General features: G+C 48.0%; 1 protein-coding gene across 1 annotated transcript; it reads left to right on the plus strand.

Moving 5' to 3' along the window:
* Window positions 1–3,137: 3,137 nt before the first annotated feature.
* Window positions 3,138–38,739, plus strand: MAP2K6 (mitogen-activated protein kinase kinase 6; the record flags this gene model as incomplete). Its single annotated transcript, XM_079544132.1, has 12 exons — window positions 3,138–3,198; window positions 22,109–22,175; window positions 23,341–23,389; window positions 25,498–25,611; window positions 27,139–27,258; window positions 27,942–28,058; window positions 28,508–28,559; window positions 30,525–30,652; window positions 31,325–31,402; window positions 32,283–32,422; window positions 35,148–35,193; window positions 38,662–38,739. The coding sequence occupies 12 exons, from the start codon at window positions 3,138–3,140 to the stop codon at window positions 38,737–38,739; spliced, it is 1,050 nt and encodes a 349-aa protein (XP_079400258.1).
* Window positions 38,740–71,272: the final 32,533 nt, after the last annotated feature.

The following is a 71,272-nucleotide window of genomic DNA, read 5'->3' on the forward strand; positions in this document are numbered from 1 at the left end:
GAGGAGAGGAGAGGAGAGGAGAGGAGAGGAGAGGAGAGGAGAGGAGAGGAGAGGAGAGGAGAGGAGAGGAGAGGAGAGGAGAGGAGAGGAGAGGAGAGGAGAGGAGAGGAGAGGAGAGGAGAGGAGAGGAGAGGAGCAATAAATACAAGCATTATAATTAAATAATGCCTTTAGTTTTGTCTACTGAAGAGTGAGTAAATAAAGGGCATTGTAACTTGATCTTCAATGAGGAAAAAGAAAGAAGAACAAACTTCTTATTGTCATCCAACAAGCATCAAACAGCAAGAAGTCTGGAGCTGAGTTCTTCTGGTCACTTTGATGTCTGTTGTGGTCTCTTTTCATTTCATACTTAGTTCTAAGCACTCCTGGTTATGTCCTACCTGCAGAACTCTGAACTGCAGCTCAGGCACTGGGGTGAGGGATTGGGCCTGGGGATTGGGGCAGGGGCTGCAGCCATTGATGCAGTGCAGTGCAGGGAAATGCAACCATGCAGATTGGGAGTAGTGCAGGAGCTCCAAAGCAATGGGAGACAACATCGTGTAATAGGGAATGCATTTTGCTGAGCCACCCATTGGGTGCTGCTGCAGCATCTGTGCAAGGAGTGAAGCCAAAAGAGCACTGAAAAGTACAACCACAGAGGGCTGCTTGCAGATGTTTGCTGGCATCCCTGCTTGTCCTGTGTCCTGCAGCCAGAGTGGGGAGCTCTGCCCATCCCTCCCTATGCCATGCACAGCGGGATGGAGAAATTCGGAACCAGAGCCAAATGGCTGCACTGGGAGTGAACGGGTTGTCCAGTTTCAGTTTGGTTCTGTCCTTGATAGTGTTTGTGTCACAGGGGGAGCACACAGGCTCTGGTGGCCCTTCACATCCAGCAGAGATATGCAAAAATAACCCAACAGGAAAGCTCCGATGGGTTTGCCCAGGAGCTGCAGCTGCACAGCTGTCCTCACTGCTCCTCTTTCAGCCCAGCCCTGTGGAGCCCTCTGAGAATCAGATCATATAGATGAAACCCTGTGTTTTGCATTTTCCTTTGGACTCACCTCTGCTCGTTAGCTGCCTCAGGGCCCGCTCCTTGCTCATGTGCAGCTCTGTTTCTCATGCACAGAGTATGCCACAAACTGCAACTTAACCCAAGTTAGGTCCGTCAGGATAGGAGCAGAAGAAAGCTGCTCCAAAAACAAGTGGCTGGAATGGTGGCACTTTGTCATTAGCTTCACATCTGTCAAAACAAAGGTCAGTCACCATACTGGGCTCTTACACATCACAGCCCTTATGAGTCTGAACTAGAGCACCTCCATCACTATCCCTTTTCTTTAGGAGTGCAACATCACCCTTACTTAGCTGGAAAAGTGTGCTCAGCCCATTCCTCTGACCGAGCAGCTCTCAGAGCTCTGAGACTGTGTGTATTAGGAACCACTTCTTCTGAGAAGCAGCAGTCAGGCACTGGCACAAGGACTGATAGGGTCACCACCCCTGGAGGTGTTCCAGAACCATGGAGATGTGACACAGAAGGATGTGGTCAGTGGGCACAGTGAGGGTGGGCTGGGCTTTGGCCTGGGGATCTGAGAGGTCTTTTCCAAGCTCCATGAGTCGATGATTCTGTTATCATTTCTTTGGTTATTGAGTTGTGATCAGGTTTTGCACATTGGCCTCGGACACTTCTGTGTGCTGCAGGTGGTCCTGGGGCCCTGACCCCTCTGCACATTGGGTGCCACAGTACTGGCTGCAGTGTTCCCCTGCTTCTCCCTTCCACGTTAGCTCTAGGGTGGGAAAACTCTCAGCACGCAAGGAAAAATGATGGAGAAGCAAGTGGCAGAGGCAGAGCAGACAAAAGGCACAGTGTGGCTGAGCCCAGAGGCTTTCAGCCTGCTCACAGCTTGCAGTTCTCTTTAATTTAGGGAACAAAGGAACACAGGGTATCGGCCGGCACCATTCAGGCCGTGGGGAGCAGATGGCTGAGCTCATGCTCATTGTTTCTCACCTCCTCTCTCTCTCCAAAAGCGTTTTTCTTCTCCTCAGCATCTGCAGCACTGTTTGGCTCTCCCTGCAGCTCCTTCCCTGCTGAACAGCCCTTTGCCCCACTGGGAGGATTTCCTGCAGGGCCCTTCCTGTGCCTACCCCAGTGCTCTGCATCTTCTGCTGGGTGGGATGCAGCCCAGCAGCAGGAGGTGATGCATTCACCTGACCTCGAGGTGTCTGCAATGGAAATGCAGTGGGAAGCAACTGCTGCAAGAGGAGACTCACAGAGGGGAAAGCAGGAAGGCTCCTCAGTGCCCCAAGCAAAGCACGGCCTACGAACAAATACACACTTGAGTGCAAATCTATGCTATGGTTATCAATTTTCTTTTCTTTTTTTTTCCCAGTATTTTTTTTTTCTCTGCACTCTTAGCAATGAAGGAATAAACAAACCATAATCATGACTAAAATGGGAAGGATTACACAGAGGCAGTGGGCACAGACAAAATTAAGGGCAGGGACAGATTTTGGGATCGGAGCTCTTCTTTCAGCCTTATGGATTCTTAGTAAAATGAACTTTTTCCCTCGGAGCTTTTTGTTCTCATTGCTGCAATTGAAGGCATGGAGATCCCATGCATGCCAGTAGAGCACGAGCAGAGCAAACAGCAGCACTGCTGCTGGGGTCTGTCACTGAGTGCAATCCCTGTGGCTTGCAGACAAAGCAGCAAGTCATTGTCTAAAAAGTCACCAAGTGTGACGCTGCTGACTGACACAGCTGGATGTCCTGTCCCTGGAGGTGTTCAAGGCCAGGTTGGATGGGGCCCTGGGCAGCCTGGTCTAGTATTAAATGGGGAGGTTGGAGATTCATGATCCTTGAGGTCCCTTCCTAGCTGGGCCATTCTGTGATCCAACTCTTGCACCTCAGGCTCCTCCTGCAGCTCCCAGATCTTTGCCATTCCAGAGCTGATCTCTATGTTTTGCTTCAGCATTTGCTCTCTGGAATTAATTGCTGCACAGCAAAGCGAGGTGCTTCGCTGTAAACAAACCAGCAGCCAGCAACTCACATCGTGTTTAAAAAATTGCTTAAAAGATCTCAGGAGACAAATGGCCTTTTTTTTGCACAGTTTGGAAGCAGTGCAGGTGGGAGGAGGAGATATACGCAGGGATGCAGGCAGAGATGAATGCACAGAGGGGTGAAGAAAAGGATTCATATAGGGATGGCAGGCAGGGATGCACACAGCAGTGAAGGCAGGGATGCAAGCAAGGATGCATGCAGGGATGCATGTAGAAATGCACTGAGGGTTGAAGTAAGAGATGCACAGAGGGACTGATGGAAGGATGAATGCCGGGATGTGAACAGGGATGCACGCTGGGGTGAAGGCAGGGCTGCAAGCAGGGCTGCATGCAGAAATGCACGGAAGGGTGAAGGAAGAGATGGACGGAGAGATTCATGATGTATGCAAGGAACCCCAAAAAATCTGGGGAGCGGGGGGGGGGGGGGGATGCAAAAAAAGCAACCCCTCCCTACACCACTGCGCTGCAGGAGCGGAGCCACGCACCGCCCTGAGCGCGACCCCCGCCGCTCCCCCCCCCTCCCACCGCGCAGCCTCCGCGCCGCTCCGCGCAGCAGCGCCCCCTGCAGGCGGCCGCCGGAGGCTGCGGGACTACAGCTCCCAGAGGGCAGTGCGACGGCCGTCGGCAGCGCGCCTGCGCACTGCGCCCCCCAGCTCCAAGTTTGGAGCTGCGAGCTGCCAGCCCTGGCCCATCATGTAGGTGCAGCAGAGCCTTCCCCAGCACTGCAAGCAGGGGGGGAGGAAACCCCCCGCGCTGCAAGCTGCCCTGCAAAGTGTGCAATTGCACGGCCCCCCGCTGCAAGGAGAGCTGCTGCAGCGAGTCAGGAAAACTCCAGTTGCATGAAGATTGAGCGCTTGCAGTTTGCATCTTTGTTGCAAAACTAGCTCCAGAAGAGAGGCAAGGCAAAGTCTTTTGTGCTCCCCTCCCCCATCAAAGCAAAGGGGAAAATGTCTCAGTCGAGAGGTAAGGCTCCTACTTCTGTTCGTTGCAAATATGCAAAAAGCCGTGCATGCATTTTGCAGTGCATGCATGCATTTTTCGGGATGCAATTGCATTTTGAAGTTTGAGGCTTTCAATGGCTCTCAGTTGCATTTCCTGTTTAGTATGTGCCTTTTTGCAGCCACACACACACTCACACACACAGTTCCTGTAAGGCAGGGCTCGCACTTCAGCTGTGCATTGACGTTATTTGAATTCTTCTGCGGGCATTACGGAGCCCTTTCTGCCTTTTGCACAGTCAGGACAGGGAGAGGGTGCGGAGGAGCAGATGCATTCGCTGTCGTGTGGTGTGCATGCAAAATGGGCACGGTGCAGGAGAACCGCAGCTGATTTGCAGCGCAAAATGAAATGAAACTTTTGCAGAACTCCGGGGACGAGATGAAAGGTGAAACTCGAGCGGAGTTACCAGGAATTAAATATATACCTATGTTTCCATGGGAAAGTATTGTTCTGGTGCCAGGGCTGAGATCATTTTTCCACCGATCTCTCTCTCCCCCCCCCCCCCCCCCCCCTCCCCAATAAGATGTGTAACTTTTGCAGGGAGCAACGCGTGCAGCGGGGCCGCGGGGTGCAGCGCTGCGATGGCTCGGGGGGGCTGCGGGGGGTACAGCAGAACCTCTGCGAGGGGCACGGGGGCGACGGGGGGGGGGGAAGGGAGGGGGGGTGAAATATTGCAGAAATGCGGAGGGAATGCAAATAGTCCCTGCAGGGGGACTCTAATTGAGGCGCTGGGGGAGCTGCCGCTGTGGCCATTCATTGTGGAAATAATGCACATATGTCAGCGAGCGGCCACGCAGATGCAGCTTTTGGAAGCGCGTGGATTTGCTGTTGCAATGCATTTTGCAGCCTGGGGTGGTTGCAGCCCCCGGCTTGGCGCTGGGCTCACTCCGGGTCGTTCTGGGCTGTGCTCCTTTGGTGGCCCTTCCAGTGCTGGGGGACATGGCAGGAGTTTTCCTTTGTAAGAAAAATGTAAAGTTGTTGTATAATTTATTCCTAATTTGGGTTTGCTGCAGTCATCTTTTCCAGGCAGGCAGGGAATTGTAAAAGTTTCCAATAGGACAAGCCAAGGGAGTTTGATAGGGCGGAATTGAGCAGGATGGGACCCGGAGCTGCTCGCTGGGGGTCCCAGTGCATGGCAGGGGGTGAGTGGGGGACGGCTGCATCCTGGGGGTCCCCCCAGAAATGGAGTGAGGAAATGGGGCCACTGACAGCAGGGACCCACAGGGATATCCCGCAGCCCCAGTACCAGGAAAATGGGAAAAAGCGAGCGGCCAACCCACTGAGTGTGGCCTCAGTGAATGGCATCGTTCTGCGCTCCGCTGCCTGTCCATCTCGTGCTCTGTGATGGGAGCACTGGTGTGGAATTCTGTGTGCAGGCTCCTCTCCTTGGGATGAACTGAACCACCCCAAATCTGCGTTTTGGAGCAGCTTTTTTGCATTGCACAGGAGGTTCTTCATCAGCGCTCTGCAATGCTGCGCAGGGCTGCAGAAGGCTGCGGGGCTGCACAGCCCTCGCCCGGCTTTGAACCTGCTCCAAAGTTGTTTGGCAGCAATGGATGTTTCAGTGCTCCCTCTCAGGCTGGGAACCGAGGGGCTGCTTTTGCCACAGGGCTTCTCCCTGCAAAGCATCTTGCCTAGCTCCAGGCAGGAGCACTCTGCAGCCCCCACACCTGTGCTGTGCTGTGCAGTAGGATCTGCTTTTATATGGCCATGAGCTGCTGGAGCTGACTTGGCCTGGAGCTCAGAAACAGCTCCTTCCTTCTGGCCCTTCCTACAGCAGAAAGCGGTGATGCTTTCAGCATCATCATCCCTGTGTTACACAGCCATGGTACCCGCTGGGCTCCCCAACATTTTGTGGCCAACAAAACGTACCATCACTGCATACCAACTGCTGCGTTCTACCGCCTGCTCGTTTCTACTTCCATTCCTCCTTCAAGCTGACAAGTGGTATTTTGGGTTGGATGGAGGAGCTGCAGCAGTTTGCTCCCACCTGTGGCACTGCTGAGACCCGGTCTGGAGCCCCAGTGGGAGCAATGGGGCCTTTGGCTGTCACCTATGGGATGTTCTTCTGGAAGAACAACTACACAGAAGGTTGCGTTCATGGCAAGCTAAGCACGGTTCGATGCTGTAAATCTGAACCCTCGTGGCAGTGGATATGCTTGGGAGACTTCCAAATTTGTTGTGATGGGGAACTGTTGCCTGGGGAAGCCCACGTTGGAGAAGCACCTGCAAACACACAGCGTGCTGCCCAGAAATAAGAAAATGAAGGGGAGCAATGGTCATTAGAGAACTAATTATAAGTACTTCACGGGCACGAGCTCCGCTTAACCACGAAATATGGCTGCACACGGATCTCATTCCCAGTGCTCACAGTTTGTTGCTTCAGATTGATTCTCCTTTCTGCACTGCAGCTGCAAAGGGAACAGCAATAGTGAGAACCACGGCCCACGTGACGCTGCTGATCGCGTACCCTATGGACTTTGATCAAAGGCTCTGCACCTCTCCGCAGCGCTGCATTTCATGGAGAGCTCTCTTTTTCTGCCCAGAAATTGCAACGGAACGAATGCGAATCCAAAATGGTGGACGTTTTCTTTTCCAAATAAAACAAAACAACCGCCGTGGGGAGGCAGCAGGTCTTTGCTCGTAGCAAATTGACCCACGAGCACCGCGTTGTGCAACGCCAGGTTGCCTCGTCAGCACCACCTCAGCGCTCCGTGCTGCCATGACACAGGCACTTGGCATGGGTGGAAAAGGGCCGGGTCTGGCTGCAAACCAACCCATCTCAGCTCAAGTTCTACAGTGTTGCTTTTTTTTGGTTTTTTTTTTTTTTTTCCTATAGTATTTTTTTGCTGAGTTGCTATCTGACAATGCAAATTGCCTCGTCCCCGTTGCATGACTCGTTTACTCTGTGCCGCTTTTTGTGATGGAGCTTGCCTGTGTTAAGCACTTTTGAAGGCTGGAGCACCTCTGCTATGAAAAAAGGTGGAGGGAATTGGGCTTGTTTAGCTTGGAGAAGAGAAGGCTCCTGGAAACCTCAATGAGGCCTTCCAGTACTTGAAGGGAGTGTATAAATAGGAGGAGGAATGGCTGTTTATGAGGGTGGACAGTGATAGGACGCAGAGAATGGTGACGCACTGGCACAGGTTGCCCAAGAAGGTTGTGGATGCCCCATCCCTGGAGGTATTCAGGGCCAGGCTGGATGTGGCTCTGGGCAGCCTGGTCTGGTGGTTGGTGACCTGCACACAGCAGGGGGTTGGAACTGGATGAGCATTGTGGCCCTTTTCAACCCAGGCCATTCTATGATAAGCAGCATGCAGGTATGGATAAGGAAGTGTGGAAGTGCGGTGCATTGCTGGAGGAGTTAAGTAGCATGGGATGAAGGACAGGCAGATGGCTGGGGTGGAAAGCAGCAGGCAGCAGTGTTTGATGTCAGTCAAAGAAGTGCACTGTGCAGCTGAGCGAGGGGGAATCGTGCACCCTGCACCTCGTGGTGCTGCTCTGCTGCTCCCATGGCATTGCCCTGAGGATCGAGCTGCACCTCGGGCTGTGCTGCACCCACGGTGCTGTTCCTGCAGCAATGTGGCAGGAGGGCAACGCTCCCCAGGGCTCAGCAGGGACAGGAAACCATCAGCATATAAAAAGCTTGAACTATATGAGCAATTATAGCAATAAAAGTGATACGTTGCGGGGGGAAAGGAATAAAGCCACAGCGTGTCTTTTTTAGGTTTCTCACTGCCACACCAAGTGGTGCTCATTTGTTTCCTTCAGTTCCCAAAAAGCAGACCTTCCTTTGGGGTGAATTCCCTCCTGTGACACACACATACACATTAGCTGCTAAGGTGAAACAAACGATGCTCAGTTAAAACCACAGGAGTAATTTAGGGAGCTGAGACTCTTCATTCTTCCGAGAATATTGGCGTTCACGGAACACAATTAGCATGGAAGTCACAAAGCAGACTTGTCCATCTCATGCTGTGGTTGCAGATGTGTCAGATAACTAAGAAGTTGGTTTGGTTGGCTTGTTTGGCTCCAGGGGCAACCCTGGGCCAATGGGGCAGGATGGATGATGGCCCCAAAGGCAGCCCTGTGCCAGTAGGGTGCACTGGGTGATGGTTTGGCTGTGGGGTCACCGGAGACTGGAAAAAACTCAGGGCTGCTCTGTGCATTTCAGCCATGGCCAGAGCTATAATTACAAAAGTTGTTTCGTTAGCTGCAGAGTTGCTTAGCTCCCTTCCTTAGGGCCTGGCTGGGAATAGTTTAAGAGATTAGCATTATCAGCTAGAGCAATGTTAGCACTAAAGCAGATCTAGGATCCTGGAGCTTTGCCACGCCAGATATATTCTGCAGCAGCAGAGCAGGAAAGGCCATTCAGTACCACTCCATACCCACACACAGTGCAAAAAGGTTTCGGCATTTTTGCTTTTTGTCTTCCAAATCCATGTTATTTTGCACGAGTTCAAATTTTGACGAGTACAAATGAAAAAGTGCACTGTAATCCTGGCTCAGTGAAAAGCCATTGGGAGGGGGAAGCCTGAGCCATGCTTATAGGGCTTTCTTCTGCCTCAAAGCCAAACCGAAAGCTCTCCTTCCCCCAGAGCAGGAAATCCCAAACACTTGCTTGACGTTTCAGGGAGTTCATCCCATCATTAAGGTCTCTGGGGTGCGAAAGCACTCGTGAGTCATCTTGGTTTTGGAGATGTTGCAAGCAGATGCAGCACATCCTCCACAAGGGCTGCAGGAAGCTGCTGGCGCATCCCAAGTGAAAAGCACTGAAGCACTGTGCTGAGCATCCTTTAGGGTCTGCACCCCATAATTGCTGAATGTGGGGCAGGCATTGCTCAGGCTGCATCGCTGCCCCAAAACCATCACACCAAGGGCCTTTGCACATTAGGCTGAGTGCAGTGAAGCCCAAGGAGCATTGTGCAAGCAGCCGGAGGGAGCAGCCTTTGCAGTTTGGTATTTGTAAGAAAGACTTCAGGGAAAGAAAGAGAGATTTTTTTTCCCCTGTTGAAGCAGGAAAACTTCACCGAGCGGAGCTGATCCAGTTTCTTGCTGCTGCTGCTGTTTTGTTAGCCTACTTAGCTTGCCATTTTCTCGTCAAGGCTGGGCTCTCCTCATCTGCACCACGCAGATCAAGAATCATTAGCAGAGCTGAAGCCCAACAAACATCCACTTTTACTGCACTCTGATGAAACCAGTGGAAAAAAACAGTAAAAGTCACAGCTGAGATGCCAAAGATAAGGCAGCAATAGAAAATAAGTACAGGAGTCACCACTTCTGTCTGCAGCGAGAGGCCTTCAGGAAGGCTGAATGGGCAGAGCTGCTGTAGCTGCATTTGAAGGAGAATCTCCTAAACAAAAGTATGCAATTGCACTTCATAAAGCAATGCTTATCAGTACACAGTGGCCTCAGAGCAGTGTGTGTGGTAGAAATCCCACTATCTGTGTTGTTGTGCTGCTTCACCCCACGGTGGGTCTCATCCTGGCTCTGCCCGTTGCTGTGTTTGCAGCAGGGCCCATCTGACACTGCTTTATGGAAATTACTGCTTCCTTCCATGCAGTTGTTTCTCTTAAGTGCGTTTATTGCTTCTCCAGTAGTTCAAGGGCAGATACAGAAAATGGCAAAAAAAAAAAAAAAAAAAAAAAAAAAAAAAAAAAAAAAAAAAGCAGCAAAGCCTTTTGTTGCTCTGATGGCTCTAAAGTAATGGATTTCCCTCTGGCACAACCCAGCGTTTAGAGGAAAAGGAGGAAAAAAAGGTTTTTCAACCTTTTTCAGCTGAGGAGCTCCAGCAATGACTGCTGGCTGTGCCCTGGGCTTGCTCTGCTCCAGCTCAGTCGCCCAGCAGCTCCATCCCTCTAAGCTGTGCACCCCTGCCCTGAGCAGAGGGTGCATGGGCTGAGGTCCCACAGAGCACTGTGCTGCCCTTGGCATGGGCTCCACACTCCCCAGGCACTTTTCCAGTACTGGCAACTGGAAGCCATTTAGAGGCACACTTTCCAGCTTAGATTTCAACACAGCCCTTTCTTTCTAGTGCTGTTTTAATTGCCTACAATTAGGGTCTCCCATGCTGCAAAAATGGGAAAGAAAGCAAACCAGCTTTGCCTTTGCAAGGGCTGGAGCTGATTTTTGTCTTCCAAACTGTGGCCTTTTCTAAGGGAAGTGCGAGCCCACGAGAACAGCAGTTGTGCATGCTATGCCTGCTGGTTTGAGCCCATATTAAGTGGCTTGTGATGTAGAATCATAGCATCATTAAGGTTGGAAAGAACTGCTAAGATCATCAACCCCAGCCCACCCCTGTTGTGTCCACTGACCCCATCCCTCAGTGCCACTTCTTTGTGGTTTTGGGACACCTCCCTGCCCTCCTCCCCACTCCTTGGGCAGCTGTGCCACTGCATCACTGCTCTTTCAGAGAAGAAAAGTTTCCTAGAACCAACCTGAACATCCCCTGGTGCAACTTAAGGCCATTAAGGGACACTGCAGTGGGTTTCCTATAAGCTGAGTGATGCAGCCCCTACTGCACTCCTGATGCAGGATTCCTTCCCCCTGCTCAGAGCTGTTGATGCAGCAGCTCACTCCCAGGCGGACCTCAGCACTTAACTGTACTAATTAAGTGTTTTCAGAAACCACAAGATTGACCTTCACTGCATGCCCACAGATTTTTCTCTTATTTAACGAGTACAGGGTTGACGGGGTAAACTATTAAAGGAAAATAGCAGTGCTCTAGATACTGTTGTTTTCCCAACCTGTTCCAATGTGTTTTTTGCTTTTTAGCTATGGGGCTGGGAGCCATAATCCCTTAATAGCCTAGAGGAAGAGCCAGGCTGGAGATGAGGAACGTTCAGCACAAAGTCTGATAGAACAGTCAGCATCCCTCAGGCTGGAGCTCCCCAGGTCCGTATGCAAGAAACCACAGCAGCCAACATCCATCCATAGGGACGCTTACCTAATAGTTCTGCACAGCACAGGGCCATCCTTGGGGAGATACCCTCTAGAAAAAATAATAATAATAAAGGCAATTAACACAGAGCTTGGCTGCCTTACCTTTCCCAAGGACAGCACTGATATGCTTATTGCTCACACAGCTTCGAACCTCTCTGCAGAGGATTTGACTCGCTGCCAAAGGAGCAGTTTTGCAAACGAAGGGAAGGAGCAGTGCAGTGTGTGTGCGTGTCACGGGAGGACACGGCAGGACAGCAGCATCCCAGCTGCAGGCAGATCCCAGGCCATCCCTGGCAGATGTTGCACTCAGAGGTTATCAGTTGTAAATCACTTTCTGGAGGTCAGAGTGATTGCGTTCACAGAGGTCCCTTGTAGAAGGGGCACTGGGGTCACAGCAGCACCCGCGGCAGGGCAGTGAGCGTGCTCCCACCCAGGGCAGCTCCATTCATGTCATAGGCAGCTTCCCTTAGAGCTAACTGTGATTTATCTTTTTTCCCCCTCTCAAAAACATTTGGCACTTCCCCCGCAAGAAATCAGGAGCTCTGTGTCAGATAAGGGGCTGGAACAGCTTCCTGCAAGCAGGGAGCATTCCTCCTCTTCTTCCAGCCCAATACCAGCACTAGCAATTACTTTACCTTGCAGCATACACATTAGAGCTGTCCTCTGCCAGCACCACCCCCAGGAGCACCTCTTGCAGGATCTGTCCCCAGGATCCTGCTTTACAAAGGCATTGCCACAGCTGATGCCAAGCAGCAATGAATGGGAACAGATTCAGAGCAGCTGGGCTGGGAGGGGTCTGGAGATTTGTTTGCTTTCCCTATACAAGCAAAGCTGAACGTGATTTTTTTAATTCATATTCTGATCTTGAAACTCCTTATGCATGTGTTAAACTTGGAGTGCGTGAGCAGAGTCAGTGGTACTGGATGTGCTTGCAGCTGAGCACACACATAAGAATTTACAGGGCTGGGGATGTATTTGCTCCTGGTTGCTAAGTGGGGTGGACATGTGGGATCTGTGTGATGATTTACACCACCCTGCTGCTCTCTCTTGGTTCCTTTTCTCCTATTTCTCCGTGTCCTTGTCAGAAAGCAGTGCTGTACTTGAGAGCATTTGTGCATCTAACTGAACGTTCAGTCACAAACCCAGCACAGGGAGTTCTACAGAGGCTTTGACAGAAAGGCTCCTAAAGGAAGTTCTGTGGTCACAGCTCCTGGCTTAGGCTGGGTGGAGAGGTGCAGCCTGGTGGGGTTTGATCCATGTTGGGCTTACGTGGGTAGAAAAACATTTGCTCACTTGTGTCAGGGATGCTTGGCTGGATGGGAAAAAGGGCAGGGAGTGCTGTCTTCTGCCAGAGTGCCGTGCCGTCATGCATTTTGTAATGTGTTCTAAACTGAAATAAAATGGCGTGATAAAAATCTTGCTTTGCTTTATTAGATGAGGTGCAAGCACGTCCACGCTCTTGGCAGGTGCCTGGCAGGAGAGCTGCAAGTCCCTGCCCTCTGACTTCTGTCTAAATCCACTTGAACCTCAGGTCTTCCTTGGCAGCCCGAGCAATGCATCCCATATTCTACATCCTGTGTCCTTGGTCCTACATCCCATATTTTGCATCTGGGATCCTGCATCCCACATCACACATCTACATCCTGCATCTTCCATCTCGTATCCTCCATCCCACATCCCATATCCTCCATCTCACATCCCATATCCTGCAGTTTGCATCCCACATCTTGCATCCTGCATCTTGCATCCTCCACATCATTTCTACTCCAGCCTGCATCCCGCATCCTTCATCATGCATCCTACATCCTACATCCTGTATCCCGAACTCACTGTGAGTGGGGGGCCCTACCTGTTTGCTGAGAGGCACTGCCAGCAGAGGGAGCATGAGTGAGTTCTGCCATCTGCACTGCTCAGAGCGAAGTAGCATCTTGAATTGTCTTGGTACAAAATTAAGCAAGCAAGCTCTCAGATGAGAAATGAATAGAAGAGGGTTCTTAATGGGAGAGAACACAGTCACGTTGGTCAGAATCTTGATCGTGTTGCCAACAAACAGAATTACAGGATCAAGGGGCAGTTCTCTCTCTACTGTGCTTGGAACGTGAATCGCTTGTTTTATCCAAAGGTGGCTTTTCTTGTGAACAGTAGATTATAAACTCAGGTTTACATGCAGTGGATCAGCAGCAGGAGGTGGCTCCATGGCATTGTGTAAATGTCCAGCGTTTGCAGTATGCTGAGGCAGTTCAGTCCATCTCAGCAAAATGAACCCCTTGCGGCTGCTGGGGGTTGGTGTGGCACCAGGGTTGGTGTCCCAGCAACAGAAGAAAGCTGTTCCTCTGGGGCTCAGCCAAGCAGTGGAGGAATTCTGTTCCTCTGTTGAGTTTTCCAGGGAGTGAGTGTGTTAGTAAGGACAGAAGTGCTTGTAGCTGGGCTGTGGTTGGCGGGTTTAAGGCAGATGTGCTCCCACTATGGCTAAGGCTGTGTGTGTGCATGTCCGTGTGTCTGCATGCCCTTGTGTCCTTGCGTCTTGATGTCTTTGTGTCCACGTGTCAGTGTGTCTGTGTGTTTCTGTGTCTTTATGCCCATATATCCATGTGTCCCCTTGCCTGTATGTCCACGTGTCCATGTGTCTGTGTGTCCTTATGTCCGTCTGCCCACCCACATGCACTAGCCATCCCGTTGCCGCTGGCAGGTGCCCTTTGGCAGATGGAGTAGAGAAATGAAGGTAGCAGCAATGAGAGCAGCCTCATCCTCCAGCTCTTCTTGCACAAAAGCCCTTTTGTTCCACGGGTGGATTCCAGGAGCTTTTCTCCAGTTTGGATTCCAGCAAACTCCCACTGGAAGCAGACAGCCGATGGTTTGGAAACATAGCGGTGACTGCAGCAGTCCCTCCCCAAACCCTGTGCGGGCTGCAGGCTCCCAGCAGCAGCTTCTCTGGGTGGCAGTGCTGTGGGTTTCCTACTTGGAGATAGCAGCAAAGCACACAGGCTCCGAGATGGAAAGGTAGTGAAAGCAGAGGGGAGATATTAGTGTAATTTCCATGCTGGGATTTCTCCCCACTGCTGGCACATCCTTCTCAGAGCCCATTGCAGGAGCCCTGCAGGGAAGCTGTCCCCAGTGCTGGATGCCCACATGGGTGTTGGGGTGGCCATGAGTGATTTGTGAGATTTGAGGCATTTGGGACAGGAGCAGGCTGGAATAGGTTTTTCACTGTAAGTAGGCTGTATGTGCAGGCAAACTGTCCAATTTTTCTTTTTTTTTCATGTTTTTTTTTCTGCAAGCATCCTCATAACCATTGCAGATGGGTTTGGAGGTACACTTGCATTGTGTTAAGGAGAATGGGACCACAGACTCCATGCAACACAGGCAGCATCCCCCAGCGGCTGCCCATGGCTCTTCACTCCAGTGGGTGTGAGTCAGAGCCCAGGCGTGTTTGTGCCTTAACTCGTTATTGCAGCACACCTGAGTGCTTGGCACACACAAACAAACCTTGTGCAACGTGGCCACGGCCGGGGTCATCGGAGCTGGAACCGGAGTGGGCACATCCCTGCAACCTGCCACCTCCCCTATGTGTGGGATGTGCCCAGGAGGGATGTGCTGCACTGTGCTGGGGGGGATTGCTGCCAGCTGTGCCCAGCTGTGTGCCTCTGTGCGCTGGGACATCGCTGCTGCTGGTTGCACCCAGCCGTGCCCTTTCCCCCGGCCACTGAACTGGGTGGATGCACATGTGGGATGCCTTCAGCCAAAGTGTTGTAATAAGGTTTTTAATATGAAAACCTCCTGTGACCTGTGCTGAAAGCCGTAGGCAAGCAAAACTCTCCTATCTACCATCTCCTACTTGCGTTAGTACCTGAAGTGTGATGGATTTCGGGTTGTTTTGCATTGCATATGTTTTGGCTGGGAAGTGAAACCCAAGGTCTCGGTTCATTTTTGGTTGGTGGGGATCTGGGGAGGTGTAGAATCAGTTCATTAAGATCACAGAGTCATTAAGGTTGGAAAAGAGCACTGAGATCTCCAAGTCCAACCCCACCCCACCCCCACCATGCCCATAACCACATCCCTCAGTGCCACATCCCCATGGTTCTGGAACACCTCTGGGGTTGGTGACTCCTCCATTCCTTGGGCAGCTGTGCCGCTGCATCACTGCTTTTTTGGAGATGAAATTGTTCCTAATATCCAACCTGAACCTCTCCTGGTTCAGCCATCACTCTCATCCTACATCATTGCAGGACTCATGTCAAACCCCAATCAAAGCATCCCTTCCATTCCAAAGCTCTTAATGCTTCCAACATGCAGAGGTGCAGCCATATCAGACCTCCTGCAACCAAAATATACAGGCAGATAGGAAGAAAGGGCAGCCCTCTGCTTTCTGTATTGACACAAATAAACACAGCAGCCTGCAGCCTGTTTGCAGGATGTGTTAAGAGAAAAATGGGCAGAGTACAAGAGCTGAGCCTGAATCAGGAAATTACCTTCCAAATTGAATTACGGAAATACAGAGCTTATTGAAAGGCAGGCAAATGGGTTCTGATATTTGCACAGTTTGGTGTCGCTGCTGTATGGTTCAGCACTGCAGGAGCACACAGATTAGCCTGCTGGAGCCCTGAGTGCAAAGCTTTCTGCATGGCCTTCCTCACGTGTTTCGTTCTTGTGCCGCTTTCCTGACCTGTCCCTTGCAGGAGGCTGAGCTCACCCTGCAGCACACCCAGAGATCTTTGCATTGTGTTTGCACCTGGGCAGAGCTAACACAAGCTGGAAATGCAGCTCTCTTGCATCGGGACGCAACAGCGAGCAGCAGGGCGTTGCACAACCTTCGCACCATGCACCTCCTTGCAGAAACCCTGCTATTTTGGTTTGGGGCCTCTCCTGCAGGGTTGATTACAGGTTGCAGAGTTGAGTCATAGGAGTGAGCAAAGCCTTGCAGCAGTCCCAGCGGTGTGGGTGCTAATAGTGTCAGCCTGGGCCTGGGATCGTGGTGTGGGGCAGCAGGAGAATCTGTGGTACGCTGCTGCGGTCAGTGGGAATTGTACTGGGATGCATGCAGCATCCTCTGCTTGCAGGCTTCCAGCTGCACAGCTTTCCAGACGTTGTGTCTGGCCAGATAGGGATGCAGGGTTTGCCGTCACCATGTTGTTAAATGGGACTAATTGATGGATTGGTTTTGGAGAAAAGCAAGGGAGGAGTGGAGGGCTGAAGGTCAGAGGAAGTCAGGGCTGTGCCCTGGTCTCTGTGCCTGGCTCTGTGTTTCAGGCACATCCTGACTCCGGATCTTGCCACATCCATGACAATCACAAAAGCTCCCTTGCTTTTCCTGCTTCCTGTCCCCAAATGCGGTTTCTAAGGGGGAAAAAAAAAAGAAAAAAGAGACAGAGACAAAGAAGTGTGAGCCACAGCACGGGTATAGAGTGCAGCTCAGGGGCTGCAGCTGGGATCCAGGAGCTGGGACCTGGAACCTAGGATGTAGGAGCTTGGAGCTGCTGCAGCCCCTTTCCCAGCAGCCCTGCATTGAGTTGTTAAGGAAACAGATTCCAAGCTGGCTGTTTCCAAGGAGTTCTTGCAAACAACATGAGGGAGGATGGGGATGAAGGAGAAGCAGAGTCTTCATCCCAGCAGTGCAGTGGTGGAGGAGCAGCTGGTCAGGCTTGCTTATTAGCAAGGAGAGAGCACCTGAATTATTTTTCAGGGAGGCAAATAAAGCACAGCAAGCACTTTAGCCCTTGGCTTTTGGTTGAGCCTTTAAGAGCCTCCTGCATGCTAATTCCTTGAACAAGGAGCTGGAAAACAGATTTTCAGGCCCACTTTCATGGTGCTTGCACGGACACCATGTGGAGCTTTTGGTTTCCTCCAGAAACAAGGGCTTGTCTGAAGCTGTGTGTCCACAAACTGGGGGCGTATGGAGCTCAGCTGCTTACCCTGCCTGCTCCTGGCTCTGAGCATCAACACAGCCCTGGAAATGTGATGGGAGGAGATGGAAGTGATTGGGAGGAGAGCTTCCCAGGAGGCTTCCATCAGCTTCAACCATTTTGCATGCATTAACCTTCAATAATTTGCAAGTGTAAAGAATAAAGCTACGGAATGATCTTCAGTAACTCAAAACTTTGGGTATTTTCACTGGAAGCCTGCATAGCTGGGCATTTGCAGGGCGTGTGGGACCTCAAAAAGTAAATCTAACTTCTTGGTTGTTCAAGAGGTGTTTCAGCAGCAAGCCATGGTCGTGAGCCCTCGGTCTTGCAGAGGAGATGCTGATTTGCCCTTGTCGTATGGAAATGCACCGAGCATCTCCGTTCTGCCCTCAATTTGGATGGGGTGTTGCTGGCAGAGCTGAGGACACACAGTAGGGAAAGGGCATCGTTTGGCTTTCACGAGTACTGAGAAAACCAGACAAAAACTCAGGAATTGTAATGAGCTGCTTTTATCTCTTCAAAAGGAGCAGAAAGAGGCATTTCCCTCCTGTGAAATTTTACCATCAGACTCTGTGCTAAAGAGTGTTATGTGAAAGAAAGTGCCGCTGCACGGCTATTGAACATGGCTTTAATAATAAACTGTGGTGAAGACAGAACTGGTTAATATCCTTTGAAGGAAATAGGAGCTTTTTGTGGCAAGGAACCATTTACTTTGGATTAAATCATAAAAAGTTTTTGACTGCAAAGAAAAGTCTGGAGATGGGGAATGGGATTTTCCTTCAGAAGCGAAGGTTTGTTTTCTGCTACAGCATATGTGGGCAGCAAATTCCTCTGTCTTCCTCTTTATTATTCCCCATTATGTTCCCTACCCTTCCGCCATGAAGCTTTGAAGTCTCATTTTTCAATATTGATATTTAACATTGCTCTAATAGAACGGGGCCAGCCCCATTAATCTCGGCGCAGTGGTGGGAAGAGGTTAACAAGCTGATTGGAGGCTGTATTTTTCTCCCCTCCCGGAGGAATTGGTTTAAGACCTTCGCAGGGAAGTATTTAATGTGTTTTCATTAAGTCAGTTTTTCTTTTTCCTGCTGTAGTTTTGCCTCCGGACGTGGCTCCAGCAGCGATGCTGCAGTGGGGCTGAAGGGAAGGGGTTGGAAACAGAGGGGCTAAAGGTGAGGGGTTGGAAACCAAAGGGTTTAAAGATGGCCACTGCAGTGCATCGTGTTTGTAACTGCTTGCAAAAGGAGGTGGATTTCAGTTATTTACACCCGGGGTGTTCTGGATCAGAACAAGGGTCTGGAGATGCCTCTGTGCACCGCTTGAAACCAATTTTGTTTTTTTAATATATATATTTTTTCCTCAGTTATTCTTAAAACTTGGCTTTTGAGGTGGGTGTTTGTGAAAGTCTCTGCACGGGAAATTGCATGGGAGAGCTTTCAGATGAGCGTTAGCACGGAAGCTGCGAGGCTGGTGGGCCACTGGTGGTTGTTCACATGGAAAACTCACAGCTTTTTGGATGCTGGGGTACAGATGTGCAGTCACATCTGCACGTCAGACCGTGAGCCTTCTGCACTCTGTGCTTTGTGCAATACCTCGCTGGGGCTTTCCGTGCTCAGAGCTGCAGTGAGCCCTTGTACCGATGCTGGACACCTGCCCTGTGCCACCTGCTGCCCAGATCTGCAGTCTCCCAGAGCTCCATTTCTCTGTTAGATGAAGTTGGCCTCTGGATTTAAACCTCCCGTGAGGAACGCAGGCAGATGCACAGATGTGGTGATTTTCTTCAGGACTCAAAGCTAAAAATAATAATGATTCATAAAAATGCTGTGAAAACGACCATTTTTTTTCTAGTGGATGGAGCAGGTAACATCCAATTTGCTGTGTGATTGAGCTGCCTCCACGTTTGGAGCTCTGTACAGATGACTTCTCTCAGCAAGCTGCAGTTTCATCCAGCGTCGTCGTTCAAAGCTGGTGTCTGCTGTGGCAAACTGGAGGGTGTTATCTGACAGCATGTTTGGCAGCTGTGATTGAAAAGAACTGATCTTGGGACTTACATTTACTTAAAAAAAAAACACCTTCAGACATAAGTGCCTCAGAGACGTGGGACCCAGCACTGCCTACCTGCCTGGGGTCTCTTGCTGGGTTTCCCCATGTGTTGCTCATTTGGGAGCAGGTCTTGACCAGTTCAGACCACTTGCTTATGCCCTCCCCAGTGTGCGTATTCAATGCAATCAGGGTTCGTTTCTTTTTTTTTTTCCCAACACATATGCAAGGAATGGTTTGGGCGCTGGGTGCTCTGTTCCCTCACCTGCCAGGGTCCCCAGATCTTTGCAGAGCATGCTACTTAGGCAGGGTTGTTGTCTTAGAGCAGCTGTGGAGCATCAGCTGAGCTCCCCCATGCCAGCAAGGGGGTCCCTGCTGCATGGTCAGGATGGCTCATGCTTCCTTTCAGTATGACTAACTCTTCGTGGTTAGGATGGCTAACATTTCATGGTCAGGATGGCTGATGTTTTATGGTTAGTATGGCAAACTCTTCGTTTTAGGATGGCTGATGGTTTATGGTCAGGATGGCTAATGTTTATGGTCAGGACGGCTAACTCTTCATGGTCAGAATGGCTCACGTTCCATGGTCAGGATGTCAAACTCTTGATGGTCAGGATGGTGAATTCTTCACGGACAAGATGGCTAATGCTTCATTGCAGGATGGTTAAAATTCAAGTCCTCCCACAGTTCCCACTCGCAGTCCTTCCCAGCTCAGTCCTGACCCATGCGTTCTCTGTGCCGCTGCCACTGCTTTCTTCTGTCTCAAAAAGAAAACCCCAAAGAACCGTTAGGCTGTGTCTGCGTCTTGGCAACTCGAACACGGGAACAGATTGTACTTCAAAAAAATGGCAAAGTTTCAAAATATTGTATTCTGTGAAGAAGAGACAAGGAAAATAAACTCCCCAAAGTGCAGATTTTATTTCACCAGAAGGCGGAGGGCTTTTAATATTTATTTGGGTTTGTCATCTTGCTACTTAGTTCTTCTGCTGACACCACTTGTGAACCACGGCAGGATTGAGTGCTGCGCAGTCTATTCTGATTCATGTTCAAATGAGGGTAATTTCCATTCGGTTCATTTATGCTCTCCTGGAGCCACCTGAGAGCAGCTCGTGAGGTATGACTGCAGCACCTGAGGCTGTGCAAGCAAATCCATCAAGGAAAAAAAAACAGAGGAAAAACAAAGCAAATATATACTTGCTTCCCTTATTATTTTGGTGGCTGCGTGCACATCACTGCAGCAGTGTGGATGGATGGATGGCCGATGTGCAGAAGTAGTGGTGTGCTAAGAGATGGCTGCGGAGTGTTTGCAGGAGAAGTTCTGGCTTATTCCCATGAGCAGAATGAGGATGAAAATACTGCTTTCCTTATGGAGGTGATTGTGTTGTTTGCTTTAACTGTAAGAGGATGCGGGCAGGTTTTGGAGGCAGAGGTGGGATGGGAGAATGGGAGACTGCCAGGGAACAGGGGTTGTTTGTTTGCACTGCAAGTCCTGTGTTTGTGAGATTCCTTTTTAAGCTAAAACATGACAACATCAAGAGCACCACTATGGATTTAGCATCCTGTTGGATCCGTGCACAACTCGGGTGAGAAATGGGACCTGACATAGCAGGGTCAGTTGTGCTCTGTTGTGCCTTCTGTGTGCAACTGGGAAATTGAGAAGTAAAAGGATCACAGAACAGCTCTGCGAGCTGTAGAAATTCCTGCACTTGCCTTCACATTTATTTGTACTTCCTTTCAGAGCAGCTCCTACCTCTTGGAAACCTCTTGGAAAAATGGAGAGCTGTTCCTCATGTTTCTGAGTGACCTTGCTTCTTTTAGTTTGCCTTTTCTGTGTTGGACCGGGAGCTCCCTGGAGCTCCTCTTGGTTTTGTTGTTGTTGTTTGGTTGGTCGGTTGGTTTTTTGCTTTGTAAGTTTGCTGCTCTGCAGATTTCTAGCAACAATAGCAAGTGTGCACGGCGGTTTCCCATGAATGCTTTTCCCACGAGGTGTCAGCTGGGCTGCAGCAGCCTGTCCCATCCTGGAATTGCTCTTTGCCAAGCGGAGCGAGCGTAGTCTTGTCTTTTGGAGCAAACAGACAAACAACAACAAATAAAAAGTTGGCAGTCTGCATTGACTAATTGCTTCAAAAAGGTCATTTTCAGAGCTGGGTGTTTGCACTTTGATCTAGCACCCCTCCAGCATTGGGATGCACACACTTCTGTCGACCTGGGCTTGTGTCAAGGGGAAAAACAAACTCAAACATGAAGGAGAGTGTTGAGAATAAGGAGTAAAACTCATGCTTAAAAGAAAGAGTAATTGATATAAATTGTTAGGTTGAAAATGTTTGATGCCTAAATTAGATGCCTGTGCCTTTTTGGGGGGCACATGGGGTTTTCTTACACACCCAAACAGCCAGAGGTTTACCTTGGGGTTTTGGTGACATGACTTATGTTTTCAGGTCATTCTATCCATGAATTCAAAACCCTGTGTTGAAGTGTGGCTGCATACGTTTAGTCATGAAAAGCTTCTTGTGTTTCTCTGTCTGCCTGGCTCTCGTGTCTGCCTGCTGGACTCCCTTTCCAGCAGAGGCTGCATTTGAACTGCTTCAGAGCTTGAGCTGCATCCAGCTCAGAATGGCTTGGCCGGTCAGCGTGAACAGAAACAAATGGCTTTGAAGCCTGCAAACTTCATTCTGCTGTATTTTTGCTGGGTTTGCATAACTTTAATGACCAAGAGGTGAAACGTCAGTTTGAACAGAGTCAGAATGTAGCTCTGGACGTTCAGATTCAATCTGAAAAAGGTTTCTAATCCTGCCGGCATTCACAGTTATATATCTGGAATGGTTTAAAATCGGCCTAAGAAACATTTGAAGGGATTCTACATGGGTAGGGCTGACGGAGGAGAAATACCTTTCTTTTTGCATTTTCACATGGGCTGCCTTTGCCAGAGCCCTTGCCTGTGTTCCATACCAAGTTGGCAGCCAGACCGTGCAGGTCTAAATGAAGCGTAGCTGAACAAAGGCACTTTATGTTTTGAACTCTGTGCCCTGAGTCTACACCACCAGCCTGGCCTGGCATTTATGTTAAATAAGGTCAACAAATATAGGCAAGCTGTATTTCGCAAATTAACCACCACCCTCCTCCCACCAAAAAAAAAAAAAAAAAAAAAAAAAAAAAAAATAAAGGCCTTTCTTTAATTCTGCCTCTTTCTTGTTTCATAGGCAAGAAGAGAAACCCTGGGCTGAAAATTCCTAAAGAAGCATTTGAGCAACCACAGACGAGCTCCACGTAAGTCACCCAAAGAGTAACAGGGAATAAAAAGCAAACCACGGGCCCCAGCTGCCTTCCAGTGTTTGTGGGAGTGCTGCTGGGGCTCATCCCTGCAGGACTGGGTAATAAGACCCTGCCTGAGGACAGTGCCTGGGTTCACTGTTAGAGAAGGCTGTAATTAGCAACACTTGTATTTTTGATGTAGCCCCATTGCACCCTGCCTGTCGCTGCCATGGTCTGTGTCTCATTTGCTGCTTCGTGATGTGCCCAGGGAAAGGAAAATATCATGGGCATCTGATCTTAACCCATGCGGCCCTTCTTCCACCCAGATTGATTTGGTCGAGGCATAGAACCACCTCTCTCCCTATCTATTCTGCCTTGAAAAAGAAAACACTGTGTTTTTATGGCAGTTTTTCCAGCTCCAAGCTGCCTGGCTTTCTTGATTCTTTAAGGACTGCCTTCTATCAGCCCATTACCTTGTACTGGTGATCAGAGCTCCATCCCTTTTTCCCTAAGGCAGTCCCCGGGCATTTTGGAGTAGCAGCCAGTGAATGCACAACATGAGAAAGCTGAGATCCCAATTTTTGCGTTCATTAGAGTGGGTCAGCTCAGATCCCATGCTGTATTCATGGCATGGGCAATGTTTTTGGCACAGACAATCAGTTCAGCATGCTGGAAACAAGGTGCTCCCTGAGAGCTCCACCCCTGGCAGTGCAGAGCTGACACCTTCCCTTCCCTGGGAGAAGGTGAAAGATGTGATGAGAAGCTGAGCCCTCCCCATCTTGCCTTTGCTATTTCTGGAAAGGATTAATGGAAACCAGCTTTTGCTTTTGACCTTTATACCCACTTAGTCCATATTTCATATGGGCTGACAGAGATTTGGTGCTTGTCACCTCGCTCGCCTTTCCTAGGACCAGGCTGCAGTCCCAGCCTGCTGGAGGAGCACATCCCACACAGGGTATGGATGTGAGGAATGCCAGCTCCAGCAGCTGCCTCCCTGACACCTTTTTAGGATGACTTTGAGGACCTTGGTTGCATCTGTTGATCCAACAAAGCTAAGAGACCCATTAGGTGTGAAGGCTGCTGGTTTGCTGTGCAGGGAGATAGCTTGAGGGTTGTAAATACTTGTTGAGGGAAAACAGGCCCTTTAAGGAACATTTCACATCTTTTTTCTCTCCTGCAGGCCACCCAGGGATCTAGACTCTAAAGCCTGCATCTCTATTGGCGAGGAGGTAAGCTTGGGGGTTGTGGTGAGGAGGAGACCTTTGGGGACTGGTGACCCTCCTTGTCCAGGCAGGCTGCTGCTGGCATTGCTTCCTACTTAACTGCAGCCAAAATAGGGCAGGTTGGCACACCCCAGCAATTTACATGTGCAGCCCTGGGGCAGCTGCAGAACAGCCTGCTGGTGGTCCTTGCTACTGACCATGCTCCAAGTGTTCACCCATCACTCCTGGGTCCCATTTGTGTTTTCCACCTTGGAAATTCCTGCCCTGACTTGGATAAGGTGCAGCTAATCCCCTGGAAATATCCATTACAATCCAAGGGACTGCTAGCAGCGGATTTTACTCTCCTTTGCGTCTGCTTTGCTGATTTAAAGCCTTCATCCAAATTACTTCCCTTTGCTAATACTAGAGGCCTTCTCCTCGAGAGTCTTAACTTAGGGTAGATCTTCCTGTCCTGGAAGTGAAATCTTCTGACAGCATGGAAACCCGTCCACCTGATGCTATAAAAACACAGCAGGAAAAAAAAAAAAAAACATCCCAAACCAAGGACAGCTATTTTGATACGAGAAAATGGCCCAGCAGCATTCAGCAAAACGCTTTACAGCCGGGCAATAAATTTATTAGGTGCAAAAGATAGGCCTCAGTGTCAGCGAGTTAATTTATGAAGTGAAATACTAATGCAGAGGTGTTTTATGTTGTCTATCTTTGGATGCTTTTCTTTCATTTTGGATCTGGTATTTTCCCTGGCATGGGGAGGAGCTGGGAGGTGGACAAGAGTGTGAGATGCCTCTGGAGCACAGCGGTGCAACCCAAGGCAGAGCAATGCTTCTGCTGGAGCTGCATGAAAATCCCTGCTTCCTGCGGTCCCAGGAAAGGGGAACATCCATCCCAGCCCTCCCTGTGCTCTGTGCGTGGAAGCAGAGAGGCAGTCTTCTAAAACACAACACTTGGGCTTTCTTATGGATGCAGATCTGTGGCTATCTCAGAGAAGCCAATGTGCCATGGCTTGAATTTCCCACGGACCTATCACTTATTTGTCCAGCCAGTTCCTTTAGGATGCGCTCCCCTCTTCCTACACTCACCCCAATCCCTGGAGAAATCCACTTTCCCCTTCTCCCTTTAAACTTCCCTGCTAATTGGAAGAACTCGGAGCACGTCAAAGAGCTTTCCTGGAGAGGGTCCCATGGAACAGTAGCAGCAGTGTCAGGCAGTCAGCGATGCTTAAATCAAGCAGAAATATTGAGGAGGGCTCCTTGTGCAGGGGATGTAGCCTGAGCACAGTAACACAGTGTATGGGCCCTTGCAGGCACGGGTCGGACTGCAGGATTTTTCTGCTGCGCAGGCAAAAAACGGTGTGGGATTATGCGCTGTGAATCAGTTCATTATAACCCGCTTCTTTCTGTAGGATGATTGACTGATGTGGTGGTGCGTTCAGCAAACAGAATGGCTGGTTTTAGTAGTGAGAGCATATTTTAAAGATCCAAAAATAATAATAAGCAAAAAAAATAAAATAAGAAGAAATAGGGCTGCTGCACAATATCACAGCAGAAGGGAGAAGGGCAGGTTAAAATGCAAGGCTCCAAACAAAGTTATCCTTTGTGTAAGGCCAGCAGAAGGAGACCTCCAAGGCTAGACAAAATAAATCCTTTGTGGTTTACAATCGGGGCACACTCGGCTAGCTTTTGGGCCATCTGCAGGCCTGAAGAAATAAGCCTTGAAACAAATCAGGGATGCTTCCTTGAGTGTTTGGGGGAGGAGGAGGAGGGAGGAAATGTAAAAAAAGAAATAGGAAAACTGAAGGTGATTCCAGGCGGGAGGCTGCTGGGGGGTTTTCCATCCCATGTCCTAACGCGTGGGGAGGCTGCAGGTGAAGGGTGGGAGCATGCAGGCGGCATCCCACCAAGGAGTGCTCCTTCCTGCATCTACCCCAGAGCTCTGCTAATTACTGTGAAGTCGTTAACCCTCCATACAGCTGCTGGGGGCCATGGTTTTGTTTGTAGCCTCATGGAGCAGATGGGGAGGTTCCCAGTTGAGATGAATTTACGTGCTCAGGGTTAGGTTGTAGGGCAATGATGCTCCTTGCAGCCACCTTCTTGCTAATGGCTTTCTCCCCACAGAACTTTGAGGTGAAAGCTGATGACCTGGAGCCCATCTCTGAGCTGGGACGAGGTGCATACGGGGTGGTGGAGAAGATGCGGCACATGCCTAGCGGGCAGATCATGGCAGTGAAGGTAGAGTGAGCCTCCATGCTTTCTGTGTGTGTTGTACGCATGCCTGGACCAATTCTTTCCAATTGGAATCTTCTTTCTTCTCAGGGGCAAGGAGTGCTGATTCATACATTCAGTAGATTCGGGCCCCATTTAACAAAAAATTGGGTGTGCTGAAGAAGAATGATACATAATGTAGCTCAAGCATCACGGTTCATCTGGGTAGCAACAAGTCTGTCTTTGCTAGGATTCTAGAAGCAATTTGCCATCATTTCTTTAAAGTATGCATGTATTTTTCTAACAAACCTCAATTCAGACCTCTGCACAGTGCTTACAAAGAAGACTGTACTGTAAATTCAGTTGCATAAGATCATTTTCTTCAGCTGGTACTGTTTTAGTTTCTTTGGAATGGGGAATTTTTGTTTGCTTTTTTTTTTTCTCCACATTTTGTCTGCTGCAGTGGGGTCTTGGTTCACGACAGGTTTGTTGATGCTATTATGAAAAGTTTTCATAACAGCAGCTTTGACTCATAAGCCTGCAGCTGAAGGAAATAGTCATGGGAAAATTTGTACCTTGGGAAAGGCCAATTTTTACAGGACTGAGATTTAGCTCAAATTTCCTTTCAGAATAAGAAAAAAGGCGAAAAAAAAGATGCAGAACTGGAAGCTATGAGCAAACTGAAAGGAAGTTCTTAGCTCCTCTGTTGCGACTAAACCTTGCTGTTGATGCTGGGATGTGTCTCAGGGCCTCCATGCTCTGCATTTTCTTTTCTTGTTCACCATACTGCAAAAGATCTCTTTGAGAATGATGGAAGAAGATATGGCAAGGACATTCGGGCTATTGCATCTGCAGAACTAAATAGAATCATAGAATCTTAGAATTACAGAGTCATTAAGGTAGCAAAAGACAACTCAGAGCATCTAGTTCAACCGTCAACCCATAACAACTATGCCCACTAAGCCATGTTTAATTCCATCATTATTGATCTTGAGCTGCTTTAATCAAGAAGCCTAAATGCATGTGTGATGTGTGCTGAGCCCATTCGTAGTGCTTCCCTACTGAGGGGCTGCAGGTGTTCCACACAGATGACATCTCTTCCCTGGATGACTGGGAAGTGCCCACATGCCAAACCATGAGGAGCACATGGCCTTGGGCTCTGAGAATGATGCCATCTTATCCCAAAGTCCGGTGTTGGAATAGATGTGCACTACAGCTCCAAAAGTCACAGCTTTCCACCAGCCTAGAATTTGATTTCCTCCTCCCTTCTCCTCTCTTAAGTCACAGCTGTTGTAGAGTCTTTTGGTTGTTGTAAAAATGGGTGACTTTTGTAGGGAAGAGCAAAACCACCTGCATTTTGAACTGAGGTGAGGAGACCTCTTCATCCACCTTCTGTGGCATTTGGGTGGCTGTGCTTGGGATGTGCCAATGACAGAGGTGTGACAAAGGGTAAAGGCGTGATGTCAAGACATGGTGGTCTGCCTGGACACCACCAGCTACAGCAGCATGGTGCAGAGATGCTGCCAGCCAATGCTGAAATGCTTTGTGTTCCAGCGCATCCGAGCCACGGTGAACAGCCAAGAGCAGAAGAGGTTATTGATGGATCTGGATATCTCCATGAGGACAGTAGATTGCCCCTTCACCGTCACTTTCTATGGAGCACTTTTCCGAGAGGTATGGCACCCTGCAAATTGAATATGCTGGATCCTCTTCCAGGCTCTGAATTGCCTGGGCTTGCTCCACATGCAAGGGTTTAAACTAGATATGAGGTATGGTAGGATTGGAATTTGCTCAACCTTGAGCTGAAGGTCTTTAATTTACTCTTATTTGGTGAGCAGAGAGGGGCTTGGTGCTGAATGTGTGTGGTGGGGATGCCCAGGTGCCAATGATGCTGATCTACAGCTTGATCTCTTAGTGTTAATATTGTCCTGAATTGTCCTTGATTTCCTCCACATGGAGTTAAAATATGGAAAGCAAGAAGTGCAAGATTTATTGAAGAGGTTTAAGTGCAGCTCTGCAGAGCTGAATGTTTCCCGACTGGGCATTTGCAGAGTGACCTGAGCATGTAAGGAACCTCAGTCCTGATAACTTTCAGGACTCCTAAATTACAGAGGCTCTGCTTTGGGAAGAGACAGCAGAAAATGAACTTTAAATGGTAGGGAAGGTGGATGGCACTTAATTCCAGCTGGGGAGACGAGAAGGGGAATGCCCAGTTCAGTTTCGCTGAATGACTTTTAGATGACAGAGAAAGAGGCAAACAGAACAGCAAAGGAGGACAGCGCTGAAGATGATGATTGCACGTGAAAGGAAAGGGTGATCCATTCCATAGGCAGATATCTGCTTTTTTTATCCTCCAGGGAGACGTGTGGATTTGCATGGAGCTGATGGATACCTCACTGGACAAATTTTACAAGCACGTCATTGACAAAGGCCTGACGATTCCTGAGGACATCTTAGGGAAAATAGCCGTCTCTGTGAGTATGAGCAGGGCGAGGAGGGAAGGAAAAGGATGTTTCTTTTCTGAGCCAAGTCCTGCATCACCAGCCTCCCAGCAGTGTTTGCACTGGGCAAGGTCCACAGGCCAGCCCATATGGACGTTTCTAGGTGGCTTCCAGTATTTGGTCTTGGGTGATGTCATTTATGAGCCATAAATACCCCCCAAATGTGCCTGTGCACACTGCCTCTAAGAGGCGGCACAGTATTGGGTGTGGGGATGACCCCACAGCTCCTCTACCTTCCCATTAGGATTCTGACACTCTGGGAAATCCCTGGGTGCCTGCTGTCACCTCAGGGTGCAGGACACAGGAGAGATGTAGCTCCTTCCCTCCAGGCAGGTCCAGTGAGGATGGGGGGGAAGGCAGTCAGCATTGCCTCCCCACCGCAGTGCTACCAGCTGTGATTCACTCTAGATTTGTTCTTTCAGATTGTAAAAGCACTAGAACATCTACACAGTAAGCTCTCCGTGATCCACAGAGGTAAGAGCCAGGCTGTGCTGCTGTTTGTCTGTCCCATCAGCCTCCTGAGGGCTGGCCTCGCAGCCGGGCGCAGGGCTCCCAAAGTACCCCAGATGCTCTCTTTTATGACTAGCAAAAGCCACGTCAGAAGAAATGTCTGCTGATTTGCTCTTTAAAAACTCCAACCTGGAGCTGGAGCTGGAGCGGAGAAGTGGGCTCCAGCCTGATTGTGTTGGCAGAGAAAGAGCTGTTTGCTCTGGATTACGTTTCCTTAATCCGTGGTCTGAATCCACGGTGTGCTTCACTACTTCTGCAAAATTAAAGCAGACTTTTCCTTCTGACTTTGCTGTGCTCTGGATCAGGCTTTGTGCAGGCCTCTCCATTCTGGTAGTGACTTAACCATCCCCATCCCCTTCTGTGGGCTTCCCCAAACACTAGCTGGGCAGTGTGTTCCCTACTTAACATAGAATCATAGAACATAGCTTCATGTGAACTCTTGAATATTCTCTTTAAGCATTTCTCTTTTTGCATCTCATGGATGCCATGAAAGAAAGAAATTTGCAGCGTTGCTGCTTGATCCCTTTCTTTCTAAAGAATCATTTTCAATTTATCATGAGGAGGAAAAAGCCCTCTCTAGAGTGTGACTGCTGGGCCAAGGGGTGTCCAAAGGGAACAGTTCAGCTCCAACAAGTGGTTGTGTTCTGTAGATACTGCATGTGGCTGGAGGTTGAGCTCTGCCTTCTGTGTCGTTTGCAGTGGGTGGAAAAATGCTGCTCAGCTTCTGGATTTCTGTTTGCTTGTTTGATTTCCACTGAAAACCATCTTATTTTGAGATAATAACAGATGGGTGAGAATCTCAGCTACCTGAGGCTTTTGTTGGCAAAACACTGATGAGAGAGTGGTTGTTAATAATCTGTAATCCACTCAATTCTGAAGAGCAGGACACAAAGCAGCTTCTGGTCTCCTTTTCAGCTCTTCTTTTTCATAGTTTATCACGTGTAGGTAGATGACCTTGTTGCAGAAGTGACCTCTTCTTTCTGGGTGTCAAGATTGTTCCCTTCTGAGGATCAGACCTGGGGTGAGAGAAGATAGAAGGGCTGTGTTGGGCTTATAAATCAGATCAGCAAAAGGACTTTGTGCTGAAATTCCATCTAGGAGTAGCCCAGGCAGGGAGGATTCCCCACTGCGTAGGAAAGCCCCTGTACTCCAAGCCGGATATCACTTTTGGGTTCTTTCTGTGCCTTAATTTCCCTTGCTGATGGTGATTATAACCACCTTCATGAGAATTATGCAAACACGAAGGCACCAAGGATTACAAGGCCGTGATGGGAAGTAGATAAATCTGGCAGTAATAAATAGCTGAGATGCTTGCCTGATTTCCATAAGGTGTGGAGCACCCACACGCCTGCTGCTGTTAACACTGCCTTCAAGCTTGGGATCTTTAAATTTAGAGGCCACTTCTGAAATCTTGATCCTCATCTCAGTTTACTGCTTCCTTCTTCTACTGCGACCCTCACTGCTCTTCACCCTCTCCTGTCTGCCTGTCATCCCTGCCCTGTGGGTTTTCCTTGTCCTGACACGAGAGCAGCTTCACTTGGAGGCTCAGCAGTGCTCCAGCCTTGCACAGACATTCCCTAGAGATGTCTTCAGCTCTGCAGAGCTGTTCCCTGTGAGCGCTCTGATGTCCGTGGTCATCCCTGGCTTGCTGGAATATAATGGCTGTGTACAGGGTTTCTTCTCACCTCCCCAAACCAGTGAGAGGAGTATGCAAGTGAAAGGACACACGCAGGACATACAATAGGCCCATGAGTCAGTCACCTGGATGTGCAGTCCCTGCAGCCAGCTGGGCTTCTGCTGTTGTGTGCAATGCTGGGGTTTGCGTGGGCACCTTTGGTGCCCTCTGCTGATAGGAAGCTCTTTGGCTTTTTTGGCTTGGCTCAGCCACCCATGCGTGACAGTGACTGTGGTATGTGTTCCTTCTTGCAGATGTAAAGCCCTCTAACGTGTTGATCAATACGCAGGGGCAGGTGAAAATGTGCGATTTTGGGATTAGCGGTTACCTCGTTGACTCTGTTGCTAAAACCATGGATGCAGGATGCAAACCCTACATGGCTGTAAGTTGAGATGCTGAAAAGCTGCATGTGCAAGCTGCTGTGGGACAGCCAGAGGAACATGAGCCTGGGTGTCAGGTCGTCCTAAAGGGGGAAGGATCAGCCACCAGCCTGTCCTGGGGCCTCGTTTTGGAAGACATATCCCTGAAACTGCTTGTGAAGGAGCAGAGATAGAGGTCAATCTCACAGGTCAAATCAGGTCTCCTGGGCACAGCTTCCTGCTGCCTTATTGCCTCCCCATGACCTTGGGAAGTCTCTGTAATTACTCCCTGTTGCACTTTTGCAGTTTGCCCTTTTGGGGATAACAGTACTCTCCTGGGAGGAAAACACTCCTTTGGACTTGCTTTCTATGGAGTGGATGCACAGAGTGAGCTCAGTCCTGAGGAACTGAGGCTCATCACTCCTTTTTGTGCCAGATGTGCCGCATCACTTGCATCACCCCATTCCCTGGTGCAGGTACCAAGTGTTTCTGTTGACCCATTTCACTGCTGCCCCTACTGACAAAGATGTAGGGCTGCATCTGGTGCCACAGTGGCCAAGGGAGCAAGCTGCAGCATAGGCTATGTGGCACTGGCCTGACATCTCTGAAAGACCTCTCTGAGGTCAGAGAGCCCTGGGTGCAGGCACTGCACTGGGTCCGTCCCTCTTTCTTAACTGCTTTACATCTCTTTGCAGCCTGAAAGAATTAACCCGGAGTTGAACCAGAAGGGGTACAGCGTCAAATCTGATATCTGGAGCCTGGGGATCACGATGGTAGGGGGATCACAATGGTAGGGAAATCTGGGGCTTGCAGCAGTGCTGGAGGCTTGGCTGTGCTTTGTGTATTTATTTTCCTCCCCATATCTCCCTGACACTGATGGCAGTGGTTCCCTGGGAATGTGATAGGGTGGGAAGGGGTACACAGCTCCACAAGATACCACTAAGTATGTGGTAGGGTCAAGGGTAAGGGGGATGGAGCTGCTTTGCAAAATCCTTGCTGCTTTGGATGCACTGGCATGGCAGGACTGGCCCCCAGGGATGTCCAGCCGTTGGCCAACCACTGAGTGTCCAACCTGTGGCTGTCCTTGCAACATGCCACCCTGATGGGGACAGCTGTGCTGTGGTGGCTGCAGGCAGCCGGGAGATGGCAGCATGGGCTAAGGCAACAGCATCCATCAGTGCAGCAGGTTGGATTCCAATCTGAAACAGCACTCCCAGCACTGAGCGCTTAGTAAAGTCTTCTTGGAGGAGGAGGCATTGGGTGTTGATGATACATTTTGCACACCAGGAAAAGCAGTGTTTAGGGGGAGGCCATCAGTTGCCTTTTTATAGCACAGGTACCCTTTGCAATATGGCTTTGTTGTTTGTTTTTGTTTTTAACTTGAAACCTCTCCCCAGTGACATGCAACAGGATGGCAGTGGGGAGGACTGAATTTGGAGGCTGCTGGGTCTCCTCAGGACTTCCTTATATACTGGGGGATGTAAAATGCAAGATGTGATGCCTTGTAGCCTGGTGGGGTGATGAGATGCCACGTGTTTATACAGAGCCAAACCATGGGTGTTGTGGGTGCATGGGTGGGAGCACAGGCTGTCCAAATCTATGGGGTGGCAGTGGGGTGTCCTGCAGGGCTGAGGTTGGGTGCTGTCTCCCCAGATCGAGCTGGCCATCCTGCGCTTTCCCTATGACTCCTGGGGGACGCCCTTCCAGCAGCTCAAGCAGGTGGTGGAGGAGCCGTCGCCGCAGCTCCCGGCGGACAAGTTCTCAGCAGAATTCGTCGATTTTACCTCGCAATGGTAAACAAACCACCCTTCACCCTCTCCCCTGGCCCTGCAGGTCCCAGCCAGCTGAGGCTGAGGAAGGCAGGTGCTGTCCCCATCCCCGCATCAAGGGGATAGCCTGATGGTTGTGGACCATAACCTCTCAGGGTAAGGGCTGTGCCTTCACACCTGCAGGATCGGGGCTGAGCTGCGCTGAGCCTTGGCACTGGGCTGGGACTGCGCGTCCTTGGTGTGATGGTGGTGGCTGCGATGGCCTTGCCGGCTTAAGGACCGGGCTCAGCCTTTTAGAGGACACGGGAGGAAGGGATTAAGGAGGATTTCTCAGCTGGTTGTCTCTGTATGAGCAGCACAGGGTTAGCAATGGAGAACAGGAAAGGTGAGCAGAGCCCAGAAATGGCCGTGTCCTCCTGCCACCCTGCTCCAGAGGGAAGCAGCACCGAGGGCAGGCACAGCACAGAGCTTGCCCCGTGATGGCCCCATCCACGGCCATCCCGCTACCGGGGCCCTCCGGCTGCTGCTCTGTTTTCCCCAGGATTCAGAGCTGGAAGCAGCAGGAGAATTTGGCTGCGTCGTAGGAAAAGGGCTGGAGCAGATGAGCGCTGTCTGGAGGCCGGCAGCGCTGCGTGAAAGCTCAGGCTCTCCCAGCACCCGAGGAGACTCACAGCTGCCCTCGTCGTATGGTTCACAGAGAGCTGGCAGCAGCCCCACGGCTCCTGACTGCTTCTCCCTCCAGCTTCCCTGGAAACCGCCTGGGAGGCATTTGTATTTTCCAGGCACTGCAGTGCCATCCGCTGCTTGCCAAGTTGGCAGGTGGATGGTGGTTTGCGGGGCAGCCAAGAAAGGACGGCAGATCGACAAATACAGAAATGTGAGCCTGTTCCTGAGCTGCCAGTGTCAGGGCCTGGAGCCCAGCAGGCTCTGCTGTGACCCAGGAAGGGGATTATCAGCCACTCCTGCCTGGGAACTTTAAGTACCGACACTCGGATTCTTTGGAGTCTTGTCCAAACATGTTTTCGAGGTCCCTGTATTGGTCTGCACCAACCCACACTGGGGAATACCTGCACACACCCACACTGCTCTGTGTCTCTGGGAGGTGGGAGCTGGCTTGGAAAAACCCCTCTTGCAGAATGCCCACCATTTTTTCAAGACCCACGCTGGGATTTTGGACCAGCTGCCTATCTCCCGTGCTGCTGGCTCACTGCTTGTTATTGCTAAGTTGCCTGTTTGTGCCAGGCAGGCTTTTCTTCCCCACTGAATGGAGGCATATTTTGCATTTGCAAGCATGGTTTCTTGCAGATATTGCCTTGGGCTGATTTAGGAACAAGAAATTCTCTGCTGTTTATGGTGGTTGCAGTGAGAAGAATGACCCTGCTGAGCAGCACTTATATCTTGAAAGCTCGTGCTCTGTGGGGCATATGGCTTTTCCTCTCTTTGCAAATCCTACCATCTAGGATCACTGAAGGCCCCTCAGCTCAGTAGAGTTGCATGGAATCAGGAGAGCACTTTGGTTGTGGACTGTAGTGGTTTTGTGCTGTCTGACAGCAGACCATGTCATTTCAAGTCAGTGTATGAGGACTGGTTTAAGGCTATCTGCAGTTCAACAGGTGGCAGAGTGAACTGCACCATATGCTGTGTGGGGTGATGCAGCTCTCATGACCTGTAGCTAATGCAGGGAAGTTCCTGGGACATCTGAGCTAGCATCAGATCCAAATACGCTCTTTGTTCCCAAAGATTTACATGGGTATCAGTAAAGTATCAACAAATTTCCTGGTATTAGTAACCTGGGAATAAGGGTTTTGTTTGTAGAGGGTCTAAATTAAGAGGACTATACCCAAATCCTGCTTCTGAACACGCCCAACCTTGAAATGCACCTTAGCATCTCAGCTTGGGTTGCTTTTCAGCCCAGAGGATGTGACACATCCCGTACCTCCAGTTCGTCGATATTGGCACGTATCGTTACTAGGTTCCTCTGTTCATTCACAACATGACACTGAACACGAGCCCACTACACACAGCAAGCAGGAAATATCTATTCAGTGTGTGTACTCTGCTTCCTCTGGGCTCCGTCAAATCCCAGCAGAGGAGCAACTTATCATCACCGAGGTTCTCACTTTTGTTTTGCTCAGTGTGACACCTTTTCCCCGCCACCGACGTGTACGTGTGTGAAGATCTTTTCAAGTTGCTCCAAGTGTCTTTCCCCTAAATACACTGTCAGGAAGTGAGCAGCGATTACGTCCTGTCTTTTAAAAACTATTTTCTGCAGGAGGGAAACCAAAATAACTTCCAGCTACAACTCTCCAGAGCCATCTGTTGTAGGAGAGGAGAAAAAAAGGATGTCCCATGTAACCGTCCCCATTGATAACAGCGGGCTGATAAACAAATAGTTGTACATGTGCTTTGGAGCCACTCGGTCGCCACTCCCAATCAAAGGTTGCAGCCATACCTGTAGCAGCTGACCTACTGGATGGTACCCAAAAAACCAATTGTATCTGTCCCCAGCAATTGGCAGAGCATTAACTGTTGTGAAGTGTCTGCAGACCCAGGGCCTAGAGCACTGGTGTGTGTTTGTTGCAGGTGTCCTCAATGGCTAAGCTGTTTGCTTAGTGTATGGATAAGTGGCTGAACTTACTCTACAGGGACTTGAAGCCTTGCTTTTGTCACAGTGTGATCTTATGGGCTTGCTTAACTATCATGCAGCGTGTAACAATGAGCAATTTTCTTTTTTTTCTTTTCATTAAAGCTTGAAGAAGAATTCCAAAGAGCGGCCAACATATCCAGAGCTTATGGTGAGTATGCCTGGATTAAACGGTGTATTGGTTCAGAGCTGAGGTGGGTTGTAATGAAATGCTGAACTCAGGGTTTCCAAAAGTGGCTTGTGATTTGGGATGCTCAGCATCTCAATTTTCATAACAGAAATGAGGATGCTGGCACTTCAGTGTCTTGGGAAGGTGCTGCAAGACAGTGATGCTCTTGGAGGTGTCAATCAAGTGCTATTCCAGTCAGACCAGTGGAGAAAAAGTGTAAAACAGTGATTTGCTAAGGGATAAGAACGAGGCTGCAGAGAATCACTTAGCAAGGGTAAAGTCCTCCTCTTGGGTTTGTGTGATGGCTTCAAACACTGAAGCCAAGTGCTTACAACATGAGGGCTGCAGGAATGGAGCGGTCTCTTGAGCTCTCCTGTCATGGTGTGTTGGGAGAGGAAACTTTGGACAGAGTGATTTCTGAATGTTAGGGACAGACACAAGTCTGTGACTAATAATTCCGGTTATTGAGTTTTGTCTGCTGCTTAGAGACTGTGAGCATATCTAGGGAGGAGGAATAACTGAGGAAGAAGATGCTGATAAAGGCTCACAACGAAGGAAATGTAGAGCAGTGCAGGGCTACGAAGTCAGATGCACTTAACTGCAGAGGAACTTCCAGCAGTGCAGACATTGACGTAACTCAGTCAGCTCTGGGCTGGAGCTGGCACAGGATGGTCTGTGCTGAGGTTTTTCTGCCAGGGCTCCACAGCTTCATGGCCTGTCTCTCTCCTGATGTTGTGGTATTGATCCTGGTGCTGCTAAAAGCTGACCAAAAGCAGGGGAGCTTGGGAAGCCAGTGTTTCACTCAGGCATCTCGTCTCTTTTTCACTGTCATCTGATTGACAGCTAAAGGCTGGAAAGTGCCTAACTTTGTGCCCTGGGTATTGGTGTCTCCTGCCCTTAGGATGTGCATTGTGTCACCCAGGGGGTGACATCCCCAGCCTCACTGCTGCTCTGCTTGAAGTTGTTGGGACCTCCATGGTGCAAAGGTGCCAGGGTTGAAAGTGTTCTCTGGCTGCAAGACATGCCAGAAATCGACGCACCTTTCAAAAGTGAATTGGAAGCAATAAATAATTCCAGTGGCATTTTTTGCTGGGCCCTGTAATGCAGTTTTTCTATATATAGAACTATTTACACACAGTTTGCCCAAATACTGGTTTCAAACAAAAGGAGGCTTGAGTTTTACGTTGTTTTCTTTTTTTCTGTTTGTTTTTGTTTTTTTAATTACTATTGAATAAACACATACATACTTTAAGTGTACTTCTGAACTTTGCCAAATGGCCTTTTATCAAAAGGTTCACCAGCTCAGCTCTGTCTGTTGCAGCATTAATACCCATTGGCAAGCGAGTGCATTTCTATTGAATTAGGTTCTTGGATCACCTCTCCAGAGTATCTCAATGCTGTGGTATTTTATGGCTGACATGAATGTTGTGAGGTCCTGTGGTTGAGGGTTGCTGTTCTGTTGTGTTTTTTTTTTTTAATCCCTCCTCTCTCTGTTATGGCATTAAGTTGTGGTACTGGATTGGACTTGCCATTTAGACCAAGACTGCTCCCTTGCTTTCCTGTGGAATTGAGGTTTCTCATGGAAAATATGACTCTGTGCTATCTTGAGCATCAGGAAAACTGATACGGATGCTTAATCTCATTTAAAAAACCACTTCCCCAGGTGAAGTGGAGCATGAAACTACTGCAGGACTCCTCCCCGGTGGTCTGCACGTTGCAGGCAGCACTTCCCACCACCACGGGGGGGGTTTGTGCTGTAACTAGACTCAGACATTGCAGAGGGGTTGGGTTCACAGACAGACAGGGCTGGAGGGCACTGCTGCCACTCATGTCTTGGGTGTGGGTGCATCTGGGCTGTGGTGGCACTGCTTTAGGTGTGAGTTAGCTGGAGTGTGAAAGCAGTGGCATCTCGATAGGATAATCATACAGCAGGCCATTTGGGTCATTTCTCTGAATAACATTGAGAGTTATTCAGGACGTTTAATTCCCGTGACTGTCTGACCCAGGGAGACCTTAAATTATGTCTGAATCCTTACCACAACCCCTTTCAGTTCTATTTCCCACGTAACTGCGCTTCCTCTTCCTTGCTGCTGTGCCTTTGGCTTGTTTTCTGGCTGCTCAGAGCTGCCTCTTTGGTTGCTGGATAACTTTGCTCTCAAGCCCACCTTGGAAAGTCTCCTTTCTCTGCCCCTCTTCTCCCTCCACTTGTCCGCTGCCATAGATGTTTGACATAGCCAGTTCTCACGGACTGGGGTGATGGCAGCTTTAGAAAACCCTACAAACCCCAAAATATCTTTAAAAATCCGTCTTGAGTGCAGAGAGTTGGGAATCAAACCAAGCTCCCCCAGGCTGTGTATGGGAAGCACAGCTATGTTTTACACAGAGCCGGGGTTGCCTGCAAGCCCTGCAGGGCCCCAGCTGCCATTTGGTTCTCTTTAACACTCTCAATACAAATAAATACAATTAACTGCCAAGACAGTGGGTGTCAAAGAGTGTTTTGGTGATTTCAGGTGGAAGCTGGCTTTGACTGATGCATTGCAGGCCCTGGTACAAAGTGAGTTGCTGGTGCTAGCAGAAAGGAGCTTCTGGGGGTATTCAGTTGTGTACTTTAATCCTTCCACATATTTTTCCATTTGCGCCGAAATGCAGGCAGGATTTTCTGGCAGGATGTCTTCCCATGTTGGTCACGATTAAGTAGTTAAACATACAGCTGGGGATGGCTTTCCAGCCAGGATGGCTTTCCTCTCTGCGGCATTTAGGGGTAAGGTAGCCATCTCCTGCTGTGAGAATGAGCAATTGCAGGGAAGAAATGAGACTCAAAAGTCACCAGAGGGTAAATACACAGATAAAGCAGGAAGCTGAGGGAAAACCCACTGCAGTCAGCCTTCCTGCGAGGTTTTCCCTTGCTCCCAGGCTGCTGGGCACGACGTGCTAGAGATGTTGTTCAGTACTCTCTGTTGCTTCAAGAGCAGCCCAGGTCAGCCCTCCTGGGCAGGGCAAGGTGGAGAGAGAGAATGCCAGAGCGTGGCACAAATCCACAGCCTTTGTGAAGCCTCCTAGAAGTGTCTCAGCTGTAAAACGTGGAAAGCCCAATATTATTGTAGAGTCATAGAAGCATTAAGGTTGGAAAAGACCTCTAAGATCAAGTGCAACCTCAGCCCACCCCCACTGTGTCCACTGAGCATATCCCTCAGTGCCACATCCAGGTTCTGCAACACCTGTAGGGGCAGTGACCCCAGCACTCCCTGGGCAGCTGTGCCAGTGCATCGCCACTCTTTCGGAGAAAAGTTTCCTAATATCCAGCCTGAAAATGATGCTTGCAACAGACTGTTTGCCACCGACTGTCTGAAAAGATGTTAGATTCGGTCCTCAGCATTGTGAATAATAAACTTTTCTGTTTGTTTTTTTTTCTTTTTTTCTTTTTTTTTCCCACTCTTCTTCTCTTCCCAGCAACATCCTTTCTTCACCCTGCACGAATCCAAAGAGACAGACGTCGCCTCTTTTGTCAAACTCATCCTGGGAGACTGAGAACTGGACTTTGTATGAATTGCCCTTCTGTGGACTGGTGGGTGCAGGGGAGGGGCGCGTGGCAGGACTTGTCATGGAAGCACCAACAGAAAGTCGCCGTGTTTTGTTTTGTTTTGTTTTTATTCTGAGAAACCCCCCACCTCGCCGAAGTTTTTAAAAGGGTTCTTTGGTATCCATAGTGACATAGAACGAGCTGGTTAGTGAAATGAATTTTAATAAGGTTGGTAACCTTGAAACAAAAGCAAAACAACGACAGCAACAACAAAAAATTAAGAGTGATTTACATATTTAATGACAGTCAAAACCCCTCTTCCTAACGTTTTCCTACTTCCCTTTCCCTTCCTCCCGAACCGGAATTTGCTTTGTCATGGTAATAGGTGCTATGGTAGTCATGAAGTTGTATGTAGATTTATATTTTGTCCCTTCCATTATTTTAATATTTATGTTAAGTGCTTGATGGAATAGATTTCTGTTTTATATGAGGATGAATGTGTGGTGATGATGATGATGCTAAATGAGGCCACAGCAAGCAATAGTCCTAGGGCTTTGCTGGGGAAAAAGGTGCCAGAGGAAAAGAGGAAGAAGAGAAGTGTCTGTGTTGTGGATAATATTTAATGTGCATCCTATAAAGAATTTATAGACAAGGATCTCAGTTCAGCTCTTCGAGCTGCCTTCATAGGGTGCGAAGCAGCATTGCTGTGCTGGAGGGAACCCCGGCATTCCGTGAGGTCACCTCACCTCCAGAGACCATGCTCTGAGCCCAGGCAGCCCGATGCCCACGGTGCTCTGCCAGCCTCTGCACAGGGAAAGCCCATGCCCGACGTCCTGCCCTTACCCTGCAGGACTGGGCAGGTGATGAGGTCCAGGGTGGGAAGATACTGTTGGGTGAGTTTCTGGGATAGGAGTCCCAGAGGGAAACGACTTGTCCAGAACGTTGCACAAAATCCAGGAGGAGCCTGGTCCCCACCTGCCCTCAAGCCCAGCAGCGTTGCAGTGTCTGGGGCTCACCTGGGCTGGGGATGTGCTGCTTTGGGCACAAAAGGGCACTCCTCTCACCTCCTCCAGGTAAGAAAGGCAAACAATCACAGCGGGAGGTCTGAAAAAGTAGGGATAGATCAGCACAGGTTTCCAGGGTTTTCAGCACTGCCTAAGCAGCAATCTCCCTGTGTTTGCGTGCAGACTTCAGGAGTGCTGCCCTGGAGCCTGTGCTGGCACGTGATTTGGGCCATGTCCACCTCTGGTTGTGATGCTGGAGGCATCCGGGAGTGCCGGGCTCCAACATGGGCTGCAGGTGTCCCCCCATCAGGTCAGCAGCTGGGAAAACCATGCAGGGAAACCACAGCCCACCTGTCCCAGGAGCTTGTTGCTGTTGGCCTGAGTCTGCAGAGAAAAGCTGCTAGCCAAGGGCTGGAGTGTGAAGGCTGTCTGGGTGGGAGGGGGAATACGGTGACCCACTCTGCTTTTAGGTAACATGGTTTCTTTCCAGAGAAGGGGGGCCGAGCATTGCGAGGCATTACTGTGTCTGGAGCAAGGCCACTGGCAGGCACCAGCATGGTGCTGGTTTGACTGAGCCAGACCTGCACAGCTACATTACCAGGCTATGAATCCTTTGCCTTTGCCCGTGGCTCCTTCCCCCAGCCCTGCAGGGTGCATGAGTGTATGGCTGCACTGCAGCCTGTGTGTGTGCCTCGTGCCCTTCTGCATGCTTCCCTTCCCCACCCATCACTTCTGCACAAGTTCTCAGAGCCAAATCCCAACTGGAAGCGCGCCATGCCCTGCAAGATGGTTGTGCAGGATGTTACATACAGCCCTTTCTCTCCTAGTGTAGTGGCATCAGTCTCCACTGGTGTAGGTTGGACTTCAGGATTATCCTGAGCACCCATCTGGGAAGTGATTTCTTGAGAAGGGCAGTATTTAGAGCAGGGACCCCTGAGTGGCAGGGTAGTACCACTGGTGCTGGGGGCACGCAACTGCTTTGGAGAGGTGCACATAGACACCAGTGCCTGGGCTGCTGCTGCCAGCATCATAACTGTGGCTGGCAGTGCCTGCTGAGGTGGTTGCAAACCCTACAACAGTGCTGCTCTGCCTTGGGACCTTATCATAGAATATCCTGATTTGGAAGAGACCCATAAGGGTCATCAAGTCCAGCTCCATATCGAAGGAGATTCATCGATCCTTGTGCTCCTCCACTGCAGGCAGGGTGCAGGTGACTCCTTACTGCAAAGGGCTCACGGGTCATGCAGGCTTTGGGGAGGAGGTTCCCCTTCCTCAGGCCCTGCTTCATGAGCCTGCTGGCCCCCAGTAACAATAAGCTCCATATTTCACTTTGCGTCGAGGAGAACCTTTCAGGTCACACTGTGTTGTGGGTGAAACACAAGGATGTTTTACTTCACTCTGTAATTTTAAAAGGCCTCGCATGGCTCATAATCTGCCCTCTCATATTCCGTGGTGTGTGTGTGTGTTTTCTCTCTCTCACTTTCTCAGAGTCACAGAGCTGTTTTGATTGATTGTCCTCAGCTGCAGCTGAAAGTCCGGCCAGCCAGTTTATGGAGTTGGTTCCAGCATCAATTCTCGCTTTGAAAAACATGACATTTAAAACCACCCTTTGGTTTTCCTACATATGGATCTGATGCTTTTGTTAAAGATTGTTTTTGCTACTTTTCTCCTGGAATATAAGTCTCATTTGGACACCGCATCCTCTTGACCTCACAGCACCTTTATTTCAGTGCCATTGTAATTGACAGGTTGAATTTATGAGATACTGTCAAAGTTCAGTATTAATAGCAGATATTAATGTCACCAGCGTTTTCCAATAGAAAATTAATGTCAGTGTTGTCTGCAGCTAGTAACCCTCCAAAATGATTCCTGCATGCCTCAACACTACATGCTGAGTACTTTCTTTTATGCCTTTTGCTCTTGCAGTGCTTGGGCTGTCTGATTCCTTTGTTTTAATGACATTACAATAGAGCATGCAACAAATCACTTCACTTCCTCCTGATTCTCCATGACTTTGTTCCTTTAAAAATCATTTACGTCAGCCCAGAGTAAGTGTGAATCTGTATGGCCAGTGTGAGTAAAACCAGTGGTCTGCATTGGTTGTCACTGAAAAGGTACTTGAAGGAGGAGAGGAATGCAGAAGCTGTCTCTGCATCCCTCTTTCTGGACACCAGGCTTGGCCTGATCGAGGGTATTCTTAGGGAGAAGCCTGAGCTGGTGGCCTCAGAGCAAGGAGGAGAGCCAGAGTCTCCTCTGCAAGGTTGCAAAACAAAAATCAGACTCTTTTCCATTTGATTGTAAACTCAGTCAAGATGAAAGGGTTTTGTTCAGTACCCAGAATCTTTTTTGGATGTAACCTGAGCGCAGGTTTGGCTGGGAGAGGCACGATTTGTGGGATATTTAGCCTTTCCCAGCAACCATGCCCCATGCCCTGGTGTTGAGGCTTGAAGCTGTTCTTCCAAAGGCTCCTTTGTCTTCAGACAGTGCAGAACTGTGGGCAGCACACAGGGTGTTAGATTGTCCCGAGTCAGGATATTTAAATTGCAGAAGCAGCAGGTCTCATTCCACAAACCTGAAACAAACCAAAACACCCCAGGGAGTAAAGAGGAGTGAAAAGCTGCCCAGAGCTGAGCACTGAGCCATGGCTTGGACCAGCAGTGTGAATTAATTCCAGCACAGTGAGACATTTGCAAGGCAGGGCCTCTCTGCTGCTCTCTTCTCAGCCACAGCAGTGGTGATCTGGCTGTGTGAGACATGCATAGCCCATCCTCATGGCAGGAAGAGGGAGACCACAGGGGCATGGTGTTCATCATCTATTTTCTCCAACGTGCCAAATTCCTTACAACTCCTGACGTTCTTGTGACCTCCTCCATGCTTGAGGCTTTGCCATTTCTAGGGGTCTTGAACTGTGGCTGGCAGAAAGGCTTCTTTCTGGGTCCCCAAAAGCCCACTGTCCCTTAAACTTGATGGGGAACTTGGAGAGCATTTGCTGGTTACCGTTTTTAAGGGCCACCCTGCTGTGGTGGGTGGAACGTCCATCTTCTCTGGGGGTTTTCCAGAAGTTCACACAGATAGCTTCATACTGTATGCCTGCATTTTTCCCTGACTTCTGTTGATTTTAGTGGCAAGGAAGGAGGTTGAAGAGGCAGGACTGCCATTTCTGGAGGCTCTAGGTGGGTAACTACTTAGAAATAGCACTTAAAATAACTGAGTGCAGTTAAGCTCGCTGTTCTTTGACTGGGGAAGGAGGTGGTTGTGTGCTGTTGGGTCAGTGTTGGGTGCATTTTGACTTGGTGGGAAGGGACTCGGGGGCCCTCACCCATGTAACGTTGCAGTGCCTAGTTCCAAGGACAGAGATACCCACACACACAGCATTAGCCAGAATTTCTCCATGTTTGCAGAAGCAGAGTATGTACCTGAACATTTCCCTTCTTTCCTAGACGTTTTGGAAGAGGAAATCCCACTCGGCTAATGCAGCATTGCTTTAGTGGCTGGTCTGGTGTAGTTCAGACAAGGTTCCCACCAGCTCCCTTGTTTAATAGGCCTCTTCTTTATTAAAAACAAAACCCAAACTCCTCTCTCAGAAAAGCCAGCCAAGATGCTCTTTTTTTTTTCCCCTCTCTTCCATCTTGTTCCTCTTAGAGGAACTCTGGGAGCCAGTCTTGGTGCTTTCACTCTTTCACATGCCAAAGATTGCTACATCCCTCTTAGTTATGCTCCTGCCAAACCAGATCTTATAGTCTTGCCTCAAGAATCATCCACTTCCCTGCTCCTTGGGGTTCCTTTTGTTGCTGTTGCTTTTTCATTGAATTTCCTCATGTTTATTGACATGTCTATTGTTGAGCTTCCTGGACACATGCAGCTCTCTTTTTCAGATACAGAGAAAGACAAATAGTTGCCTTCGCTGGTCAGCCCCTGCTGTTGGGGAAATACTGCTAGTGATACGATTCTTGCAGGTGGGGATGGCTCTCATTTAAAGCTAGGGTCACGGAGGGTGTAAACTGGCATTGCTCCATTGGCTTTGCTGGAATAAGGCCAGTTTTGTCCAGCTGAGAATCTGTCCTTAATGTCTAAACAGTTATTACATACTAATAAAGATTAATGATTGTAAATCCCCATGGATTATACATAAAATGGCAAGTTTCACTCATTAATCTTTATTGCCATATTATAGCTGTTTATGTTAGAGGAGTTATCTCTCTCTGTTCTGAGCGTGCACTTAGGAGAAAGGGGCTGAGTGTGGGGGAGATGGTGGTGGACAGAACAGACCAGATGTCCATGTGTTTTATAGTCTGTGTCCTCTCCCCCAAGTTACTTATTTCCTTGAAAGCCTTTAACCAGCAGCAAAGGATGTATCACAGAGCTTTGTCTGCTTCTCTGGCCTCTGGCTGAGCTATAAAATCCAGATTGTTTCTGGTGAGAAGGGATCAGATCTCCTAATTAATATTTCAGCTCAGCCTTTACTGGAGCAGATGGATAATATGAAATTTGACGAGTGCTCTGGCAGGCCTGAGCTCTGCAGTGCACTGAGATTCACTCTCCTGGACTGTGGCTGGAAGAGATACTTTCTGCGCAGTATGAAGCAGTGTTTCAGGCTGAAAGGATGCAGCTCCTTCACGGAACCCTGCGCTATAAAAGCAGTTGATTTTGTTTTAAGAAGGGCCAGAAAAAGCTTACTTGAATCTCATCTTTTGTGTTTGGAGACGAGCATAGATTCAGCTTGTTGGTGATACCGTTGGTCCGCACTGTATAAATTGAAGGGACTGCAAAAAACTGCAAGGGTGGTTTTATGGCATAGGGACAAACTAAGTGCTTTGTTGAGCAGCTGTTGTTTGTCTTCTCTGCCAAGGAAGAGCTGAAGTTGATCAAGCAGAGCTCAGCAGACAGAGAGCAATGGATTTAGGTGATGCATTTTGTCTCGTATCCTAGATGCCACTGTGTTCCCACTGCCTGCAAAAGAAACAAAATTTAAAACCCCAGAGAAAACCAGGGAAGAACTGCAAGTGAGCTGGTAGTGGTGCCTGTACGGCCTTGTGCATTGCTGCTTCCCCCATTGAGCTTGTCAATGAGTTTCATTGGGCATGAATGATGGGAAAGGCTTGGGAACTGCCTCGGTAGCTGAGAAAGAAGAGGGTAAATATTTTAAGGAGTAAATTCCCATCTTTTGGTTAGTTATGTTTATAACTGCCACAGGAACAAAGGAATCCTGCAGGACCTGTGCTGCAGGCAGTGTTGTTCCGCTAGGAATGATTGTGGCTGTGACATGTGTTGCACGGCCTGCTTTAGTGCACTGCTGGATGGCTGGCCAGCTCTTAGCCTCCATTGACCTCTTCCCTACAGTCACAGTTACATTTTGCATTTTGCTGTCTGGGATTTTACTAGCAGCTTTTTTTCTAGGTGGTCAGGCAGAGAGAAGGCAAAAGAAAGGGGCCTTTGGGAGAAGAAGGCAGTGCCTGTATGCTATCCACCGCCCGCCCACAGGTATCCAGCCAAGGTGAGAGCTTCCCCGAGCCGTTGGAATACTCCCTGACATCTGTTCTTACTTCTTCTCCATCTCAGGAAAAATCCCTGCTGGAAGCAGAGCAGCCCCATGGCTCGCCCTTGCCGGCAGCCAGCCTGCGGGCCGGGCTGCGTTTCCTTCCTCGAAAGGCTCTTGGGTTTCTCTAAACGATGGGGCACCACTCCAGCGGCTGCGAGGTACCGCGGGGATAAGCTGGGAAATGCTTGGAAGTGTCTTAAAACGCGCTGGAAATAGAGATGGAAATCTCGAAAGATCAGACGGCTTTCGGCAATTTCCAAAGCTGTGTGGTTTTAGCCAGACCTGAAAACCCTTCCTAGAAGTTTATTTCGGGGTATTTTGGTATGTTACTTTCACTTTTGGGCCCAGCTAAATCCAGGAAGCTCAGAATAGTGTAATTTTAAAATAGAGAATAAACACACCCACCCCGAGTATTGCTGAACAGATCAGGAAAATTCGTGTTTGGTTTCTCACAAAGGAAGAATTCGGGCCAGCTCAGGGTTTATCCTAATTCAGTCTGGTTTTGCCCGAAATTATTACTCTTTTTGAGAAAATAAGAGATCCATTCTGTGGTCTTTCCGTAATGCCATGACCAGCATGCAAGGGTCGGAATCAGAAGATGCCAGCAGGAGGCTAGAGACAAGTGCAATGGGGAGAGGCAGCCAGCACTGAGCAGGAGGGAGCAGGATGGCCGCAAGTACGTGCCTGGTCTCTAAAAACACAGCTAGAAGCAGATTCTCTATGGTTATGTGTGGTGGAGGCGTTGGGGTCTGCCATGTTGCCTTTTTTTTTCTTGTCTGTTCCTTCTTAGAAAGACCTTACGGCCATCTCAGAGTGTCCAGAAACAATATGGGTGGTATCTCTCAGCTCAACTGTGTGCTTCTTTTCAAGAAGGGTACTGGGAAGAGTGGGAAGGGACGTGGTGTCTTCCAGTTAGACAGCCAGAGTGAAGAGGTGTATATCAAGTGCCTTGCAAGAGCCAAAAAGGTTTGTTTAGAGAAGAATTACAGCCTGTGGTGTAGGCTGTCAGGATTGAATTTATCGTATACAGGTGCAGCTGCAGAATTCTCCATCCACATTTTGCCCGCATTTAGTCGTGAGCCTTCCATAAATACGGGATGAATCATAGAATGGCTTAGGTTGGAAAGGGCCTTAAAGATCACCTAGTTCCGACCCCTGCTGTGGACAGGTTTGTCACCCACCACATCAGGCTGCCCAGGATCTCATACAATGGCCTTAGGCAGCTCCCAGGAAAATATCTAACAATAGCCCATGTTTGGTGGGCTTAAGTCAAGGTGGGGCTCTACAGACAGAAAAAAAGCCATAGCATCACCAGACCCAGAGTTTTGGCTCCATACGTTTCCATATAATGGGTGTGTTGTGAATTTCCAAAGTCTACCACCATTTTGCTTCCTCTGCAGCCATGAGTTGAGCAGCTTGTGTTTGGTGTTGGCTGTCACTGTGCCACTGGGGCTGCTGGAAATGATCACCACATCCACAACTGTTGGAATTTGGCATTTATTTGTTAATAGCAATACATTGGGGGGAAGCTGCTAAATGTAGTGTCTCGCAAACTGAGGATATGTTGGAGTAAAACTTGTCATTTCTTTGTCTAAAAGTGTCCAAAGTCTTCAATTTATGGAATGATGGTTTTAATGGCAAGGATCCATGTTTGGCATCAAAATTTATGAAATTTGTAGAGTTTCTGTCTCAACTTGTGAAATCTGCTGTCTTGAGATGGTGGGGAATTTGTAATGAAGATATTTCTATGTTTCTATGTTATTTTAAGCTAAAAAGTTTAAGGAGAACTGAGCTGAATGGAAAAGTAACCACTTCCCAGTGGTGTGCTGGTCTTGAAGAGGACACAGGCAAAGTGGCAAGTTGGAAGCCTTCTCTTTTTTAATGTGTTCAATGTTTGTATCAGTTCAGATTTTCTTTCAGTGACTTGGTTTGCTCTGGAATTAGAGATGAAGTAATCTTTTTTCATTTTTTTTCACTTCTTTAAGCATCTTGGAGTCTTCTGAATAAATCTGCTCATCGTTGTTTGGTTTTAATAGGAGAAGCACCAGTTGGGTTGTAATGGTTCCTTCCAGAGGGGATTGAGTAGCACCAGAGATCATCTTAGCTGCTAAAATGCTTGATGCTCCAAGCCTGAGTGCATTGGATTTCTGAGAAAATTCGCCACCTGAAAAATACAATCTGGTTTGAGATGAGCTGGGTTAGTCCAGGCCTTCCTGTCAGGTTCTTCTGTATCAGGAGCCTGGAGTTCCCCATCAGCCCTCAGGTCAGGGATGCTTGGGGCTGCCAGGAATGAACTAGAAGTGCTGAGGTGTGGAGCACTGATAAGCAGCATAGGGGTGCAATCCCAAACATGAGACCTGTGGGAGACAGGCAGGGGTCTCCCAGACATGCTCTTCTTGTTCTTTTCGTTTCCTTCCTTCTCTTTGCAAATGTATCTTGCTGCTCTGCTGCTTCCAAAGCCGCCCAGGCCGTGCTGATAAAGAACTCTGTGATGCATCTGTTTTCCAACAGCTTGCATTGGTTTTCTGGTTTGTTTTTTCTTCCCCCTATGCATAAGAAGTGTTGGGTAGCAGAATGTGGATTTCATTAGAAGTTCATAAAGCAGGGACCTCAGAAGGATGTGGGTATAAATGCTTTTCAGGCATCTGAGGTGAACTTTAAATGGAGCTTTGGCCCTCATTTGCTTTCTGCTTTTCAAATACCATTTATGAGAAAGTGGAGCTGTCAAAGCTATGCATGAACTTTGCCTTCTTGTGAATAACTCGTCTCCCATTGTCAGAATGCAAAAGAAACTTGTCTTAAAGTAAATTCGGTAGCTCCACAAAGCTATGAGTGTGTATGCATTTATGTGCAGCTTGGTGGGTGCAGGGAGCCACTCTGCTATTTCAGAGATTTAAAAAACACAATGCAAGTGTTTTCAAAAAGAGCAATTAAAACATTTTATTTGTTGGCAAAAGTACATCAAACCGCATCTCCCATCGTTCTTTTAATTGCTTCGTGCTTGTTTGTGTTGCCTTCATCTTTGCTTGCCTTTTTCCTCTGCAGCACAGCCCAGAGCCTCACACAGCCCCTCTGGCAGTAAAGGAGTGGGGAGGAATGGGAAATGGGGTGTTAGGGGAAGGGCAGCGCGGCACAATGGGAGCCATTGTCACTTTTTAGCTTGTTGAGGTAGCTCTGTCCTCATCAGAATCAGAACTTCCCATATCCTAACTTAAGACCCCAAATCTTTGTGCAAGGAAATGGAGGTTGGAAGCCCTGCCCTTCTCACCCTGGCTTGGGCAGTCCTGTGAACACTGCTGGTGGTTTATTAACAGCAGCATCACTGCTGGGGTCAGGCAAACACTGCAGAGTGTTTCAGTGGTCACCCACTGCCAACCCCTGAGACCTCGTGTCAGCACAGTCTGAAACACTTCTCTTAACCTGTGATGTCTTCATTCATCTCAAAGCCGCTCCTCGTCCTATGGAGGTGATAAATAGTAGGAAACTGACAGTAGGACCATGTGCATAATGCTAGATAGGCTTTTATTTAATGTTGTTTTAACGAGATGCTTTTAGGACCCGTGCTGTATTGGATTAAGGATATTGGTGGAACAGCTGAACTGGTATTCCTTAACCTTTCCCTCTGCCCTCTTCATTCGAAAGACAAAAAAGATTGGGAGAATGTATTTATCTTGAAAAAGAACCCACGACCCTGTTGGTAGAATACATTGATCTTTACTACGCTTCAGTTTTATTTCTCAGGATATCCAAAGGTTTATCACTGCTGCTGAGAGAAGGGGACAGTACACCTTTTTGAAACTTCAACCACTGTAACCCATTTTCCAGATGTGTGTGTGCGTGTGTGTGTGTGTTCAACTCAGCACTGCGTGTGCGTGTGTTCTGCTGATTATTGTGTGCATCTATGAAATGCTTCAAACAACTGCCTGGAAGTCAAAACCAACCACCTCTTTCCAGTCATGTTTGCCGTGACTTTTCATAACCACACTTGAACTAGTGGTCTTGGATTAAATATTCAAAGAGCAGGGCATCTTTATAGCAATGGTATGTCAGTCAAATTAAGAAAAATGTACACAAAAATAAATAAATTAAATTTAAAAATGACGCGTTGTCAGCCTACCTGTATTTACCTGCTGGAAGTGCTACGGTAGACTGCGGAATGGTTGCTGGGAGCACATTTTGTACTGCTTTTGCTATTCATATGGAAGGTTTTTAAGGATCAACTTACTTGTAACAGCTTATCATCGGGAATGCTCAAGCTGCTCTACAGAAATAATCGCATTTCGGCAGACGCATCCACATCCCGTCCAGCCCACATCAAAGCATGAGCCCCGGCCCTGCTGTGGCTCTGGCAGACGCTGGGGGACCAGAGGAGCCGGCTTCCTGCCCCCCAGAGCAGCTTTGCAGCCCGGATGGGGTGCAGTGGGCTGCAACCCAGTGGCCAGCATGGACCAGGGGTGCAAGTCTTGAGCAAGGGCCCATCCTGATGCAGCCCCCATACGAATCAGCTGCAGCACTTGGTCCCACATCCAACCTGCAGTTCCACGCTAGCCCCATCACTGTTATCTGCATTGAAGCCTCGTGTTTCTTTAAAGGTTAGTGATGCTTTTGCCATGATGCAAAGCCAGTTTTCACCCTTAATTTATTGGCTGAAGTCGCATCGCATTTTGCTTGAGGAAAGCATGCTGGTCTGGGTCATGCTGAAACATGAACAGCTATTTCCCTCTTTCTCACATAAATAAAACGATGCTTCCATTTATTTAGGAATTGCTGAAAACAATATATCAGCTCCCTCTGTTGACCCTGCAGTCCCAGTTAAGGAAAAGCACTGGTTGCTGAGCTGATGCACTAAGGAACAAACTAAGGAAAAGTATCCTACTTAGTATGATCGCTTTTCAGGGGCACAAGAAAGGAACTGATCTTCATTACATAGCAGTAAACCATGTCCTGGGCTGAACAAGTTCAGATTGCAAGAGGACATTACCATGCCAGTGACATGGAGATGGCTATAAAAACATCTGAAGGGGAGAGCTGGAAGAGGAACATCAGCATTTCTGGGAATCCTAAGCAAAACAGCTGTTGAAGCTTCATCCACACTGTGCATGTGCGTGTGGATGCGTGTTCTGCTTAAAAGAAATTAAGAGCCTTACTTTCATTTTATCAAATGAAATTACCCTTGTACCTTCAGAATATTTATGCATAAGTACTCTTTTTTTTATTATAAGAGCTTTATCTTACTGTAATCAATTCCAAATACAAAACTATTTTTATTGCTGAAATGCAGCAGTAATTTATAAGATGTACATGGAATGCACAGGAGATGCCAAAAGCAATTTTATGGAGCCTCTTTTGTTGTCATCTACAATGCATCAGTTCTTGCCTTTGGCCTCCCATCAAATTTGAAACGCCCAGGACAAAATAAATAAATAGATAAATAAGGGTAAGCGTACTGAAGTAGCTGCCAGCCCCTAAAATAGACTGGAGATATGAGTGCACCTTTGGGATAGCTTTTGGTTGAACACAGAACAATCATGTAAGCCGACCTGAGCTTTGTAATGCAATTATTTTTGTTGGCAGAATGGTAGATCTTGTCCCCTCTGTGTCCCTTGCTTCCCATATAGTATTTCACTCATTTTCAGAAAAAGAAACTGTAAAATAAGATCCTGCGTTATCACAGCTAACATCATGTTGAAATGAGGAGTGAAAGCTGAAGGTCTGCAGCTGAATGGGAATGCCGACCTGGACAAGTACAAAAAGGCTGAATTGCCTTGAAGTGGTCACACAGCCACACAAGACAGGGATGTTGTACTCGTAGAAGGATTTCAGTACCTTCTGTACTAACACTGGCAACAAATTTGCTACTGGAGAGTTTCTAAAGTCCTCAAAGCTAGGAAGAGGTGGCTGCTGAAGAGCTTTGCCTGATGACCCTACAAGTGGGACAATCTGTACAACTGTGTGGGTAAATTTATCTTCATGTGCTACAAGAGTGATCAGCCTCTGGCACAGCAAGGCACTCAGTGATCAATCTATGACACATCCCTGCCCATAGGAGTACCTTGTCCCCTGGATCTGTCTTTGTTTTGTGTATGCATGGTGCTTGCTGGAGGTGGATGGAGATGATAAGGAAAAAAAGCTGTTGAAGCACTGTTTGCATACATCAGAGATGGCAAAATCAAAGAGTGATGTTTCACAACTCTTCTTGCTAAAGGTAGCCTTGATTATCTAGAATCTGGCTTCATACCTGACTTTTGCTGGGAAACACTTTGGCCTGACAACTAACATCTTCCTGGTGTCCCTCCCAGGTGAGCAGCCCAGCTCTGCTCACCAGGACCTGAACAACGAGCAGGATTTATCTAGCGCATAGCACTGCTCAGACACAGCCCTTGCTGCTGCGTTTCCTTGTGGCTGAAACAAGGCACAGGAAATTGAGCATTTGGGTTTTATATATAGGGTGTTTTGAGAGCATTTGAGGCGACCCACGCTTGTCTTGGCATGAGCTGCTCTGCCCTCTTCTCTGTGTCATGAACAGCATGCTTGTAGCTGGCCCAGGCACAGCAACGCAGTGTTCTGCCTTCTCTGTCTTCTCTTTGTTTCTCCTATTTGGGACTCCTTCTGGGCAAGCAGCAAGATTTGCTTCCAACGCACCCATGCCAAAGCCCTCAGCTGTCTCCTTGCAGCCTGCAGCAGTGGCAATGGCCATTCTCCTGGCCAGAAACTGGCTCTGGTCTGGAGAGCCGTCATTCTTACGTTCTGGAATGTCCCTGTTCCTGCTGTAAAGCCATGTTTTAACACCGCAGGACGCTGCTGGTTGATGTTCTGGCTCTCTGGTGCTGGAGAAGCCTGGGATGATGCTGAAAATGAAGTATTACAGAGTTCCATAAGAATATCTTGTTTCTAGAGATGATGTTATTTACCGATGTAAAAGATATGCCTCTATAATCCTAAGTTTGATTTGCTTGCCAAATCCTACTGATGTTGTGAGAGGAATAAGTACTTCATTAAAAAAACATGCAATTTTTAATACCTGATGACTGATTTTAGTACATTCGTGTTACTACTTCTTTTCCAACTTACGCTGTAGGTGTTAAAAATAAATGGAAGAACATTACAGAGTGCTCCCAAATTACTAAAGGGAAACGTTACTGAGACTCCTTTCATGTTTGCGTACTGCCTTCACGTTAGAGCGCTTTTGGGAAATTATTGTTATTATTATTTATAGCAATAACAAATCCCTCGTGGAGGTATCGCTCCTAAAGCATTTTGCACGCAGATGACTTCAGGCCTCAGCGCTGTGGCTCTCAGCTAGGTTGGGAGATGAAGGCCAAGATTCGCTGATTGAGATCAGATGGCTGGTGGCGAGAAGGAATCTAGATGACTTAACTGGAGGGATTAAACTCAAGTCTTTTGGCTTCCATTTGGCTGTTTTATAAACTGCTCCGCGGGGCCAGCCCGTCGGGCTGCGCTCCCCTCGCTGCGGGTGTGTGATGTTAGCACGGCGGCTTGGAGCTCCAGCCCGGCGGTCGGCGTTCACCGCCCAGACGTTCTGGGTGAGAAAAGGGAAGGCAGGAGAGCAGAAAGCTAAAATTAGTCCCGCAGCACCCAGCCACGCACCTCAGCCTGCCCTCCTCTGGCTGTGGGGTGGTGGTTTGGGATCATCCCCACGCCGACGCCTCTTGTCCCGCACGCGGGCTGAGAGCTGGGGCATTGGTGACCCCCCAGCCATGCACCCCCAGCCACACGGGGGGAGATGGGGCTCTCTCGTTCTGTCAGAACCCTAATCTTTGCTTTTACAGCACTGATTGAAACCAAGAGTGGAAAGAAAAAGTCAGAGCCGCTCTGTTTTCATTCCCCTCCCTTCCATTATCTCCTTGCTTTTCCATCCATCCTCATTTCGCGTGCCTCTCGGATCGTGTCCCCCAGGTCTTCCAGTTATTTATTGACCCAGACCTAATTCCTTGTTTCCAGAAATGTATCATGAAGGCTGCCTTTGAGTCGCTCGTGTTTTGCTCTCCAGGCTCACCTCTTTGACCATGTTTTCCTGTAAGAGATAAGGATGTGGAGTTTGTGGAGTAATCGCAGCAGGATGCCTGGGTTTCATTCATAGATCCATTGCCACTGGCTCATTATGGAAAATCAGGAGAGTTTCACCTTTCAGTGCCTCACCTCGGTGTCACCATCTGTAAAACAAGGCTAATAATTGTTATCTCTTCCTTGCAGGAGAACTGGGGAGCTTTGCTAATAACCATCTGCTAAATGTTCTCAGAGCCCCCACATGAACATTTCTACTGAAGTGCAAATTATTATTAGAAACCAGGGATTGTTACTGGATTGATATCAAATCATTGTCGACAGCTTCTCTGCAGGGAAAACTTAGGCGCAGCCAACAAGAACAAGCTGCATGTTTTGAAGTTGTGCAGTTGATTATATTGGCTTTCATCTTCTGGTAAGAGGATCCTCTGCCATCTGAACTCTCTGATCTCTGGGAACACAATTCATCCAATCAATCTGGAGGAAAATAAACCTCCTCAGACAAAAAATAAAGTATCCACCTGAGATCATACGAAGATGGGGGATGTCAATTAATTCCCAGCCCCCAGTCGTTAACTCTTGTGAGTCCAGGGATTTTCTGACCCACCAGGCAATGCTTAAGAGAACACCTAATGCATCCATTACACAGGCTCGATATCACAAAGAGCCTGTGGGTCTGCCTGGGCTGCACTAATTGAAAACATGCAAATATTTTACAGCAAAATCAGTGCCACTGAAGGCTTGTATGCACTGTTGGAAGAATGCTTGCTGGTCTCATGATAGCAGACAGAACCCAGAGGTGCCAATAGGATTTCAGCCAAGTCCCACCGATGCCTTCCCACAGAGCCACAGCCTTGTACCCAGCTTGGCCTCCCTTCCTTTTTGTGTATGGGCCCCTCTGTTGTGTTTCTGCTGAGCTGAAAAATGAGAAAGAGGATTGCTGGAGGCTGCAACCCATTACTGGTACTCAGTAAGTGCACTGTCAATAGGAACAAACAGCAGATACAGGGCTGGAAATGGGGATAATGACAAGGACTGCGCTGGAAGGACCTGAATGCTTGGGCCTCTTATGGCACTATAACTGGTAATATTTAACTGGCGGCATGTAGCCACCAAGACTTTGCCCTCTGATGCTATTACTTGTCATTATGGCCACTGTTCTGGTTTGCTGGATTTAAGTAAAACAAACACATTTGAATAATGCTGTTACTATTTGACAACATCAGCGGTGCTGTACAAGAAAAAAAAGTCCAATACAATGCTGTGAGAACTTGCAGGGAATAAAATGGGCAAGATGGAGCTTTTGGGAGCTGCGAGGTGGCAATAAATAGCAGTGGTGCCAACATCTATAGTGCAGTGAGGGCTTCAGACAAGACGTGGTTTTCCTGTGCGCTGCTGAGTGTGTTAAGTATGGAAAAATACCGCAGTAATTTTTTAATTTAAAAAGGATAATAACATCTTGTGTTAAAATTTTAAAAAGCAATCCTCTACAGTTAAAAATATACCTGTAAAATAATATGTGCCTTTTGGCTATTTCCTATAATATGTAGCTTTGGTCGCATGGCTCTCATTAAGACACCAGAAAGTGTCGTAAACTAGCATTTATAAGCTCAATGTAGGAAATTTCTGTATTTTTATTTTGAATTTATAATCCCTGTCCAAGATTTGCTGAAAGATATGAAACTTTATTTGAGGTTTTGGAAATGGAATGATTTCAGACCAAAACGGTCTTACTTTGCTAAGAACACCCGACTGTTCGAATTTTGACGTTTTCTTCAGGAAAATATGATTTTTTTTCTTTCTTTTTTTTTTTTTTTTTTTTTGCTGACAGATTTGCAAATATTAAAAAAACATCTGGCTGAGAGAGTAACTAATACATAAAACGTGCAATGTTGTCAAATACTAACACTTTTGGATAAGATGACTTAAACTGCCTGGTGGCACAAATGCCCATCTCTGTCGGGCTGAGCACTGCCATGGGTTTCTGCTGCAGTTTTGCATCGTTGTGTGTGAAAAGAGAGGAAGATTTGCCCTGACAACTGATAAGATTATTAGGAAAGATGTTAAGCACATTTTTTTAACACGGAGATCTGAAAAGCACTGCCTATCATTAGTAATTCATACGGCCCCAGCAGCAGGACCTTCCCTGTTTCCTCCAAAAGCTCAAATCTCCTTCCAGCTCTTAGCTGGATGAAGGTTGAGCTTTAAAATCCAAAATCAAGTGCACTAATTACCCAGTGATGAGGCAGGACGAGCTAGTGCCCTCGCACCGGGATGCTCGGGTTCCTCAGAGCTGAGTGTGGCTCTCTCTCGAGCTGGCTGCAGGTGGCAATGCGCGGATGTGCGATCCAACACATCGCAGCAGAGGCTGCTGCTGTCGAAGAAGAAATTCATCAGGAGGGGAATACGGTAAGCATCATCACAAGGACGGGTTCAGGAAATCAGTTGGGTTTCCTATCCCTAGGAACGGCTCGTTTGGGAAGGAGGCTGCTGTGATTTCTCTGTTTTCCCTCCAGAGATCTGAGATGGGTGCAGCTTTGTGGCACATCAGGGAACATGTCAGAGATAGAAAGGATGAAATGAGGCATCCCTAATTCTCCTTCCCCAGGCTCATTGCTGTGTCAACCTCCTGCCAACAAGAATACAGTCTTGCATCTCTCCCTCCTTCCTTAAGGGAGATTAGCATATGATTTATAGCATCCTTAAGCGCATTATCAGTGCCCTACAGTGTCTGTCTAGCAATTCAGTTCCCGAGACGTTGTAGCAGTTTAATTGTAACTAAAGACATTTGTAAGGTTTTTCTGCGCTGTTATTTAATTTTTCTGCCATGTATTTAATACACTGGAGTTCTGATCCAACCCTTGACAAGAGAACCTAAAGACAGAACTTCACCTGTATCACTGTGCTGAGCATTTGGCTGCTTGTGCCACCTCCCTTCCTGCTCCCATCCTGTCCCAGATGGCGGGCAGGACAAAAGGGCGAGTGCAGCAATACCTTTGGCTTATCAGTGACAGGACAAATTGATACCAGACCTTTAGGAGGGTGGGGAAACGTCTCTCCATAAAAAGAATCTAAATTTACCATCGTGTTAACAATTCTGTAAGACTTTTTGGCAACTTCTAATGGAAATTTCAGGAGCAGATGGAAATATTTGGAAACGTATAGAACACATGAGCCTGCAACATCCATTTTTATTTTCTCATTGGGAATGTGGAATGGTTTCATGTTGCCTTTATTTTTTTTTTTTTTTCTTTCTCTCTTCTGGATACCAAGAAAAGCAAGAGAGGAAGAAAGCAATGGCTATAGGCAGGAGGGCTTTGGGTGTTGCTTACTTGGCTCCCCTGTGTGGTCTGGGAGGGGATTTGGAAGAAAGTGGCACCAACACAAGGCTCCTAGGCCTCAGGAATTTGGGAGATTAAAGGGCACCTGTCAGCTTGCCTGGAGAGCTCTACTGAGCCAAGGAACTATTTTCTGTATGAATTGAGCTGGGTGAGCAGTATCTACCTCTGTGTGAGGTTTAATTAATGAGTGTATAGAGACCTCAAGGTTTCATTATTGAAAGATAGTGCCAAAGGATGCAGAATGTCTTTACTGCTCTTGATGGCAATGCCCAGGTGAAAGCATCCCTAGGAGGGGCAAAGTCAGGCTTGATAGCAAGAAGAAGAGATATTCAAATCCATGGAGGACACTGAAAAGGTGAATTGGACATTTCCAGACCCCACAGCCCACAGAGTAAGGAAAGCTTTTGCTTTTTAGGTCCTGCAACCCACCCACACAGTACAGGAGGACAGGAACTGGTAACAGTCAGAGGCACTCCTATACACAGAAGCTGAGATACAAATAATAGCTATCATTTACCAAATTTCAGGAGCACTGCTGATCAGCAATGATCAGGAATGCCTGCATGTGCTGTGTTTTTCTGTCTCCCCGATGGCTTTGCACAATGAAGGCCAATGCGGGGGCTCCGCTGCTGCTGTGCTCCGGGAGAGCAGACGCTGCATGTTTTTATGTGGGGAACTCAAGTGGAAACTGAGGCATTTTCCAAGGTGTTTATGTTGTCCCGATTCCACCAGCTCCCAGCAGCTCTTGGAATATCTGTACCCGAAACCTTTAATTAGAAGAGAGACTTCTGGGCCTGGTGGTTGCAGCATTTATTGTGCTTGGAAGGGTTCTGTCCTTCTGTTCTAGCAGTAGCAAGGCAACACAGAGCCAGCAGCACTCAGGACAGTTATCATGGCCATGGCTAGATGTGCGTCACGGTGGGAAACCGCATGCAATGGGAAAGGAGCGGGGGGGATGGACCAGGGTGATGACAACCATTGCAACCATTTGAGCAGCTGACAGAGAAAGATGGGTCCCAAATCCTTCACTGTCTCCATCAATTGCCAGCAGCATTTACAACATCCTCTATGGCCACAGAACATCTAAACTCTATGGCACTGTGCTGTATCCAGCTGCCCTGTTAGGATCTGCTGCCTTTTCTCATGGGTGCTGCCGTCACCTCCTGAAAGCCAAAGGCAGGGACCTGCCCTGACCTCTCAGCCACCAACACAGGGAGCAAGAATTGCAGCCTTTCATCTTCCATCTGAAACACAATGTGGAGTGGTCCTTTTCCCTATCAAGATTCATGCAGGACTGGGTTGAGCCCTGCTGGCTCTGGGCTCTTTCCCCTCAGCTGGAGCATCGCCCACAGCTCCCTTCATAGAACACAAAGAAAGCGTTTCCACTGCTTAACTGTGGGCTCTTCCTTCTTAATTGCAGTGTGATCCCATGTGTGACATAGAAGCTGTTATGATAATTCCTTTTTTATTGACTAGAATGGATAATTATATTATAATCGCTCTGTCTGTGACAAATATACAGAATGCACTCGTGACTGCTCTGAAGCAGGTTTAAACCACAGGCTCACAGCTCTACCAGATGCTGGCTACCCCGAGTCATCCTGAATCCTGAAAAAACCCAAACTAGTCTTTATTCAAAGCAAACAGCCATTGTAAGAACCCAGCAAGTGAATTGGAAAAAATTATTTATCTTTGAATAGTAATAAAAAAAAAATCTGTTTTCCTTACGAGCCACTGTTCATCTCTGAAACCACCTGAAGGTAAAACTGAAGACAAGCCGGATTTACGTTATTCACAATACAGCACTCAGGTAGAACATTAATAATGAGAAGCAGTTGGGTTTTTAGAAGTTAATCATTTTCAGTCATCTGAGGAAGGAGTGTTATTCAGAATACAGAGAAATGTCTTTGCCCTGTGATTCAGGATGATGACTCCCCTCTTCCAGCTGCCCTTCCTCCTCAGCTTTTTTCTCTGTATTTTCCTGCATAGAATATTATAAACTGAGAGCATTCTCATTTATGAATGAGAATATGAAAGTGAGGGCTGTGATGGAGAAAGACATCCTTATGTTAAGAGGAGCCCCTGGGTGGCTGCAGGGAGGTCAAGATGGAGGCGTAGGCCCTTGCAGACCGCAGGGACTGAAATGGTCAGATGGAGCATTGCAGCATTGCAGACAGACAGACCCTTCCATGAGCCTTCCCTGCAGCACTGCAGGAGATCCCCCAGTGATTCAAGGAAAACAAATCCCACCTTTTGGTTTGGTGCAACTCCATCAAGCCAGTGCAGCCCATTGGCTTTCCCGACAACCAACTGAGATTTAAGTTTTCTCAGATTCCCAATGCTTTAAAGAAAGCACCAAACATCACCAAGACCAATAGAGATGACTGTGAGCAGATTGAAATTTCCCTAAATTTCTTGGCTTGTTCTGTAAATCCCCTCCATTGATTTATTTATTTTTGTTTATCTGAGGATGGACTGAACGTGCTCTGTGTCTCAGCTTTGTGACCCAGCTCAGGCCAGCCAGGGATTTTCCTCTTCCTCGGTCTGTTGGATGCCTGAGTGCTTTTCTCACAGACAACAACTGGTACAAAAGGAAAGTCCAGCTTCGTCTAGGGAGGGATGATTATGGCTGCTGCTAATTCATGTAAAGACCTACATGAATAACTGTGGAAAATATTTTGCATTGCTCAGCCCCAGATATAACATGATTAAATACATCTTAGTCTAAAATTATAAGCCCTTAAATACCTTGCATACTGCTCACAGCTGGTATATCTAAATTTAGGGGGCTCATCCTCTGGGAATAGTGTACCAGCAGCACACGCTATTGTTTGAGGGGATGTGGCTGTGGTGGGGACACTCAGGTCAACTGTTGCAGTGATGGATGGCATCAGCTTTCCCAAATGCCTTCAGGAATCTTCCTGGACACCAATATGCACCACTGCATCCAAGCAATGCTGCACAGATGCAATGTGTTGGAATGCAGTGCATGGGGATACAACACACGGGGATGCAGTGTATGGGGATGTGATGTGTGAAGAAGATGCATAGTGCTGCAGCTCCATCCCGCCCTGCCCCATGGCCCTGGGCAAAGAAAGGGCTCTTTTCAAATTATTTCCTGGTCGAGCTTTATTTTTCTTTCCACCACCTCCTGACCCTGGATGTGGAACTAAGGCTAGCATCCACAGAGCTGCAAAAGTTCTCAGCATCTTCTTTCCTTCCTGCTGACATCAAAAGGGGATTGTAGGGTTGGTTGCGTTTTGCATCATGGCAGTTTTTGATCCTTTAAGCACAGCAGACATGAGCCTTCCTTTTTCTTTCTCTGTTTGGTTGTCAATCTCTTCCTGTGTTCTGAAGTTTCTCAGGAGAAAATATAAGCAGGTTTTTTGACTGAATTTCTGCCTGCATACTGGTTACCATTATGGTCACCACTGGCTCTATGACATTGGGAAGCATTGGAAGACGGATGGTGGGAGCAGGACCAGGGTCTCCATGCAGTGTGAGGGGCCTGAGGTCTGGGGGTCTCCTGCCCCAAAGGCTCCTGTGTGGTCCAGCTCCCTCACTTAGAGCTGCCTTCACCTCAAAGGTCAAAGGACCCAGAGGTCAGGATGTGAGAGAAAGGTGAAGTCCAAGGAGCAGGAGCTAGCAGGGCCGGATCTGCAAATGTTACAGCATTTCCTAGTGCTGAGATGTTTGTGAAAATGCCATCTCTTGTGTCGCTGCCAGCAGCTGCACAACCCATGTGCTTGTTCTCACCATCCCTGAACTCCAGAGACTCTTGCATGGATGAGGTATGCTGGGAAGGTAGTGAGGGACTAGTGCTGGAGAAGCAACAGTGGAAAAACAGACATTGCACAGAGGATTTTCTTTTCTCCCTGTACCTGTCTGCAAATCACTGACTGCTTTGAGCTGGTAATCATTGTTACTATCATCGTCACCACCATCGTCATCATCACCGTCGTCCTCATCATCACCTCATCCTCACTGTGGCTGGGTAACTGCCTTGCTGCCCCTGCCCTGCTACCAACCAGCACCTCAAACTTAATTTCAGGGGAACCCAGCACCCAACCCAGCCCCCAGTGCTGCCCAGCCATGCCCTGGGCTGGTTCTAATGAAACAAAATCATTGAGTGCAGAAATTTCAGTGATTTACTGCCAGGATTGTGAGAGAGAGAGAGAGAGAAAAAAAAAGTGTTACTGGGGGAGGGGGAGGGAAGGTCATCCCAGTTTCTTCCTGCTTACACCCCTTACAGCTTTCGGATACAGGATATCGCTGAATGGCAGCCTCCACGCTGCATTTATTTTTAAGCCACTGATAGCTTTCGAAGTGACCTCGCTGTACATGAGCGACATCAGCCAAGAAGCTGTTTTTTTCCGGCCCTTCGACGTCAGATTGCTTCCTTTGACACCTCTGAGAGCCAAAAAATGGGAAGCATTCTCTTCTCAAGGTGACTTTATTTTTTTCCCCTGTGATACGGCCGCTGGGTCTCTCTCAGGCTCAGGGGTGGGGATGGTGCTGCCCTGGGGACACAGCCATGAGGTGACAGCTGGAGGTCACCGCTTTGGCGTAAAGGTGCCTGAATTATCCCCAGTCCGATGAAACACAGAGAGGAGCCAGATTTAGGGTCACTTCACCTCAATTTAAAGCCCTCTGGTATGCACTTGTAACTTCTTTTTTTATTATTATTATTTTTCCTTTTCGGGGCAGCTGGGATTTTCCAGGATATCCCAGCTCCCATCTCCACAACCTGTTTACTGTAATCTTAGATTTGGTGTAAACTTCTCAAGTTCATTCACAATGGAATGCAAGCAATTAAAGGTTGCTCTGGGACACAACGAAAGCATTGGCATGGTCCCCACTGCTGGGGACTTGGGGACATTTGGCTTGTGCATGGCTTTGGTGTTCGTTAATGAGAAAATGGCAAATGAGGACATCCTCAGAGCCACTTTGGGAAAGAGTTGGTAGAAATTAATGACAAAGTATCCTGTGTGTATGGAGCTGGGGGTGGTTCAGGAGGCTGCTTGTGGCATGCCTCAGTTTACCCATTTGCAAACAGTGGCTTCGCACTGATTTGGTGATTGCTGAGCACTCAGTGCTCAACTCCTTGCTGAGCCCCAGATGCATCTTATTTTCTCAAAATTAAGGACATGCTTGAAAATCCTCTGGAAATCAACAGGAGAAGGCTGGCCTGGAAAAGACCCTCATGGTCACTGGCTCCTAAACGGACCCCTCAGCCCTACTCTATTCAGGCCTATGGGGATGTATGGCACTGGGAAAGGGGAAGCAGCAGGCTGGCTCCTGCTCAGCTCTCACCTGAGAGCTCTGCCTGGTCACTGTCCTGCATTACACCTTTCGGACAGCCACGCACAGCACCCTGGTGGAGAGGCATCCTTGCAAACCTCACCTTCCTGCATCACTCATCAAGGAGAGGGCACTGTGCTCTGATGCGAGCTTCTGAGCTCGAAAATGTCAGAAGGAAACGATGGACTTGGAGGAAATTCTTGCGACGGTCTAGGAGGAAACGGGAGATGTGAAAATACACGATGTATTTTCCTCCCACAAGCTGCGCGCGCTGTTTTTATTATCATAAACCCGGGCCCGGAGGATGTCAGCTTGTTTATTTATTTGTTTAAATGAGGTTTCGCTTCTTGTTCAAACATTCCCATGTTGGCAGCTGCTGCGTCCCGGCCCATGTCCTGGTTCCCAGCCCCCGTCCCCAGGCGAGGGGACGTGTCAGCCCAGGCAGTGTCCTTGGGCTGGGGGGGGGACGGTGAGGTCAGGGAGGGACGTGGGGATCCACAGGGATGCCCTCGGTTTCTGTTTGGTGGCACTGCAAAACACTTGTGCACGGTACGGCTGTGCCACCCCTGCAGCCTCCCCAGGCTCACTGCTGCTCTCCCTTGGGGTAGAATTAAAAATGTTGATTATTTTGTTGAAGTTAATGTCCCCATGAGTGACTCTATGTCCTCGCGTATGTGATGTTGATGTTGGGAGATTGGGTCCCATTTTCTGTGCTGGGGTTGTGTGGAAGTGCTGTCGGCATTTCTTGCTGTGCAACATTGCGCTGCAGCAGGAGGAGCCTCCATGCATGCCTAATGCTGACTCTGCTCAGGCTGTGGTGGCTCTTGGAGGGCCTCACGATGTCCTATCTCTCGGGGGGTCTTCCCCCTGCCCTTCTCCAGCATGTGGGTTTGCTGCCCCACAGATCCTGAGTGAGGTCAAAGAGTGCCAGGAGCTCTGCAGCAGCATCACAGTGACTCCAAAACCCACCCAAAACACAGATGTGCTGTGCTTAACCCAGGCCTTGCATTCACCCCCATTGCTGGGGGGTTATAGTTATTTATTGCAGTGCAGCTCCCTCCTGCTGCAGGCTGCTCTGTGAAGGTTTTACTGCATGAGGGTGGGCGAGAACCCATGGCCAGGAAGCTGCGGGAGATGCACCTGGGAGGAGAAGCACTTTGCTCCAGGAAGAAAACAGGATCTAACATATAAACAACATCCTCAATGGCTCGCCAAGTGAGTCGCTCTTTCCAGAGCCTGTTTTTGAGCCATTGTTGCAACTTCATCTAGTCCCCTGCTACAAAATATAATTAAGACAAGGTATAGGAGCCCTTGAAGCCTGAGTCCTGCTCCTCCTCACAATGCTGCAGCCCTGGACAGAGCAGCAAGGGCAGGTGTTGCAGCAGAAGGGGGTAAGGGTATTGCCCAGCTCTGCTGCAGTCTCAAAGCATTGGCAATGCATGGGGAGGAGACGATTTCCACCCATGTTTTTTGCAAAATATAGACCTTGAATGTCATCTGTTTTTCAACTGAGCATGGTTTTAATTTTGTTCTCAAATTACAAAACATAGATGTGTGTCATGGTTCTATGTTTTTCTGTTTTTGTTTTTTAGTGTGCTTTGCACTGTTTAGTCCTTCCTTTCCTAATATCCAAGCCGCATCCTTCAGGTCCCTCCTTGATATCCTTCTTCATGCCTTGTCTGAGTCTTCATTGTGACTTCAGACCTCCTCACCTCCCTCCATCTCCCATCCAAAACCTTCATGACTTCCACCTGGAAATATCAAAGCCATCCCTATTTTCTTTTCTGATTTTTCTCTTTTTCCCTTTCTCTCCACTTCCCTTGCCTTCCCCAACCCTCCCCAATGCAGCCCCACTAGCATCCTACCCCTCATTGCCCTCCTTTGCTCTCCTGCACCCATCCCTTGATCTGCCCATGCTCAACCCTAAGGACACGGCCATGGGATGTCCCCATTGCTCCCAGCCTCAACAAATCCCCAGCACAGGAAGCCTGCTCCCAGCCTCACTCCCAGGGAGGAAGCACTCAGCTTATTGTGAGAGAAAAGGTAAGCGAAGTGTTAACACCATGGCTGCGAGCAGAGGTCAGCAGCATATCCTGCTGCAAACTTCCTGAGTAACCTCAGCCCAGAAAACAACAACCCTGGAGCAGGACGGGACGTGGTTTGTTTTTCTCTCTGGTTACCTTGGACCTACTTCTTGTGGTGCTCGTGGCTGCTCAAGAAGCCGCCCCAGCACCTCTCCCTGCGCCACCACTTTTGTGGGTTTTTAATGCTTCTCTTGCGTGACTGATGGTGTTTTTACACCCAACCTTCCTGGGCCGGACCAGAGCAGCGGGAAGAGAGAGAGGAGGGAAGCAAAATGCGGCCCAGGAGGATTCAACTCTACAGAGATTTCTTGAGGGGGCATTACAGATGCTCTGTTCCCTTGAAGCAATGCAGCCACAACCAGTACAATATAGCTAGCACCTCCAGAACCATCGCTTCTGTCTCTGGCTCCTGGAATGTGAAACAGAGTGTCTAGGGTTGCAGAGCGGTGCATGGAATAATAGAATCATTAAGGTTGGAGAAGACCTCCAAAATCAAACTCCAGCTCCAACCCCAACCCCATCCCACCATGCGCACTGACTACATCCCTCAGTGCCACATCCCCACAGTTTGGGAACAGCCCCAAGGATGGTGACTCCCCAGCTCCCTGGACAGCTGTGCCACTGCATCACTGCTCTTTCTGAATGGAGATTTTTTCCTAATATCCAACCTGTCAGAACTTGAAGTTCATAGCTTGCCTTTTTGGTGAACCAGCAAGAAGACAAGTTGGACATCTTCAAACACTTGTATCTCTGAAAACATGGATTCAGCATTGGAACAGAAACTGCTAAGTTCTCACTTTTGGGGCTTCTGCTCACAGCAGTGGGAGAAACATCGGTTGGACTGACCACTGGGATGCCATCATGTACAAACCATGGGAAGAGTAGGTGAAGAAACTGCCACGGTGTCCATCTGTTCATGTCCTCCATAGCCTCTCGCACGTGCCTTCACATGCATTGTAATGTCCAAACTTCCCAGGGCTTGTGAACCCCTTAAAAACACTTTCAAGATTCCCAATAGCTACCAACTGGTGGCCAGCTCAGTGCAATGGGTTGAAACGTGCTTCCTTTTTCCTTTTCTAGGGACTCTGCTAAATAACCTGCTTCGCTGCCACCACAACTGTGCTTCCTGCATTCAGCATCCCTTCTGCTCTGGGGTCTTTGACAGGAGGAGGCTGTACATCCCTGGACAGCAGCACAGCCTGGCTCACTTCCAGTGATGCATGGCTCCAGGGGAGTACAATCAATGCCGTGATTAGCTATGCTAAATTGAAATCTTATGATCTTTGGGATGGTTACATAAAATGCCAATTATTATGCGGTCTACATTGTTTCATATAAATGTTTTTCATTATATTTTGCTGTCAGCAAATGCTGGTGTGAAACCAGTTTTCATCCCTCATATGGCCACCACGAGGAGGTTGGGGAATACATTAGCATGCCTGAAATCGTCCTTGGGAGAGATGGTATCTTCTTCAGCCTGGTGCAGCATCTCCTGCTTGGGCCGTAGGATGAGCAATTCCATGTTGAGAAGGACGAGCCCAGAGAGCTCCTGGCACAGTTCCGACCAGCACAACCAGCACCTCCCACCTGCTGCAGCCGTGCCTCTTGGAGCTCTATTCTTGATAGCATTGCTGTGTCGAGAAAGTGCTGAGTCACAGCATCCAAGAAACACTGTGCAAAATAGCCGCAAGGGACTCCTGTTTGTTAAGATGTCTGGGATGCTTCCTATTAAATAATAGCAAAATGCTGTAATAATAACTTGGCAGCTCTCTGCCTCTGTCACTCTGATGCTTGGTGTGGGTTTGCTTTCCTAAAATTCCTCCAAGAGTCTCAGCAAGTTGCACTAAAGGAAGGAAGGCCACTTCATGCTTGACATTTGCATGAATAAGTTCTTGTAATGAACAGCTATCTCGAAGAGATGGAAAGGATGAGAACTGCATCTTTGTTCACCTTAATTAACAGTGTGTGTTATTACTCAATATATTTCCTGATGAAGCAGGAACACGTTCTTAGCTGTGATTTTGGCAGATCTTAGCAGACATGGTGGTGTGGGTCAGGGTCAGCTTGCATCACCTCTTGGGGAAGTATTACAAAAGTACCCATGATTAAAAATAAAAAGCAAAAAGCAGGCTACTTTCTACTGAGACACTTTCTGTCTGCTTTGCATCCCTATTTCACGGCTAAAAGTATTTTGTAACGGGAAGTTTTAAGTCATCTATAGCATCAAAGCCTCAAATAAACTTGTGGGGTGGATCCGTGGATTTTATTACTTTGTTTTCAGTATTTATTACATTGGTAAATTGGTCTGCTGGCTACTGCATCCGTCACAGCTGCTCTCCTGGTGGCACCACTGTCCGTGTGAGGCATCCCTGTGTGCCAGGGGATGTAATTCACAAAGCTGTAGTGCAGGGAAACCTTTCCAGAGAACCACATTTTTTTCCCCTGAGTTCAGGATGATGGAAGCTGAACCAGATGAAAGATCAAATGCACTGTGCTGACTCGAATATCAGGGGATTTGGGCTGAAAAACTCCATGCAAAGGGTTTCTTAAAATGTTTTGCATCGGTTACTATTCCACTTTGGAAGTCCTCTGAATGACCCCATGCTGAACTGCAAAGGCTGAGAGCATCATTCTCAGACTATGTGCTTCAACTTTAAAATTAGTGTTATCGTTAGAGTATGTGAGCTCATGCAGGTTCCTGTTGCATATGGAGATCCTGGGCCAAAGTTCTGGCTTTGTAAGTTACGGAGCTGCAGGAGCAGGACGAGAAGGTGCAAGCAGAGAACAATTATACACCTGTGACTAAGAAGTGATTTTGTGGAAACCAGAGAGAAGGAGACAGAGCATTACACTTTTATGGCATAATTATGGCTGTGAGATGATGCAATGATGAAGAGAGCAAATGCAATTCTCGTTGTGTCTACTTAAGTATTTCCAGGAGAGATAAGGGATCACTCCTGTTCAAAGTCTGGATAAAGATGTCTCTAACAAGTGTGCTTTTTTGGTGACTCTGTCCAGGAATAACTAATTTAAACCAGAATGGATTCAGAGGTCTCTTAGGTGACTGGAAAGCTCCTTTCCTCTATAAAAGGAAATATCTCTTAGCCAGAGAGGTGGCAGTGCCCCATCCCTGGAGACACTCAGCTCAGGCTGTATGGGGCTCTGAGCACTGATGGAGCTGTGGGTGTCCCTGCTCACCACAGAGCAGTCAAACCAAATAGTCTTTAAATGTTCCTTCCAACTCAGATGGTTCTATGATTCTATGAAATCAAGATGCACGTATCAGTGCACCGGGAGGCATCTGCGGGAGTGAAAGTGATGATCAGGGACAACTGCTCTGGATGCAGAAGGATGGTTTGTAACCTTCATCTCACGAGGTCCTGGAGCAACATTTACATCTCTGTAGAAGGGAAAAAACAGCCAAACGTTAAAGATGGACCAACACTTACAAACTGGGTGTTGTGCAAAGGCAAGGAGTGTACAAATGCAATACCACATGCATGCTGCTGGCTTCACAGCTTGGGTGGAAATGTTTCTAAAAGCAAATACAGCAGTTCACTCTGTCCCAAACTAGTGATGAAGCCTGGGCTGCAATACAATGAAGGGGAATTTACCACTGGTTTAATATGATTAGGATTTTTTTTCCCCAAGAGTTTGTGGCTGTCTCTTTATATTATTGAAGGGTCGGTGCCGAGTCCTGAGTCAGGGAAACAGCTAACTTCAATCCATCCCTGTGCACAGCAGAAGTCTTTGGTTTGACTTCAGAGCGATCCATGCATGTGCTTAACATTAAGGGTGTGCTTGCAGGCTGTCCTGAATAATGTGCCGTAGTGTATTTTGAGAACACATTTCTACTTTTTATTACAATAATAACTTCTGCAGTAACATGGGTTCCAACACGAAGTACCAAGAAGTAGCATACCCTTCCAAATCGTTTTCCCCTTTGTGCTGTTATTAGAATACATCTCGTAAGACAAAGCTCTTTCCAGGAGGCATATTTTTCCCATCCTGACAGCAGCCCAGCAGGTACTTTACAGTCAAAGATTAATTGTATTACAGTGTCTGCTTCTGCGAATTGTAGTCAAATGGATCGTTAAGGAGAAGGACAGCAGCGATCACTGCTAGCATATTGCTTTGGAAGAGCTCGACTTGTCAAGGTGCTGAGCTCCTGCAGCTTATATTGGTATTTCTGTCCCTGATTCACTTTTTTTTTTTGTCTCCTTCCTGTTCATACTGACTTTCCAGAAAATCCTGTGTTTGAAAAAGCGTCCTGCTGTGATTTCAATAGTATATTGTGTTTCTCCAAGAGCAGAGCTAGCACAAGCACTGAGCCCAGGATTATGATGAATAGCCAGTCCTGTGGGGTATGGAGATGTCCAATAATTCCTCATGCTTATTGAGAATTACCACCCAAAGCCTAAAGAGCAATATCAGGCAAAATACACATCATGTCCATTAGTACTGAATGGGTGGCAGGAAAAAACCCGGGGTGTTAATCAGTCAATGAGAACAAGGGAAGTGGAAGGGCAGTGCAGGTCCATGACGTTGGTTGCAGGATGGGGCAGGAGGACATTGGGAACCACGTGGCAGGAGCAGCTCCTCCTGCATCGCCCTGGACCCTCACTGCCCTGCTGGAATTGTGTCAACTTTGAGATCAAATTCACTTTGGCTGTGATTGGAAAAGACAGATTTCTCTGAGAGTAAGCTGAGATGAAGTCTCGAACTTTCACTTTCTGGCTTATCTGAGTTACGGGTGCTCCAACAACCTGGGGCACAGCTCTGAAGGAGGAGATGAGCTCTGGCTTACTCACGCTCCTTGTCTTCAGGGGAGAGGAATGATGACAAGATTTCCATTTAAAAATAAACTGTGAAAGGCAAAACAAAACTCAAACTCAGTTAATTTTATCTGTGGTTTAAAAAAGGGAACTGGAAAAAAAAAAAAACCAACAAAAAAACAACAACTCAGCAAAAGAAAAAACAATGGGAGAAATGAGCAATATTTGCCAAATAAAATCATTCATTCACTCCTCGTATTAGTCAGGAGAGAAACAAACTTTTAGAAGGCCACACAGTAAAACAAATCCCCAAGTACAGTTCAAAAACAGTGAGTCAATATCCATGCTTGCTCTCCTGAATGACTCCATATTTTCTTGGAAATCAGCACGTTGTTTCACAGCAACATCTGTGCCCCCAAGGTCTAGGAAGATGCACAGTTATTTGGATCTTTCGAGTTAATGGGAGCTGCAGAAGAGATGGGGTAATTGAGTCAATTTGATGCGTAGGCGCACTGCTCCTTGTGCCCAATCTCAGTGCAACAGCACTGGGAATACTGTGACTATCTCTGCAAATGATAGTGGAGGGTGAGTAGAGGTGAACCCAGCAGTGAAGCTGAGGGGCACACAGTGGTTGGTGAAAGGCAGCTGGTGGCCTGCCTGCCAGGCTGTGGTGGCTGTCCAACACCAGGCGAGTTTCTGGGCTGGAAAGGGCAGAAGTAAGGGAGCATCCTCAGCCATGCACTGATGAGCAATGGAGAAAGCATCTCTTCAGTGCTTCACTCCAACTCCCCCGGCACTTCCAGCATCCCTCAGAGATCCCAAGGACACCAGGACCATGTCAACATTACCACTATTTCCATCCCCAACGCCAACATCAAATCATTTCCGTGGTTGGACATGGCTAGGTATCTTGTAGACACTGCTGTGCTTCATGGTGCTCTGTTTCACTTATTTCATCTCAAAGACTCCATCACTGAGAAAGCAGAGATCGCTGCGGCCTTCTGCTCATCACTTCATATGGTTTGGCAGGTGCCCATTGAGCCAAGAACTGTGGGGAAGTGGCAGTGAGGGACATGGTTTAGGGCATGGTGAGGATGGACAATTGGACTTAGTGATCTTAGAGGTTTTTTCCAACCTGAATGATTCCATGATTCTATGAAAATTCTTTGAAATTGTTTGGGTTGTAAGAGATCTCTAAGATGATCAAGTCCAGCCGTTACAATAGGGAAGCTGTTTGTGCCTCTGCAAATTGATTTTGTAGGTGCTTCTCAAGCATAACTCGACGCAAGGTGAGCTGAGACGTACCCAAGGACCTCCAGTGTTTGTCAACAGAAGCCAAGTCAAGTCCTACTCACCTGCTCTGAAAATAGCCCCTCTAAAGTCAGGAACAGCACTCATGCTCACAAGGGAAGCATTTGGGCAGTAGAACATAAAGGTAAATTTCACATCATGACCTTTATTCTTTTTTCTTTTCTCTTTTTTTAATTTACTGCCCTTGGGAAGGTTTTTCTTCCTTCTCTCTCCCTGACCCTGAATCCAATACCGATGTTGGTGAGATGAAAATCAGACAGCCAGCAAGCTGTGGAAAACAGAGTTCGAAGATCTGGAAAATGTAATTATTTTACTGAGGGGTGAATGTACCTGAGTTTGTGCCACTGCATCCATCAGGGTGTAAGTAGGGTGCTAAAAACACATAACAAACAGCTGTGCTTTCTGGGACAAAATTAAACAGATACCGAGAAATACACAAATAGAGAAAAATCTTCAGGAAAGTTGGCAAAACCTTTGTAAAGACGGTATCAAGTGCCTCCAAAGAGGAAATTACAACATGTGGCAGCTGTGTTTTCTTGGTTAAGCAACTTTTTGTAAAAGTTCAAAGGATCTGGGAAAAGTAACTAGGAATAGGGTGAGACAGATTTATGGAACCCACACCTGGCAATATGCTCGTATTAAATTAGTGAAAAGCCATTATATCCCAAGATATAATAGATTAATTCATACCAGTTTGCATTCTTTGAAGAGCAATCATATTTCTGTAAGCTGGCAGAGCTGAGTAATTTCTTGGATCGACTTGCAATCTGTTATATATATATATATATATGTATATATACATACATATATACATATATACACACACACAATCCACACAAGACATCCAGGCTTTGTTTCTCAGAGGATTTAGGGCAGTGAGATGCTTTGGCAATAACAGAATGCTTCCCAGACTGCAGTGCCATTACCTGGATCTAAGAGGCAGATTCAGAAATACAAGGCACTTAATCAAAGCCTTCAACATATTTTTTTAATATAGGGGATTGTTGTTGCTTACGCGAATGGCTGGAGTGATGCATTTAGGAGAAAAGTTTTGCATAAATCTGCATGGCATGGACACTGCACTGTGTAGCTCTCCAGCTACCTGTGTGCTACATGTGTATGCCTGCACGTATATGTATTTATGTATAGAAACCACAGCTT

This window comes from Tetrao urogallus (genome assembly GCF_951394365.1).
Source record: "Tetrao urogallus genome assembly, chromosome: 18".
In the NCBI taxonomy this organism is placed as follows: domain Eukaryota; kingdom Metazoa; phylum Chordata; class Aves; order Galliformes; family Phasianidae; genus Tetrao; species Tetrao urogallus.